This window comes from Phyllostomus discolor, chromosome 7 (assembly GCF_004126475.2).
Source record: "Phyllostomus discolor isolate MPI-MPIP mPhyDis1 chromosome 7, mPhyDis1.pri.v3, whole genome shotgun sequence".
Taxonomy (NCBI): Eukaryota; Metazoa; Chordata; class Mammalia; order Chiroptera; family Phyllostomidae; genus Phyllostomus; species Phyllostomus discolor.
In genome coordinates, this window is record NC_040909.2 from 125591643 (window position 1) to 125663731 (window position 72089).

At 43.8% G+C, this 72089-nt stretch overlaps 1 protein-coding gene across 1 annotated transcript; it reads left to right on the forward strand.

Moving 5' to 3' along the window:
* The first annotated feature begins 20796 nt into the window (after positions 1-20796).
* Positions 20797-46629, forward strand: MAL2 (mal, T cell differentiation protein 2). Its single transcript, XM_028533848.2, has 4 exons — positions 20797-21031; positions 35145-35315; positions 41434-41589; positions 44313-46629. The coding sequence occupies exons 1-4, from the start codon at positions 20900-20902 to the stop codon at positions 44382-44384; spliced, it is 531 nt and encodes a 176-aa protein (XP_028389649.1). The 5' UTR covers positions 20797-20899; the 3' UTR covers positions 44385-46629.
* The last annotated feature ends 25460 nt before the right edge of the window (positions 46630-72089 follow it).

Here is a 72089-nt window from a genome sequence, read left to right on the forward strand (position 1 = left end):
ATGTTTGAATACAAAGTCATGCCCCAGACAAAAGGTTAAGGAAGCCAAGATTAACAAGGCAAACGTGGACTCCATCCTCACAAAGCTGACGATCTAGGTGGCGAGGAAGTCGAACAATATACTAAGGGGAAAAAAGAAGTGAAGAAGGTTCTAGCAGCAAATAGCACTGACCCATGAACCAAACCCAAAGGACAAGAGGCCAGGAGTGTTAGAAAAAAATCTCTCTTCATGGAAACCGAATGAATGGGTCATAGTGGTTTAGAGGGTGTACTACTGTACCACAAATTGAGTGATTTAAAACAACATATATTTAGTCTCTTACAGTCTCTGGAAATAAGATGTCCAAAATCAGGTTTATCAGGCAAAATCAAGGTTTAGTGAGTGTCAATTTCCCTCCAGGTAACAATGCCATCAGGTCAAGGTAACAGCATATTTTGCCTCAAACCTGAAAAAACTGGCATTTTATTCGGCAGAAAATACTACTAAGTGAGAAGCTCAAGAGAACCCCTTGATAAATGGCTGACACGAGACATTGACACTGCTTTCAGATACGGTAGCATCATTAATCATTGTTATGGTTCGTATTCATCTGGAGCCTAACAGCAACATTGAGCAGAAGGTCTAGAGGTTTCCCATCTACTCCTTCGCCCACACACGCCTGGCCCCTCCCACCACCAGCGTTCCCCACCAGAGCAGTGCATTTGTTATAATGCAGGGGCCCACGATGACCCAGCATTGTCACCCAGAGTCCACAGTTTACATCAGTGAATGTCTCTTTTAAATTATGGGTTCTACAGCAGCTAATGTATACTAGATTCTTAGTAAACACATATTGCATTAAAAAAATATAAGGTTGGGTTTTTTTAAAGATTTATTTATTTATTTATTTTTAGAGAGGGAAGGGAGGGAGAAAGAGAGAGAGAGAAACATCAGTGTGCAGTTGCTGGGGGCCATGGCCTGCAACCCAGGCATGTGCCCTGTCTGGGAATCGAACCTGCAATACTTTGGTTCGCAGCCCGCGCTCAATCCACTGAGCTACGCCAGCCAGGGCAAAATATACGGTTTTTGACTTGGCCTGCCACACTACTTCCTGGTCATGGAAAGCAGGAAAACACGATCGCAGCTAAAGAGGGAGATTGCATCAAGGGAGTTTGTTGTTGGTGTTTGGTTTTCTTGAAGGCAGAAGAGGCCTGAGCAAATTTAAACTCTACCTGGACAAAAGAACTATGGAAAGGTAGAATTCAAGATGCACGGGAGGAGGATGTCTGATGAAGTAAGGTGTCGGAGGGTCGGGCTGCTGGGGGATGCAGAGGCTGCACGAATGCGTGGACCTTCAGGACAAGAGTCACTGATGCTGGGGGAAGAGACAGTGGTCACACAAACCCGTCAGAAGAAGGATGGGCGTGGCAGTGGTTAGGAGGCTTAAGAGACATCTTGGAGGTCTCGAATGCAATGCCCTGTATCACCCATGCAATAAATCCTTTCCTTTCCATCCTCCAACAACCACAGTGTCAACAGAGAGAAACTAATTGTTCAATAACCCAACAGAATTCCACACTCTCAGCTTCAAAAAGCCTCCCGTTTGGCAATGTTTTTTCTTCGTGTACAAGAACTCCAGGATATAAGTGAAATGGGTCGGTCTGCACAGAATCCTGGAAACGGAACATTTCACAGACACTAATAATAAGAATAACATTAAGTGGTTACCTACCACTTATTTACTGCCTGTTATTTACTAGTATAATATTACTATTTCGCTGTATTATCCCATTTGAGCTTCATGAAAACCTCTAACATTCTGAGTAATTTTAACATTGTTTTCATAATTTCAAAAAGCTTTTATGAAAGGAGACACACGCATACATCCTTGAATATGTAAGTTTGACTCTCATCACCTTATAAAGCCTTTGTTTTTGGCATCTGCGCAACTTTAAACTGGTTTTATTCAATGGTTACTGATGTTCTAAGATGTGTTTTATTATCACCAAAATTGCCTTGGATTATTTTTCTTGTTGGAAAACATTTTTTTTTCAATATCAGTTTATTCTTTAATTAATTTAACAAGTCTTTATTGAATATCTACTATCTTTCAGGTACTCAGGATACAGGGTGGACTGGAGAGTTCTTCAACATCCACAGTTTTGTGGGGGGGAAATAATAGTATACAGATAATTACTGCACAGTGTGGGTTTTTTCCTGCAATATAAATAATTACTGGAAACTATAGAAGCATATGGTGAAGAAGACAGCCCAATAGTAAGAGACTCAGGGAAGACTTCCTGGAAGAAGTGACTTCCGAACTAGGATATAAAGCGTAAGTAGGAGTTTGAAGACAAGCAGTGTGGAAGGAGAAGAATATGGCAGGACTGGTGAATGTAGTTTATAAAAACCCGGAGGGAACATGGGAGACTATTGGATCCTTAGATGGGTTAGTTAGGCTTCAGGCTAGTATGGGAGTGGTAAGGAAGTGAAGGAGGAGGCCACACAGTATGCGAAGGATAGATCATGACCGTTTACCTGTCGTATTAAAGAATTTGGATTTTATTCTCGGGGTGCTGGCATGTGGCGGAGGGGATGTGGGTCACTGAGGGTTATAACCCATGGAATGACATCAACAGAATTTCATTTTAGTTCAACTTTTTACAGTGGAAAGTTATCTTCATTAACCTCTCCTTGTAAACCCACCTTAAAAGCACATTGTGTAAGTAAAGACAGTGTATTTGCTTTGCAAACATCTTCTGAACGATTCTCCTTTCTCTCCATACCTGCCATTGTGCATGTATGCGCCCTTCCTCCCAGCCTGCCATCTGCTCCCAGGAGAAACTTCATTGACAAGGGAAGTAAGGTCAAAGGGTCACAAACAGAAACTGACTAGGATTTCTTTTTAAGCAGCAGTTATTTTAGTTCAAAATAGAAAGCAACCCACAATCCTGTCCCAACAGGAATTTCCTGCTGCCGAAAGCCACTTCTGAAAGGAACCAACAATTTAAATACACTGCTCCCTGTCCCCTGGCAAATGCCCAACCCTGTGTCAGTTTTTCAGTCTTTCTCTCCTACTCCCGGCTTCCCTTTCAAGCTCCATAAACCCCTGATCTTTACTGGTTCTCATTCTTTCTTCCTGGTCTCCTGCCCCCACTGAAAGTAAATATGGAAGATCATTATCGAAAAGAAAAAAAAGGAGCTAGTATTTACGGTGCACCGGTTCAAGGCATGTTAGGTATTTCCTGATACCTTCCCTACAGTCATTGATTGTGTCCTTATGTCAACCCTGTGGACGCAGGTGAAATCCCTGTTGTGCACAAGAGATATTGAGCCTCATGGCGATTCATTTCTCCTACCTCTGTGACAGGCACTGGGGCACTGGGCTAGGAGTTCAGGGTCACAGGGTGTGGTTGGGGAGGAATTCCAGGGCACATTCTTTTGGCTCCTGCCTGCCCACCTACATCATAAACAGGGCTTGGTCCCTGTTATCAAGGTCTTTTGTTATTGGTGCCAGAGCTCACCCAGCTTGTCGAGTTTCTGGTTTCCTGGCTTCCCCTGACTGTGGTGCTCTCAGTTAATGACTGCCTGCCCTCTCAGGCTTCGGAATCCTCATCACTTTCCCCTTGGGTGCCTGTAGCCTCCTGACTGCTGGCAGCTCACCTGGGCGTACCCCCTTTCCTCTTTGGTCTGTGCCCAGCTCCGAGCTCCACTCTGCTCCCCCAAACCCCAGTCTGCCAAGCATAGCCCAGAAACTTCCTAGTTTCTAAGCACCTATAGAACTCCCCAACCCAAGTCCTGCCAGCCTGTTTTATCATATCCATCAGCAAAAGATCTTTAGAAACTGCTGTTTCCTGCACCTCCTACCATTGAGCATTTAAAAAAAACTTAGTTACTTTCCCAAATTAAGTCATAAAGAGCTTCGCAATGAAGTGGTAATGCTCTCTGGTATCGATCTAATTAAATCCAGTTGTTTCTTACAGACTAAATGCAAACAACACCATCAGGCTTATGAGTACATCTGGTCAAAGAACACTGCTAGGGAATCCCAAAGCTATGAGATCCCTGAGCGGCCATTTAGCCTATCTTTAACCTTCAGGTAGAAATATGGCTAAAGTTTACAGGAGAGAGAGAGAAAGAATAGGAATGATATATTTTTTAAACCTCAGGGGATGATCTATTTAGGATATTCTTCATCTGGGGTCATTCATACCGGAGCTCAGCAGGTTTAAGAAAGAGTCTCAGCTACACACAGAAAACAGGCTTTGATTAATTTTTATAAAGGGAGTCTCTCCAGCAGCAATTACCCAACTTGTAAAAATCAGTATGTAGTGGCCAAAACTCAGGACATAGTGCTACTTAGCTATTTAAGGAATTGCATAGATAAATTTTTAACTAATAATAATAATAATGTATTTTGTGATGCAAGGCAAGATACCAATGATCAAATCTCATGCCTCAGGCTACAGAGTAATTGCTGCAGAGTTCCTTCACCTGTGTTTCAGAAGAGGGGGTAGGGAGAGAGAGAGAGAGAGTTTGAGAACTTTGATGCATGCTGGGCAAACCCACCCCCCTTCCTGGAACCCTGACTCACTCCAATCTCCCAACCAAGCTGCCCTGACTTTGAAAGCAAGGTGATACAGCTTACCCACAATATATAAAGCTCTGATTTCTGCCAATCCTTTCCAAGTCTTCCCTTTATTTGCCAAGATTAACCTCCCCTGTCTAAATAAAACAGAAGTATTATTTTGCTAGTTAATATAAAAAGAAGAACTCAATGCCTGCGTTAATACATGACTTGTTTTAAGCAAGAGAAGCCCGGTGCAGAGGCCCTTGTTTAAAACTGATTATAGTAACTTCACAGCAGGGCAGGCGCCGTGCCAGGCGGCCCTGATTTATAACCCACGTTCAACTCAGATTCGTCATATCAATCACGGTAATCCAGTGCATAGCAAGTTCATTTGATTTCTTTTTATTTCTTAAGATTGCATTAAAACTACAATACTAAAACAGAATAATAAGCCCAAAAACTGTAGTGTCGGGATTTTAATTTGACAGACCTAGGTTTAAGTGAAGACTTTTCCCATTGCTAGTCGGGTGGTATCCAATAAGTGATTTACTCTGAGTTTCTGCTGCAGGGATTAAAATAAAAAATATTCAAAAAGCAAAAAGAGTGATGCTGACTGTATAGTGTTATTGGGAGAATTTAAAGAGCTAAGAGGCAATATCCTGCACATAATAGGAATTTTCAACAAATGATATTATATTCCTATAACTGATATAATGTTTTTCTTATCCTTGCACTTGGATTTAGAAATTAAGAAAATTCCTATACTGTTTTCACCTAAAACACATATTTTTGTGGGTAGCATATTCAATAAATAGGAAGCTTAACACAGAAATTGAAGACTGGGTCCTCTTATCATTTTGTAGTTACTTAAAAATTAAACATTCTCATGCCATTGAAATCAGACTCCTCGGCTGAAAGTAAGGTTTCTAAGTTCTTATAACCCAAAGGGAGTTCAGAGAATCAGCAGCAGTAGCAGCATCTAGCAACTTGTGAAAAATTTAGAATCTCGGGATTGTCCAGACAACTGAATCAGAAAATGCATTCAAACAGAATCTTCAGGTGATTCATATGCACATGAAGGTCTGAGAAGGGATGTGTGAGTAGGATGCTCTCACACTTTAGCTCAGCACATGCCAGAGAACTTGCTAAAACACAGAGAGCTGGCCCGAACCCCAGAGCCTCTGATTCAGTGAGTCCAGAGTGGGCCTAAGATTTTGCACTGCTCACAAGATGATGCTGATGTTGCTAGCCCACGGACCTCACTGGCTTGGATAGTGACCAGGGCATTCAGTGGGGGCTATGGAAGGGTCATACTTTAACCGTGAGACTGACATAGACCTAGTGTAAAGACTACTCTAGACCCACTCTAACAAGGTTTAAGAATAAGCCTTGAAAGTATCAAGTCAATCTGCAAGTAACCAAACTACCTGCCACCAAAAAAGCTCAACGTTCCTTAAAGGAAAACAAGGAAATGAAAACAGTCAGCAATAAAACATTCAAAATGCTGATCACCTAATTACAAATTTCCAAAGGAACATTCGTAGACAAAAAGCAGAAACAACTCAGGTGTCTATCAACTGAGTGGATAAACAAAATATGGCATGACCACACACGAATAGTATTCCCTCATACAAACAAATGAAGTATTGATACAATATGCTACCCAGGATTGAACCTTTAAAACATTGTGGTAAATAAAAGAAGCCAGACCCAAAGCCTATGTTATATGATTCCATTTTTATTGAATGTCCAGGATAAGACATTTAATAGAGACAGAAAACAGAATTGTGATTGTCTGGAGCTGAGAAGGTGGGCTTCGGAGAAAATGAAGAATGTTTGCTAATGGATATGGAATGTCTTCAGGAGGCCATGAAAAGGGTCTAAAAGTAATCATGGGAATGGTTAGATAACTCATTGAATACACAAAAAAAACATTGCCTTGTATGCTTTAATAGGTGAAATGGGTGATATATGAATTATATCAATAAAGTTGGTACATTACAAAATAGAGAAGAAAAAAGTTAGAATTGGATCTTATATCTAGGAGATCATGAATGACCTTGGCTTGAACAGTTTTGGTCTAAGTTGGGAGATAAAATAGAAGCCAAGTTATGATGCAGGTTGTGAAAAAAGGGGGGTGGAGGAAGTGGTAATATGTAAACAATGATTAGAGACCCCTCTTAAGTCTAGCTGTAAAGGGACGAAAACACCATGTACTGGAGGGGAGTTTGTGCAAAAGGAATTACGGTAACAGGAGGTGAATAAAAAGGAAAGACACAAAGCTGGAATGGGAGAGAGAGTGACCAAACAAGGTGTGAGAAGTGATTGAAATTAGAGAAACAGAAGGGGTGAACCTTCCATATGAGATCACTCTTCAACGGATAAAGGAAGAAAGAAATAGGGAACGAATACTCTGCCCTTCAGTTGCTCACTTAGGGCAGCAGCTTGGCTGTCTGGCTGAGAAGACATCGCTCAGAGATCTCTAAACCTCTCCCACATTTTCGTACTAACCTGGGTGGTGGTGCTGGTGGTGCTGGTGATGTGTGTGTGTGTGTAGGTTGGGGGAGACCATCCTTCTCAGTGAGAAAGTAACAATTCCCACAAGGAAACCTGACAGTTTTGAAGGCATAGCATCTATGGGGGATGATCAAGCCAAATTTAGAGATTTGAAAACAAGAGTTACAAACTCAACTGTCTGCAAGGTCCAGGCAGTTACTAATAATAATGCCCAATGTTTTTTGAGCACATATTATGTGCAGGCACCAAACTAAACATTTTATATTTGTCAGCTTAATCCTCACAACAGCCGAATGAGGTAGGTATTCTGGACCCTACTTGATAAGTAGAAAGAATTTCAAGGTATACAGAGGTAAAAGAACTCACCAAGGATGCATGGTTAGCAAGCTGGTAGAGCTGGGTTTTGCAGCCAGAAGTCTGACTGAGAGCACATGCTCTGAACCATGAAGTTACACTGTCTTTCCTTACAGAGATACGAGCAACACAATGGGGTGGGCCTACGGGGACAGACGAGCACACGCTGGAGGGAGCAGCCCTACGGCCAACCCATTCCTAACATGCCACAACATGGGCTCCGTGTCGCCAGGTCATAAGATGTTTTCAAAACGGAAGGTAAAATCTGAACTTGTAAACAAAATCTAACAACTTGTAAACACAGGCAATTCACTTTTGAAAGTCTATGTATTCATGGCAAACACATCCCCAGGCCGAGTGTGGCTCATGATGAGCCAGAACGTGTCCTCTGCTTTAAAGAGACCTATAGGCTGCTAAGGTGTGCAAGAGGAGGAGAGATGTACATACAAAATATGAAGTTTGATAAGTTCAGAAGTTCTGTGTGTCTACAAATGGCATTTTAAATGTACAGTGTAAAGGGGAAATGTACAGACATCAAGAAATAAGCAATCACACAAATATGCATCAAGGAGAAAGTCAGGTGGTAACAGCCCAAATGCACAGTGGAGAAGAGGGCACGCATTATATTATTTCAGAATAGCAAACCACCGCCATAGAAGTGCTGGGATACTGTCGTTGACACAGACAATTGGTGTCTGTAGCTGTAAAAACCCTGTCCCACTTACATCGGGCATACTGCACTCAGTGAGATATACACTAGCAAGGGGTATATCTATAGGGAATCTGTCACTATCTCACAAGGCCACTGGAAGAAAAAATGAAGAGCAGATAGGTGTGGGCCTGATGCACCTGATACAAGTAAGTATGGGCCTCAATACCTCCCTTAAAACACATCACTCAGAAACTGTCAGACTTTTTCTTGAGCAGATACAGCCATAAAATGTAAACAGCTCCAAAAACCCTCACCTCCAAGTAGCTCAAAGGTAATGTTTTCTCACTAAAGATTGGACATTTTTCAACTGTTTATTAGACTATTTTGTTTTTATTTTATGAATTATCTCTCTTCTTACTCTTTGCCATGTAACTATTTAAAATACAATTTTGCTTATTAAGTTAGCAATTTTTGGAAAGCATTTTGATCCATGTATCAAGACAGTTTCACATCTTTCTGCTTGATAATATCACTTGTAGAAATATATGCTAAGAAATTAACTTGAAAGACAGAAAAATGTTTTATGAGCAAAGATATGCAAAACAAGAGAAATTTATAATAGTGCAACACTAAAAACAGCCTGCAAACACACAAAAAGTGATCTCGTAGGAGTTTTTTAAACAGTATAGGAAAAGCTTATGATCTCTCATAAAAGGAGACAGCAGTTAAGTTGTTTAGATGCTATTATTCCCACTGTGCAAATATGCAAAGAAAAATGACTAGAAGACAAAAATACATGTATTGGCTGATCCAATGATGAATTATCTTCTTCTACTCTAATGTGTTTTCCATATTTTAGCTAATGAACAGATATCATTTTTAATTACACACTTTCTATCATGAAACCTGAAATGTCATCATTAGAAATGCATTCCTCTAGTTCTTGAAGAACTGGACTGCAAAAACTCACGTAAAGACGGCTTGATGATCACCGGATGGATGCCTGAGTGACGTACGTGGTAAGTGGGAGGTGGTCGCTGGCAGGTAAATTACAGAATGTTTGTCCTAGAAGATATATCCATTGAGAATCTTATTTGCAATTGAGAGAAACTCTCATTTTAAACATAAAACAGTATTCTTTTTTAAAGATTTTATTCATTTATTTTTAGAGAGGGAAGGGAGGGAGAAAGAGAGAGAGAGAGAGAGAAACATCAATGTGCAGTTGCTGGGAGTTATGGCCTGCAACCCAGGCATGTGCCCTTGCTGGGAATCGAACCTGCGACACTTTGGTTCACAGCCCACACTCAATCCACTGAGCTACGCCAGCCAGGGATTATAAAACAGTATTCTTAAAGGCTATTGAGTTGCTCGGGAAATCTCCAGGAGAACCCAAGAATAAAAGTGGGAAGCAATGCACCTCAAAACAACACCAGAAGTCATTCCCAATCCCTGATGAAGACACCATTGCTGCCTCCACCGGGCTGGGCCATGCATTTCACCCCATGGATAATGGAAGTGGTTCCTAAAGCCACAGGAAGTTCGCCAGTATTAATGCTACAGAGATGGTGGCCCTCATGAGGACAGACTCTGTGTGGTCTCGGCTTTGTTTCCACACTGGCTTTTGTGTCAAAGCCCAAAGTGGGCACATCTGATATGGACCCTACATAACAGACCCAATCCACACCGCAGGGGGAATCAGAGAGAATCTAGCAGTTTTAGCTGCTGCACTGGGAGGTGGGTCTTCCTCAGGGAGTGGAGGAGGCCCCAAACTTAGAGAGGAGATTCTTGTACTACTGTCAGAAATAATGACAAATGTTCACTGAAGAGGATGCATCACTCCAGACTTCCGAGGGAGCCGCTCCACTGGGTGCGCTGGAGAGCCCACATTGTCTGTATAGGCAAAGGCTGGAGTCACAGCTTTCCTGAGTCTTGGAAGAACTTGTGATTCTCTAGAAACACAGGAAAACAAGGGTCTCTAAGAAGCAACTAGAAAGTGACCTCCCACTTGCCCACCTGTCTCCCCTCCTTGCCTCCTGGATTTCTGACCAAGTATGGGGCTTTTCTCTACCCTCCTCAGAACCTGACAGAGATGCAGAAGATAAACCATCTTAGCTGCCATCTAGAACGGGCTCCTCAGCAACAGGGCAGCTCGCAGCTTGAGTTTTTTTTTAAATAATTTTTAAATTTATTTTTAGAGAGGGAAGGGAGAGAGAGAGAGAGAGAAACATCAATGTGCGGTTGCTGGGGGTTATGGCCTGCAACCCATGCATGTACCCTGGCTGGGAATTGAACCTGGGACACTTTGGTTCCCAGCCCACACTCCATCCACTGAGCTACGCCAGCCAGGGCTGCAGCTTGGGTTTTGTTCATCTGGCTCCTTTTGTCTCCATGTGTTGTTTTTACACCTTTTCTGTGTGTGGGACACAGACAGACCTGGGAGCTGGCACCTTTGGTGTACTCCCCTGATTGCTCTCTGTACAAACAACACCCTGTCTAAACCTGAAAGTGGTCCATTGTATCTTTACCAGTCAAATCGGCCAGGCTTCGGCCTTGGCCTCACCTTGTCTTAGATGTGTGTCCAACCCACCTGCTCAAACAGAAGGAGATGTATTGACCCACAGAACTGAAACCTGGACTCAGGAGCTCGAACAAAATGATCATGATGCAGGCTCTCTTCTCATTACAGACTCAGTTTACCTCTGTGTTTGGCGTCACTTCCAAACTACCAGCTCCAAGAGATGGTTGCTGGAATGACTAAGGGCTTCACAAAACCATTAGGACTAACAATCCAGGAGAATCGCAGGTTCTCTCCCTGAAACAAGTCAGCAGCAGCCATGGGACTGGTTCCCCCAGGACTGGTTTGGTCTGTGATTGGAATATGGAGATCATCCGTGGTTCTGCCGCATTCTTGCCCTTGGAGGCAAGGATGGAATTACCCCCGCCCCTAAGCTTCCTGGACTAAGATGGGGGAGTTGTGATTTATTCAAGGAAATGTCAAATCCTAGAAAGCCAGAAAACACTGAGTTTGTGATCATTCCAGTATCTCTGCACCAGAGGCCAGTGTACCACTCATTCCCTGAGGCACATATGAGAGCCTACCCCGGCACAGTTAAATGGGTAGACACCTGACAAGTCAGGAAGAAAACATATGCACCAGACAAACATTTGTATAAGATGCATTATTATCTGTGCGCACTTGGAACCTTGGTTAAACACAGATTCTGATTCAGAAGGTCTGAGGTAAGGCCAGAGATTCCGCATTTCTAACAAGCTCCCAGGCAACACTGAGGCTGCTGGCCCGCACTGGTAACAAAGACTTGGAGGCAGAAACTTAACGTGGTCTAGGCGCAGCTGCTCAGATAGTGTAAATCCAACCTGGCTTTTTGCTGGTGCTGGGTTTGCTCTCTATGCCTAGAAGCACAAATCTAATTGGTCAAACTCAGATCATATGGTCACCCCTAAGCCAAGGAACATTGACCTTTGCATTGCTGGCAGAAAGCAGTTTCCCAAAAGCAAAATTAGGCTGCCGGTACCGTGAGAAGGGGCAGTGAATGCCACGTGGCCCTGCAGGGACACAGGTAGGAAGGTGCACAGCTGGCATCTGAAAACAGATGGCCAAAGTCAGAACTATTCACAGCCGCCCAGGAATGCCAGACCTAGAGTGATGTGTCTAAAACAACACTACACAACCTGTTCATGGCCTATTTTATAACACTCCTGCCTGCCCTGAAAAGATGAAAGGCAGAAACCAGCGTGAAAGTAGCCAGCAATCATTACAACACAGACCTTGAGACGGGACCAAAGGTATCAACCCACACAAGGGTGCACTGCTATCCCGTCATTCACTGGGTTGCCCTTCCGGCCCTGGTCCCTGCCTGGGAGAAACTGTTTGCTGCCCCAAGGGAGCTCTCTTATATTCTCACAAGACCAAGTTGTCTTTTGTTCCAGTAAAGAAACTCTTGCTGTCAGTTCAATCCCGTGCTACACTTCTTACCACTGACTCACATCTGTTCATCAAAGCCCAGGACCCCCCATCTAGTAGGGTGGCTCAAACAACCCAAACAACACAGTAACAGAGACACTGAAGCGTGGCCGTTCTATGAGTGTGGGCTCCGTGTAGGTGCCGCTGCAAGAGGGTACATGTAGCAAGGATCTCGCTTACTGCACCGTGTAGGGTTTAGTGCTGGCCTACGCAGCTCAGCCGGAACTCCATTTCCTGGAGTCCCTTTCCTGTACAGTTAGTTCTAGGTTAAGTCTGGCCACAGGAAAGATTTGGCTGAGATCTGAGAGCTGGAAGTGAAGTGTCTGCCCGTATGCTCTGGTCATCATTGGCTAGAGGTGATGAGGGGCAGGTCCCAAGGGGTGTGGCGGGGGGTTCCAGTCTATTCTTGAATTTCCCTGGTGCATGCCCAGCTCTCCCACCCAACTTCTGAACCTGCTGACCAAATGTGACTGAAGACTAGGGTGGCCAGATTCAGCAAATTAAAACACAGGGACACTGAGCTAAATTTAGATTTCAGATAAGCAGTATTTTAAAAAAAACAAAACCAAAAACATAAGTATGCCCCATGTGATATTTGGGATGTACTTATACCAAAAAATTATGTGTTGTTTCTTTGAAGTTCACGTGAACTTGGCATCCTGCAGTTTGTCTGGTAACCTGCCACAGGCCTAACTCAAGGGTTTTTCCTGAGAATTCACAGAGGCCGCAGCCATGAAGAGCCTTCCACAGACCTCCACCGCAGCTGGGTGCACCTAGCTCCTGGATACCCCCTACCATTCCCCCGTGTCAAGGCTGCCAGTTAACCTTTTTCTGCTCTTTTTGGACCTTTATTTCCCCAGAGTCCTCCCATAGTTGTGTAAGGTTAAATTCCCACAGCGCATTCACCATTCCACAGCACACACACGTTTCTCCTCCCCGATTCACTGCTAACACTCGTTCTCACTTTAGGACAAAGGTGCTGTTACTATTTCTATTTCACAGGAAAACAAACTTGGACACAAAGAGGTAAAGTTACTTGCCCAAAGTCACACACCTGACAAGCAGGATTTCAATCCAGGTGGTTTACTTAAATACCTGGCTTAGCTATCATTATACATTGCCATAACACAATATAGAGAGAAGCATAATTGCCATAATGGTAAACATAGAGAGAGATGCCATATATAATGTATATCTAGTATATATCATACAGAATTACATATGTGGCATACAAAACATGCATTCTAAGTAGTACATATCACACATATATAAACCATGTAACTGATTAGATATGGGTATAGGTATTCACCTTACATATAAAATTCAGCTCCAGGGTTTCATAGATACTGATTTTTAACTATATTCACTAGTGCTTATCAAATGTCACCACTGTGAAACTGAAAACACACACGTGTATATTCACATTCTCACCTGCATACATGTGGTGTTTATTAGTAACAACAGTCAAGAAGCCGGTTTCTACAAAATCCTGGAACTAAATCATCATATAAACAAAAAAGAAATGAGTGAAATTGCTTCTTTCGATGATATTTTTGAAAAAAAGAAAAAGACCGAGATTATTAACATTCGGATGAGGATGCATTTGAACAGAGAAGGTTAATAAGTTCTCTGTGTGGGAGGGTTCCTGAGGCGGTTGAAGGCTGTGAAACAAATTCAATGTTTAGAAGAAAATGATAGGTAATTCCGCTTAATGAGTACACTAATTATTGTAGTAATATACGTTTAATTAAAGAGAAGCCTGCTTTCTAATGATCGCACCGACCATACACCTGTTGGGAAAACCCCAAAGACAGCCGAAGACAATGCCATAGAGGCTCTAGGGGAAGTTCACAGACGGGGGGTAAGTATAGGTGTTTCTTACCAAGCTTTAGAGTTAGCATTCTAGCAGCCCAGGTCCTTTTAGTAAAATATTCCCCGATTCCTTAAGGCAATGCCCAGTTGAAGAGAAACGAGTGTATTTGGAAATAAAAGGAAGTCTTAAGAGAATTATTTAAATACTTTTAATATAATTTTGTAAAAATAAAGTTTAACATAAATTTATAGACAAATGGGAAATTATAACAAGTTTATTCAGATTATTGGTACTAACCCCCACTCACATAATCAAAGTATCGACCAAGTCCACGCAGCCCCGATTTGCAGTGGGACTTAGGAATGATGTGAAAAATGCATTTGCATGCTCTACTTCAGCTCCACAACCACTGGTGGCTCCATGCACGGGGAGCAACACAGCCACTGCAGGGAGTGTAAGCGGGAGCTCCAAACCAGGGCTGCACACACATGACCCTTTCCGTCTCTGATTGATACCCACTGGTGAACAACAACATGTGTGTGAGCTTTTTCGTGCAGGGAATGTTATCCCACACATCTTCGAGAGAAGTTCAGTGCAGTCTGGTGGAAAGCACATACTGCATCATGTTGCCGGCACGCTCTGTCCTCGAACCATCCACCTCCCTTGCCTCCTCCTGGACAAACGGTGGGTGGAGGCAGTGGTGCTCTGGGCCCACCTGTACCAGCTCCCGAGAGCTGCCTGTCCAATTTACAAGAAACCTTCAGGCTGCTTTTTAAACGGAGCCATTCATAAAATTCAAATGATATAAACTTACAAGTGGGGAAAGGATGCTATAGTAAGGGTAACAACTACTTGACAGTTCCTAATTATCTTACCAGTTTCCTGTTATCTGTGCTCTTGGGGTTATCTACATCTGTCGTAACTGCACAGCGGATACCTACTACATATTTCTGTCCGCCTCTTCAGAACTCCACTCCCAGTGACATCACCTCGATAGTTATTGACCACAGTGGAAATATTTGCACCACGGATGCAAGTATGGTTGCCAACCATTTAGCAGCATGCCACTGGATGGATGGAGACCGTGTTGGGACTTGAGACACCATCCTGGGTGTGGAGGGCGCCACTTGAGCTCGGGCTGCTCTGTGGAGCAGAGGGAAGTGGTAACAGGTGAGTCTGCGGAAGGACCCACCAGATGTGATCTAAATAGGTTGTCATTCTGTGGAAGCCAGGCAGACGGAAATTGAATTTCTGGATAGAAGCAGCTAAGATAAGATCACAGAAAAACAAGCAAAGCAAGAAGGTCTAAAGACTTGGCTTGGTGGCGAAACCACGAAACGTTACTGAACCAAGGAGACGAGCAGGTTTTGTGAGGTGGATCCTAGGCGCGGACAGGGAAGAAGCACTTACAGGCAGTGGCTCTGATCTCCATGTACCCTACCTATATCACTTCAAACAAAACCCAGGTTTTTTTCTTTTCTCTCTACTCAGAGCTCTCAAGTCTTCACTGTCTGATTCCACATTAAAAAGGAAAGAAGCCGGGTTAAAACAACTTACACAAAAGCATGACTAAGATTCTTTAATATGAGGGCAAATGTTCACCCACCCCCACACACAGGCACACACACATATGTGTGCACGCATGCACACACCCCACGTTCAGGCCAGCTAGAATAGTATTTATTGGGGAAAAACTAGTGGAGTTAAAATTAGCAGCGGACACGCAGATTCCCAGTTGCTCATTCATTGTAGCAGAGCCAGCCCTAGGATTCAGATGACTGTAAACCTTGAGCTGTGAACTTTAGGCTCCACTTAAAGAAGCACTGGCTCCTCCCCGATGTGGTCCCTACTGTGATGTAGTAAAAACTTGGCTTCAGCTGTATCCTGCTGGTTTAGCAGTCATGAATGGTGGGAAATAGTCTCTACCCTGTACACTAGGGTCCAAACTTTATAGTTTCAATGATGTGATTCACTAGGGTCCGGACCTTATAGTTTCAGTTATACAATACACCAGACTAGCAGTGATTGCAACATCGGGGTTTATGGCTGGGGAAGCATCAGTCCTTCATCCGGGGTTGGAGACCAGCCCTTGCATTTGACAAGGCTTACTCACCCGAAGGACTGGGGTGTAGCCAGCTACCATGGAGCTTGCTCCTTTGTTTGGCGGTTAGTCTGCAGGGTATCATCCTTGGTCACATTTGTCCTAATTTCTCACTGACACATAGCTTAGATCTTCCAACAGATTGGGGGAATGTAGCAGAGGATTTCCTCAACACACTATTAGCCTCCATTCGATGGAGAGTTTAAGGATTTTCTTTTAAGCCGAAAGGTTTTCTGCTGCCTGTTTCCCAGACTTCTAGAATGTCTCATCCTCCTAACAGAACAATTATTAACAAATTAATGACCCTTTTATGAACACCTGGAACAAGAATAAAACATTTCTCTTTTTTTTTATCCCCTCTCTTTTGATGATAAGGGAATCTTGAATATGTTCATAGAGGGGAAGATTGAGTATAAAGTAGAAATTAAAAATTGAGGAGAAAGAAGGGAAAATTAATGGATTAATTTCCTGAGGGAAGTACAAAGGGGAAATAATGAAAAGCTGAGATGGAGCTCAACTTTGGATAAGGAAAGAAACAGTTCTTACGAAACAGGAAGAAAGGAGGAGATTAGTGTGATGAAGCAGAGAAATTTCAATGTGGAGTTTATTCTGCCAGCTGATATTATTCAAGCTCCTATTATGAAATGTGAACAAATTCTGGACACTCCCTGCCACGTGTGAGGGGGAATGGAGGAGGGGGAGAGGAGAGTGTGATTTCCAGCACGGCTCTCCCCGAAATCACCTTCTTTCCAAACGCTCATTCCTGAGCTTTCCGTATTCTTGATAGAAATGAAGGGTGTATGGGTTATCTGATCTGTTCTGAATCGGCCCACTTTAAAACTCCTGGAGGTCTGATTCGCAGCGCACATTGGTATCTGCTATTTTTCATCTCTTCGTGCCTCCACTGAACTTTTCAATTCAATATCCTGCTGCACACCACTAGCAAACGGGTTGGAAACAAGCAAGAACACAACTTCATTTCAGTAAAATAGATGTTCTGGGCAGAGTAAGCACATCAGATGAGGGAAACACATTGGCTGGGAGGGGACCGCACAAGCTCGTCAGTGAGCAGAGAAAAGCTGCCACACAGAAACGCCCTTATGACCCATAGGAAGTACCCAGGAAACAGATGTGGGGTGCAAGAGTGGTAGGAAAAAGGAGGTTCCCCTGGAGGGAGGAGAATGCGTAAAGGTCTGGAGGCAGGAGAGTTATTGGAATTGCAGATGGGTTCACAGGGCTTTGCGAGCTATGCCCCAGACATACCTCGAATGCATGCCAGGGTGTTTGAAATTGAACCTGAGAACATAAGTAGAAGAGAGAAGGTAGTCAGTTTTGTGTCTTGAAATCATTCTGACGGCAGTCTAGACTGACCGCTGGAGTGTTCGCTGTGGGAAGGGTGGTACCCTGAGAGAGAGTGGGATGGCGGGAGTGGAGAGAAGTGGATCCATCCTAGGCGATAAGAGGGCAGAACTGCCAGACACGGTAACTGGGTAAACATGTGCCGCGAGAGGACCTGTCAAGAGAAAGGCTCACGTGCTTGTTTTGGATAACTGCATGGATGCTCCTGTTTTCAATGGAACGAGTCTTACTGGTTGGATGTCCTAAAACATCTTGTAAAGGAAAAGAACATAGGGAAGGTTGGAATTGTTTAGATTTGCTTTCGTTCACTGGACATACTGTCTACTTGTGCCAGGCATGAAAATGGGAAAAGGGAAAGAAGCTATGAAATATGAGAGAAAAGAAATGGAGGAAGGGGGGGGGGAGGAAAATGACATCTGGGAATCCCTAAGGCCCAGTCGAGGTTAGATAATATGACTTAGTAGTGGAAACAAGAGTCCAGAGTATGATGTTCTTACAGCAACCGGGAACAATGTGAGGGCAGAATCCAGGCAGGCAGATGTAGACGGTGGGTTGAACCCCAGCGGAAGAATACACGGGGCAGGGTGGGTAAGTTTGTAGTAAGGTGCGAGATGGGAGGCAAGACTTGGGACTCACACCAGCATCTACAAAACGCCTTCCCATGAGCACAGCATGAATAGGGAAGCCAGAAAAGCCAGGATGGGGCCAATGAGACAACAAGGAAAGACTAAAAGGCTGGAGCCCAGAGGGCTGAGAGTGAAGGCGAGTTAGAAGAATAGGATGTCATCATCAGAGAGAAGGTCAGCGTTCAAGGGAATAGCACTAGCAAAAGCCCAGGTCAAAGGGTGGATCCAGATGTTGTGAGGCAACATTATGGAAAGTGTTGTGAATAGGAACACTGACATTCCAAAACGTAGGGTCCGAAGGGTGTCCGAGAGCGAGGTAAGAGTCATGCCGGAGGTCAGTAAGCCACAGGAACAGGATGAATGCAGAGCAGAAAGGTGAAACCGTTCAAAGCTCAAGGTCCATTGTGTAGAGGGAGAGACCGCGTGGGGGAGCGGAGTGGGAATGAGCACTTGTCTCCCTTTGATTCCAGAGCTGTGGCCTTTACTAGAAGGCAAGTGGTATTATTAAGAGAAAACAGGTTTGGGTAGTGGTCATAAGAGGAAAACTATTCCAGGGAAGAATTAGTTTACAAGCAAATAACATGTTACAATAACAGAAGGGGGCTTAATGGCAATCATTTTCACTCCACTCATCACTGCGGATGCAGGCAGAAGAGGGAGAGCAGGATGGCTGAGGGTGATCAGGGATACGCAGTACAGCAGGAGCATGTTGGAAGGGACACAGAGAGAACTCTTCTCCTTGGTGGCAGTTTTTAAAGCATTGGCACCTGGTGCTCTTCTGGGTCATTAGCAATTTTAGAAACTTCAAAGCCATTTGAAGTTTATTCACTAAAATTTTGGAGTGGGGGCATTATAGCTACGGACCATCTCCAGCAAGAATTTTTGTAGAGGTCTTCCCTTCTGAACATTCTTTGTTTTTTATCCTCACGCAAGGGGATGCTTATCGATTGTGGGGGGGGGGGGGGGAGGAAGGGAAAGAGACAGGAAGAGAAATATCTGTGTGAGAGAAACATCGATGCGTTGTCTCCTGTACGTGCCCCAACCAGGAGACCAAACCTGCAACCCAGGCACGTGTCCTGGCTAGGAATCGAACCCTGGACCTTTCGGTTTATGGGACCATGCTCCAGTCAACTGAGCCACACCTGCCAGGATCCTTTCAACATTCCTTGGGTCCTTCATGAGAAATGTCAGGCAGAAAATAAAATAAAACAAAACAGACAGAAAGATTACTTCCTACCAGTTGGGGTCTGAACCCAGAGAGGGTTTACTGATGAAACAAGTCAGTTCAGAAAGCTTTACGTTTCCTGTTAAATAAATGCCACACATTAACTATTAGAAAGAGATGACTAAGCAGTGGAAAAGATAGGAAGGTGTAGCTTCAAAAGGTTTCACCCACACCCTGTCTTGTGGTTTTCACCCGGATGCTGCCACCACACCTATGAGTTTCGCTCATAAAATAATAAAGAGGTGGAATGACTAGAACCTGCTGAAGAGTGCGTAGTGGTGAACAGTCCCACAAAAGCTGACAAGACCAGCATTTCGACTTGGAGAATGTCTGATGAAGTCAACTAATATTTGTCCAACCTGGTCTACAGGTGTGTGTTGTTTTACCTTCAGCTGATCTTTGAGAATGTTAATCTCATCTCCTTTAGTTCACGGACAAAATGTTGACATTAAAAACCAAAGATTAAAATGGGGATACACTTGGACGAGGAATTCAAAGGACACATAGACTTTGTAACTTTGTTTGTTTATTCATTTACTCAGCTTTCAGCATTGCTTTGCGTTGATTTCAGGAGTGCACCATAGTGGTTAGACGATCATATACTCTACAAAGTGTTCCTGTTAATATTCCCGGTGCCAACCTGGCACCATACATAGTTACTACAATATTATCAACCACATTCGCTATGCTGTACTTTATTTACAACCCCGTGACTGTTTTATAACCACCAATTTGTACTTCTTAAACCCTTCCCCTTACCACCCAGCCCCCAACCCCTGCCCCTCTGGCAATCACCAGTGGGGTCACACACATAGAGTTTTAAAAATCCCTTTTAAGTGAGATTACTGATTAACGTTTTATATGGAAAATACAACCTCTGCAACATCCTAGGTACACAGAAACGTGACACATGTGTGTGCGTAAAAATTCAAAAACTATCAGTCATCATGCTAGTTATCATTTAAGAAGTGCTTAGTATGGGCTACCCTCTTCTCAGGTTGTATCACTGCGATCCGGGCGTCCGTACCCGGTAGACACTCGCATCCCCATTTCACTGATGAGCACAGTGAGCGCACCACGGGCGCACAGAGCACCAGGTTGCCTGCCCAGCATCCTCCGCCAACGGGTGTTGGAGCTGAGCCATCTGACGACAACACGCGACACTGTCCGGAATGAGGTTTGAAACTTACAACTGGAGTCCCACTTAAAGCAGATCCACTCCAATTTTTAGGTGTGACTGGTGACCTTGATTTTACCTTCTGACTCACAGCGCCCAGATCAGTTTGCAGTTAAATTGAAGAAAGTGGAGTAGGGGAGCTGTGAAGAGTGGGGGAAGACAAGTGGACGAGAACAGGTGGGGACTGGGAAGAGGAACAGAAGGAATAACGAGCACAGCCGTGGGGGCTGGGCGTTGAGAGGATCCAGGAAGGCAGGGCGCTGGTCCACAGAGGGGACACAGAAAGCGGAGCAGGTAGGATCGCGCTAGGTGGAGGCCGCACCTGTGCACGTGACCCGCGCGGGGACAGGGCGGTGGCGCGCTTACCTGGATCCACGTGACGGGGCGGGACCCGCCGAGGCCCCGGGTAGTGCAGCCACGCCCCCTCCCGCGCGGCGCTCCCGAACGCCAGGACCCGAGCACCGCGGCGCGGCGGGAGCCGGGGAGGTGGAGGCGGGCGGAGGGAGGTGGCGGCGCGGGGAGACGCAGCAGCGGCAGCGGCAGCATGTCGGCCGGCGGAGCGCCTGTCGTGCCGCCCCCGAACCCCGCCGTGTCCTTCCCGGCGCCTCGGGTCACCCTGCCAGCCGGCCCCGACATCCTGCGGACCTATTCGGGCGCCTTCGTCTGCCTGGAGATTGTAAGTGGGGCAACCTCGGCGAGGGTCACCCCTGGGAACCGGGGACTGGCAGCGGCATCCTTGGCCCCAGCGCCGTCTCCCTTTGCGTGTGCCCCAGCTCCCTTCCCTTTAATTTGGCCTTTCCCTGCGCGCTTCCCGGGGTCCCATAGGAGCCCGGTGCGGCAGAGAGCTGGGCGGCCGTGGCACTTGCGCCCGGGCCCTCTCTCCTGGCACCTGTTAACGCTGGCACCTGCGCCCCCGCTGGCAATGGAAATGGCCCCGAGAGAACGAGCAGGCGGTCCGGCGGGACGGAGGTTTGGGGACTTGGGGAGAGGAGTGTTGGGTTTGAGGGAGCCATCAGAGACCCTCGGAGGCTTGGCCAGCGGCCGCGCTTGGCTAGAGCCAGAGCAGGCGTTCTCGGCCTTGCCTGTTGCTAACCTGCCATTTTGTTGGGTGGTGCAAAGGTAGAGCCGATGGCTGGTGACCAGTAGGCTACCACGCTGTGGAGAGCCGACCGGAGGTAGCAGGGAGAAGAGGAGGAAGGCTGAAGACCTGGGCATTTGCCCCGCTTGGCATTATGAGTGCCCCTTGGATTGGGGAGAGGAGCAGGGCTCCCGAGGCAGGGCAGAAAGAAAGTGAAGTAGGCAAGGTGCCCTTGGCAGTTTCTAACCAAGTGGGCGTGAGAACGGGGAGGGAAAGGTACGAACGGGGCTGTCACCTTCAGCCGCCTGCCTTTGCGCCTTCTTCTTTGGTTTACCTATCTCGGCACACTTTGTAGCGCCCAAGTGGAGGTGAGCTCACCTGGCCTGTTGTGACGCCTGCTTGAGCCGGAGACTGGAACTTTTTTCGGAGGAACTTGACGGAGTTGGAAGCTGTCGAAGCTCCTTGTGGGCCAGGGGGAGATTTGCAAACACACATTGGGCAACCCGGAGTTGCATCATGCCCAGAGAACTACAAATAGAGCGAAAATGTCAGCGCCTCCGCGGGCTGGTTTTGTTTGCTCCGTGTGGGTTTTTCATATCTCTCCCCTCACCCCCTCCTTTTGAGTTTGCATAACCTGGATTTGGGTCGCTTCGGTTTCCCTTTTGTGCCTGTGGGGCTGGAACACCTTGTGAGCATTGGTTTTCTGCCCTATTATGCTAAGGTGGCTAGGGCACCCTCAGTTAAGTTTAGCTCCGATTTGAATCTGAAAAAGGAGATCAGTGAGTTACAGGCTGTGACATCAGTCATCGGATCGTGACTGCGAGGCTAGGAGGGGCTGCTCTGAGTCGGAGCCCAGCCCAGAAGCATGGAAATGCTTCGGATGAGGCGTAGGCATCCATGTGAGAAGCGTGGGGGGAGATGGCATCCGGCCCACCGCTCCGCTGCCGGGGAGAGACACGCTGAGAACAGTGAAGATCTGGGGAGAGAGACCGCATAGGTGCTGGGCTCCTGCCGTTAGGTCCGTGTTCCCCAGACTCCAGCTGTCCGCCTGCTGCTTTCAGAACTTTTTGCCCCATCCGCGTGCTGCTTGTACTAGAACTTACAGACCGTTCACTGACATAGATTCGCTTTCTAAACTTCTGTGCCTACTTTAGACGCATCCTAAGTGATAATATATGTGAATTTTCGAATTTGATATGTTGGTTACATTTTTCTAATATTTATTCAAGTATATACTTATGTATTTATATATGTATGTGCATATGTAAAGAAACATATGCACATACGTGGAACGGTTAGGCTGGCCAAAAAATTCATTTAGTTTTTTCTTCCATACGATGGCTCTAGTAGTGCTTAATTGTCTTTAACTTCATCGGAAACAACTTTGTTAGATTGTATTGTGACAGCTATCATATCAGTGTGCATATTTTAAAAACGTATCAAAATTGGTGCAGCCATTTTAATATTGAAGATAGAAGGAAATGCACAACTTTTTTGGCATTTTATACTTTATTATTGCAGGGAAAGGTAAAAATACAGCCGAAACGCAAAAACAGATTTGTGCGGTGAATGGAGAAGGTGCTGTGACTGATCAGATGTGTTAAAAGTGGTTTGCGAAGTTTCTTGGTACAGTTGACATTTCGGCCAAATAATTCCTTGCTGTGGGGCTGTCTCCTGCACTGGAAGATGTTTAGCAGCACCTCTGGCCTCTACCCACTAGAAGCTAATAGGGGGAGATAGCCAACATACTCAAGATATCCAAATCAATACAGTTATTGGTGAAAATGAAAAATGTGCCTCTTATTTTACAGAAAAAAAAACTACATGGGTGTTTTGGCCCACCCAATGTATATGTGTACATAGGGAGAAAGGCTCATCCATGTGTCATCAAGTCAAACCCCATCCCAGGAACCACCCGTGAACACGTGGCACTCCCAGAAACACTGCCTAATTCTGAGGGAAAACGGTGGACACTGAGTTCATCGATATCCTCTCCCCTGCACCCAGATCTCCATATTTATCTAGCCCAACTGGTTAGTGCGCATCTCTTGCTGTGCTTAATTGCTTGGGCAGCTTTTTAAAACACTGTTGCCAGCCCAGACTAATTAAATCAGACTCTCTGTGGGAGCGCCCAGAGTCTACTAGGTTTTTTAAAAGCTCCCTGAGGTGCTCAAATGCCGTCACAGTTGGGAACCCCTGAGGGGAGGCCTTCCCTCTGGGTTCTGTGGACAAGCAGCTCTCTCTGGGAGATGCGAGCTCTCTCTCTTGTAGAATTCCTGTCCCTCTCCATCCTGGGAGGGACCCAGACTCACACAAGGATCCAGTTGATTCCTCTTAGCTCTTCATTCCCTCTGGCATCTTACCCCCAAACACGTGGAGGACCCTTACCTAGCTAGAACAGAATCCCTTCCGAAAGCCATTTCAGTTTCCTTTTTGTGATGGCCAAACATCTTGATAGCTGTAAATCTTAGGCCTCCATCACCCCTTTTACTGGAATATCAACCCCTCTCCTTCCCCATACTTTGCCCCCCAAAAGTGAAAGGGCCATAATAGTACAATGGAACTAGTCAGTTCAGAGAAACAAGAGACCATGCTGGAAACCAGCTATGGCTCTAGATAGATCGTTCCATCTAGAATGCCCACCCTGAGCAGATGCTCAGGTACGAACTAGGTTAGCACTTCGGAAGTACCTTTGGCCCCTGCTTTCTTAGTTTCCCTCCAGGTTTCCAATTCCGTCTCCCACGGCCCCTCTTTAGAAATTCCTCCAGCTGTAAATTACATGTGAGATTTGCCCCATTTGGGTGATCTCCCTTCCATGGACCCATAATGTTAGCCTCTTCCCGTGTTTCTGGGTATCTCCAAATTTCTTCTTAATTTTAACCTTCTTTTCAAATTCATTTGCCCTTGTAATTTCTCTATTTATGTCCTGTTGCTGTCTAGAACTTGACAGGCAAAAACAGTGGCTGACAAAGGTGGCCCGGCCTGTCAAGGGTTCACGGAGCTAATGAAACCGTGGTCTTGGAGTTCAGTTCTCACAGCACTTTGTTCTAAGACCTCGATTCCCATCTCCCTTACTGAGCCACATTCCCAGTCTCCCAGGTGGAAGCCATTTATTGGGAGGTATTTCAAAAGATAAAATAGTGCCTGCCTAACAGCACCAAGTAAAGCCACTCAGGGCACTAGCCTGAGAGGCGGATAGGATGCAGCCTCACGTGCACGGGGCAGCTTTCTGAAGCAGGTGTGTGCTCCACGCCCAGGTACCGAAGTGGTCGGCCCCTCGATTCTGTATTCAGCTGTATTCACCAATGCATGGGTGCCACCACGGGTTTACCGCTGGGTTGGTTTTGCAAAGGGAAGCCTTCTAGTTGAGAATGAGAAAAATCAATTTCAAAAGTTATTTTTAAACCTCTCAGTGTTTCCCGAACTGATGTTTTCTAAGTCACCTACCAGGTGTTTATTGAGAAACTACTGTGTGAGAGGCAGTGTCCCGGGGACAAGCGTGTTGGGACTGCCTCCCTCGCCGTCACAGAGCCTGTAACCTGGTTGAGAGGACACATGCAGGAACACCCACCATTCGGGGAAGACAGATGTAAGCAGGGGAAGTGAACTACAGCTGCGGCATTTTCCTGGCCCGTCTCTTTGTAAGGAAATAACATTGGAGCAGCTGTACTACTAGGCTGAATCAGATATTTTGAGGCCCTGTCCTCAATGAGCTTATCTGGTGTAATGCACAAGAAAGGTCCTGCACGACAGTATTAAACACGAAAAAGAACAAAGGTCATTATTGGATTCAGTGTTTCGCGGTTTCAATGTTTAGAAACCCATTTACATTCCCTGAGATATTCATTAACATTCTCTTTATCAGAGATATTTCAGGACTCTTATTCACATGCTTCTAACTGTAGTGTTTTGGATGCCACGGTACTTTCTATTTATTCAACAAATAATTAAGAATGTGGTATGTATCAGGCTTTATTTTGTGCCCTGGGAATAGGATCATTAACATAGCTCCTGCCCATAAAAGAAATTCCTGCACGGTGAAGTATAAAGTCAAGAGAGAATTACAGTGCCTGTGGTTGGAGTGATAACACTGGGTTATGAAAAGCACTCTTGGAAGGCAGGGTAGAGTCCCCGTGGCCACTGGGGACGCCAGTACAGGCCGCCTCACCAAATGATGACGTCTGAGTTAGTCTCAAAAGAAGTGACAAGTGACGACGTTCACCAGACAGTGGGAAGGAGAGTTCCAGGGAGAAACGTGGGCGTGCGCAAAGCCCGGAGATGAGTAGAGCCATGACCTGAAGCTTCTGGCAATGGTTAGCGTTTTCTGTTTGTTTCTACGTGACTTATGGGAAGGTAGCAGAAAAAGAAGGAAAAAGCAGAGAAGGTTCAAATTGTGATGTGCTGAGAAACGATAGGCCAAGGCGCAGAATGGCCTCTGTCTGTGATGGGGAGCTGCTGAAGGATGGGGTACACTCAAGGGGGCTCGTGTTTTAGAAATCTGCGGGAGGGGAGGTTTGGTTGTGAAACAGACTGAAGGCAGTGAGATCAGTTAAGGGGCTTAGTGCAGCGGTTTGGATGAGGGTGGTGAGACCCAGAGGCAGGACAAAGGACAGGAGCAGAGAAGGGAGGCAGATTGGAGGCTCGGGAGGTCTGGCAAATGCATGAAGTTTATCGAGCAAAAAGGACGCACGGACACGGGCAGCAGTGTGGTGACTGCGAGGCGAGAGGAATGTGAGGGGGATAGATGGCCATGGAAAAAATAGAATTAAAAAAAAAAGAAAAGTTTAAAAAAAAGTATGACATGTCCTGAAATGAGACTACGCCAAACTGATATATAAACTGTAACTCAGAAGAATGATGCCAGAAAATCAAATGCTAATGAAGGGGTGATGGGGAGAGAGGGGCTGTGGAGCAGGCACGTGCAGGTAAGTCAAAGGAAGGGACTTCAGGTTATTTGCAACCCAAGGCTTTGATGTTAGTGGGACCAATCCACAAATGTTCAGATCTGTAGAGATTTCTTTTCTGGCCCAGAAAATCGATTTTTGGTTGCAGAGGGAAACTGTGTGTTCGCTGTGGTGAAGAGGGGCTGGCCACGGGTCCGTTCCCTCCCTACAAGGGCTTTGATGCTGTGGGTCCGAGTTTTCCTTTGCCTCTGAGTTGCAAATCGCTCTCGCTGTGCAGCAGAGTCTTTAAAACTTCAGGAGAGAAAATAAAGCCAGGCCCCTGCCAGTGGTTATTTCCAGCAGCCACTGGCCCCAACTGCCAGCCCGGTAAGGAATACGAAGAACCGAAGTATGGAAAACTTTCAACCAAGTTGCTGAAAACCTTGACCTTGAGCTCCCAAGTAAGAGATCAAGAAGAGGAGATTTGTTCTTCAGAGCTCGATAGAAATGTGGCACCTGGTGCTAGGGCCATGGACGCGGCATCACTGCAGTGATGGGGGCGAGTAGAAAAGACAGACGGCCGTGACCCGGGATGAGAACCGAGCTGGTGTGCCCAACGTCGTGCACCTGCAGTGCTTGACGACTCTTCGATTGTTCTGTAGGGCAAACTGCACAGTGTGTGGAAGTGCCCCAGAGAAACTGGCTGGGGCGGAGAAGGGCAGCCCTCACAAGTCCTGCCTGCCTCTTACAATGTCGTGATGCTCCTCCAGGAACTGGTGGTTTGACCTGCTTTCCTGTGTCCTGTTCGATGTGAAAAGGGCCATGTCCTTTCATAGCTGCCACGTATGAGTCTTAACTTTTGAGCAGCAGTTCTCAGGAAGGAGGGAGATAAAAAGGAAGACAAGGGGCAGCTCTGCACAGTTCTTGCTGATGACGGGCTCCCGGCGTACATGGGCATTTTCAGTCTATGAGCTGACTGGTTACCTACAAACACAAAAAAGAGGATTTTAAAAATCAAGGAAAACTATGAACAAGAATGAAAAGGGGCCTGAGTATATTTCTCCGCTGTAATATGTGCTTTGCATTTCAAGGTGAACATCAGCTATTTGAGAAACCCAAATGGAAGTCTGGGTCACATGAGGAGGAAGAAAGTATAATTTGTTATAGCATCCTCAAACATATTTCTAAAGCTTTCACTTCTTTTGCACTAGGATATCTTGTATCTAGGCCTCTTCTACTGTCATCTCTCTTTGCTTCCCAAAACTTACATTGTTTTTGTTTCCCTTATTGAAAAAAAAACATAAAAAAATCCTTGCCAACTTGTACCTCTAATTGAGACCTGTGCTAGGACCAGTCCAGGTCCAATTGAATGAGAGCACGGTGTTGGGGGGGGGGGGACAATGGGGATTGATGGGGGAGAACAGGAGGGGTATGTGTTGGCGTGTGGTGAGGCACAAGATAAACACTACCTTGGTCAAAAGTTTCAGTGGCAATTGCAGCAGAATAGGTAACCTGAACAAATTTGGGGCTCGAAGAAGGTTGGAAATGAGGTGTCATGAGCTAGACTAGCAAAAGGTGCCAACTTCCCCATAATTTTCCACTCTAGTTTTCTGAGGTCTTGTACTGAGTGGTAGGCGTTGCCAATAATAACTTGAAAAATTGAGAAGTACATGTTCCTGCTTCACGAGATTCTTGCCCATTTTTGAACACCCACCATGTACCAGGGGGTGAGCTAGGCTGCAGACAGCAGCGTGTTCCTAGCATCCCAACCTGCACTTCCAGGGCATTTTCTTCTAGAACCGTTCATTCCACACACTGGCAGGGTTCCCATTCATTTCAAGGAGAACGCAATGGAGCATCTTCTGTAGAAAGAACTGCCCTGGGTTCCAAGCATTCAGAGGTATTTAAGGCAAGGTCACCCACTCTGGCATGACAGTCCAGTGCGTGAAACACACCTGTGTGCCCAGGGTTTCAAACCAGTTGCTGTAAGCATGGAGGACACGTGCATCCTTAACCACGGCAGCACCAAGGGATGGTACCCAGCAGGGAAGTCTTTTTGGAATAAAAAACTTGTATCTTTTTGGAGTATGTAAAGTTCAGGTACCAAGCAGAAATTCTGATGGCAGCATGACCAGTGTAATGGACTCAGTGTGCAAGGGATAAGAAACAGAGGCCAGAGTACACACACACACACACACACACATACACACACTATATGAAAAAGAGCATTGCAGGGGACAAAGTGAGCTCGGAGAGCAGCAGCATTCTCTAGCTCTGTTAGCACCTGACTGTCGCCACATTGTGAATGAATTTACTTTTATGGGCTGCCTTGTAAATGCATCTGTCAGTTGTTGTATCTGTCGACTAAAGTATATCCCCAGTTTAAAAAAAAAAATCTGTTGAGCCCTGGCCAGGTGGCTTAGTTGGTTGGAGCATCATCCCATACACCAAAGGGCTACAGGTTCAATTCCCGGCCAGGGCACATACCTAGGTTGTGTGTTCTATCCTCAGCTGGGATGCATACGAGAGGCAACCGATAGATGTTTCTCTCTCTCTCTCTGTTCTCTCTCTCTCTCTCTCTCTCTTCCTTCCCCTCTCTCCAAAATCAATAAAAATATATATCCTCAGGTGAGGATTTTTTTAAAAAAACTGTTGAAATACAAGTTGTGCTTTAAGTGGAGGTCATTGTAGGTGAGCTCTTTCCTAGGGGATCAATTGCTGAACGGATTAAATTGTTCCTTAACCATGTTGTTTCATTTACAGCTACCCAATAAATAAGCACCCATTAAAATAGGAGGGGTTATCAAGTCAATAAGGTATTCTGAACTTTTGGGGAGCGGGGACGCAGATTCTTTTGTGATTCTGATGGAAGTCATAGACTGTGTCCTCCGAAAATGATTGTGTACTTGCCTACCCAATTTGATATCATTTCAGGGAATCAACCTGCTCTCCACTCCCACCAGGCAATCTATGGCCAAAGAGTAAAAACCTTGCTCTGGAATAAACACTAAACTTTGAAGGGGGGCAGCATAACATACTACTAAGACCATTAGCTCTAGAAGCCAATTGCCAGGTTCAAATCCCATGTCTACCACTTATAAACTGTGTAACTTAGGGCAAGTTATTAATGGCTCTCTACCTCAATCAACTTGTCTGTAAAATGGGGATAATGATATTCTCAGCTTTTGTGAGGATTAGATTGATACAAATCACACACTTAGAATAGCGCTTAGAATATAAGAGCTCAATAAGTGCTAGTTAATATTTTCACTGTCTGCATTAGCTCTACCCTCTTACTCAAACTAACTCTCTAAGCTAGACTGGGAGATAATATTTCTGTCCTCTGGGCTTGCTGGTGTGTTGATTTTCACTGCTATGAAGTGATGCAATACGCAGTATGTAAATAGTGTGAGAATTGGAAAGAGGGGGTTATGGGTTATATACAGGAAGTTCTAAATCATGAAGCATTTTTCCTTAGGGGCCGTTGAACAGTCCTTGGGACCTTCCCATTCACTCACCTTCTCCTGTTCTCTGTCCCAACAGTGACTAAAAATAGGTCAGAGTTGGAATCGGCCTGTTCACTCAGTGAATAGTGAGAGTATGCTAAGACAATGTCACATGGGTTTGGGAATGATTGGCTAAGATGTCGGAGGGCATGTTTATAAGCAGGCTATTAGGAAATAAGTGACATTTGAAAAGAAAAAGGGAATTTGCAAAGACAATCCTTTGGGGACATAAGAATGCTGTCCAAATAGGAGACAAGTGAAGAAGTCCACTGTCCCTGCAGCCAGAATTGGAAGAGTTGCTGTTTCTTTGACCTCGTGCTTTCCCGTGGGGTCTTGGGTTTTCACCCACCCACATTTTCTAGTGGAAACACGTCTTAGCTCCAAATCCGAGGGCTCAGGTCAGTGTCGGGTGGACGGGTACTTCCACGGTTTTCTTGTGGGAAGGCTTCAGCCAAGCCTCACCCCTCTGGCCTGCAGGGGCCAAACTAAAGTGAGAAGTTATGGGCAGCCACAAAGGAGGCGGTTGTTTCAGGGATGTGCCGCGATGTAATACCTGCAACTCAGGATGTGCTTGAGCACTTGAGGTGTGTGTGTGCCAGGGACACAGAAAGTGGAGCTCGGAGAATGGAGGGACTGTCACAGGGAGGGCCGAAAGCTGCTGCTAGGAAATGTTTGCTTTTGCATTACTACCTGGCAGTCCGGTTGTCTTTGGTTGGAGCCGGAGGAGCAGAGTCCTGGACCCTGACTGAGGGCCTGAGAGAAATTGCAAAATGCAATACACTCGGTGTCAGCTCATGGATGTTAGCTAAACTTGCCATGTTAATCATTTCATAGTGTGTGTAAGTCAAGTCATTAGGCTCTGCCCTTGACACTCACCGTCAGTGCTGTGTGTCGGTTAAATCTCAGTAACACTGGAAAAGACAGGTTTTGGAAAATGTGATGCATTTCGAAGTTTTAACATAATCGGACATTTTTGGATGTCAGAGAGCCACGGAAGGCTGTGATAGACAAAAAATCAAAATGTGGGTTTAGATCCCAGACGAGAAGAGCCTGTCGGTTGTGGCTGTCTGCCTGCCTTTGGCAGCGTGTTTTCCCTGCAGTTGCTATGACATCTCGTCAGCTGCTGTCCCTCGGATTTTAACCACGTTTGTGCGCTGCTGTTCATCTCTGACAACAAGGCTCCCTCCAGAGTCACGTCTGCTTAACAGGCTACCAGTAGTGACAGTGTATTTGTTAACACTCTGAGCTTGATAATACCCAGAATTGGATGAAGAGTGTATACAGGGTATTGGTGACGTTAGTCAAAGAATTTGTAAAGTTGGAGCCAGATGGGGAAGCTCGGGAGAAAAGGTAGCTTTTGGTCAAAGGAAATCAGGAGGCAGGGAAGGAGTAATTGTGTCAAGGCCCTAGTGACACCAGTGTGGCAGAGTTGCAATGAGGAAGGCGGTTCTCCGAAGCAGGCTTCATTATGTCCTCTGGCCCTTCCCCCAGCTCCCAAAGCTATTGGGATGAGCAGGACTTAAATCTGAATTTCCCAGGCTCTCTGAGCTAGGGATGTAGTTTGTTCATATCCCTTCCTCCCTACCTACCCCACCCACACACACACACACACCGCAGACGGGGAAGGGAATCCGCTCTCTTTTCACAGAAACACTGAGCTTCCTCTTCAGGCCTGTGAGGTGCTGAAAAGGCTGTCATTTTGAGTGTGACAAGAACAATTAATGTACACCACATCACTTCAGCATCCCCTGTGAAAGCCCAGATCTGCTGGAAAGCCTGCTTCCAGCCCCGCCTCCTCTGCCCACTGGCCAGACTCCACCCAGGATGTTTCCTCTCCCTCGCAGCCTCCCTCCCAGAGCACACGGTGCTGAGCTCTTTTTATAGCCCTCTCCGCAATCTGCTCCTGCATCAGCTTCAGCGGTGTCTGTGTCTCTCTTATTTAGAGCTCCTGGAGATGGAGCCTTGCCTTTTTTTGTTTCTTTCTTTTCTTTTTTTCTTCCTTTCTGGAGTATCCTTCCATAGTGCCTGGCAGTAGATTGGAGGCCAACCTGCTGGAGGTCCAGTCCAGGCTTATGAAATATTTTGTTTCATTCCAAGAGATCACATACCCTCTTCTTCAGAGGGGTCAGTTTATCTCAGTTCCTATATCATATAATTATGTTATCTATTGGAGTCTGCCTGCCCCTAATAAACAGTGGCCCATTGTTTTTTTATTACCCTTGATACTCATGCCTTCTCAATAAATGACTCTTGTGCTAACAGATAGTTGTTAATGACGCCTACTTCTTAAACAGTATTTGAAGGAATATAGGTTATTTGTAGTGGAAGAAAAAGCTGCCAGGAAGAAGAGGCCAAGAAAAAGAAAAAAGATTTGGAGACCTTATCACCATCAAATATTTATTGAACAGTATGAAAGCGTAGACAATATTTTATTGGGATCACTATTTTTTCATACCTTCTAATAATGTTGTGGTTACATGTTTTAATATGCATAAATATTCATGACTTGGATTTATTTCATAAAACTTTCTGGGTTGATTGTTAATGTTTGATTTGAGATTAAGACTTGAGATATACCACCACAATTATAAATTTATTAGGTTTGTGCTTTAGTTTTCATTGCTCAAGCGATAATTTATTATGCTTTCCTAAATATTTTTCAAAGTAATAATGAGTTATATAACTGGGCCCTCTTTTTTTTTCCCAGAAACTCAAATTAAAACTTGTGTCTTTAGCTCTGGCTGGCGTAGCTCAGTGGATTGAGCACAGGCTGGGAACCAAAGTGTCCCAGGTTCGATTCCCAGCCAGGGTACATTCCTGGGTTGCAGGCCATAACCCCCAGCAACTGCACATTGATGTTTCTCTCCCTCTCTCTCTCTCTCTCTCTCTCTCTCTCTCTCTCTCTCTCTCTCTCTCCCTCCCTTCCCTCCCTAAAAATAAAATAAATAAAATCTTTAAAAACAAAACAAAACAAAAAAACTTGTGTCTTTAATTTTCAGTGGCTTGTGCAATTGGGATAATTTCTAGATACTTAAGAAGCAAGATGCACATGGTTGCTGGTTTCTAATGGCTGCAGCTCCAGCTGTTCTCGTGTGAGCACTAGGAGTTTATCTGCTCACTGAGCATGTGTGTGACAGCCTTCTGCGTGCCAGATATACACGCTTCTGTGATATCACCTGGGTGTGTGAGAGGGGCCGGTGGAGGCGGTGGGGGTTGATTCCCACGTGCCTGTAGGTGCCTTCAGGACAGGTATGTAGCCTAGGTGTTTGTGTTTCCAGATCTAGCCTGGTGCCTGACAGATAGTTAGGGGAGGACTGTCGTGCAGTTGAGTAGACGGCTTCGGGCGCAGAGAGATATACACGCTTCTGTGATATCACCTGGGTGTGTGAGAGGGGCCGGTGGAGGCGGTGGGGGTTGATTCCCACGTGCCTGTAGGTGCCTTCAGGACAGGTATGTAGCCTAGGTGTTTGTGTTTCCAGATCTAGCCTGGTGCCTGACAGATAGTTAGGGGAGGACTGTCGTGCAGTTGAGTAGACGGCTTCGGGCGCAGAGACACACCAGGCAGCAGGCCCGGGACTGAGAGCCAGGGCCATTCAGTGACAGTGTTTCTCGTCCGTGTAACGTACCCACGGTGAGGAGGGGCTCCTGAGCGTGGGGCGGAACTCGGGAAAGACTCTTTGGGCCATGGGCTGTCCGAGATGAACTGCGAATGGGAGTTTCTCAAATACACGTGGGGGAGGGAGAGGCATGCTTGGCCAGCATTTGTCAGGCCACTCAGACACGAAAGAGCTTTATCTTTGGACTGTGGGGTTTTTTTCTATAGCATAGAATGTAAGACACTTAGAGACAAGGATGCAAAAGGCAGGTGAGATCATAAAGAAAGGGCCGATGCGCCATGCAAAGGCGTGCCTTCGTGGCCTTGTTAGATTCATGACGTTTACTGTCATCACCTCCTAGCCATTTCCCCCTGCCACGTTCTCTCACTCCTAGTTACCCACGTCATAAATCTGGGTATTTTTCATACCTTTTGCTGTCATGCCCCACATCAGAGCAGTCACCAGCTACCATCCTGTCTACTACTTAAATTTCTGTCTAATCTATTCACGCTTCTCTGCGCTCAGTGCCTTGAGTCTAGCTTATGCTCGGTGGTTATAATAGTGTCCTCTGTGGTCCCCTGCTCCATCCTTCCCTCTCCAGTCATGTCACACTCTAGCCGGAGAGAAAAGTCTCAATGCACACCTGGTCGTGTTAGGCTGCCCAAGATGATCTGTGTCCTCCTGTTGCCCTTGGGTGAAGTTCACTCTTTGACCTGACCTTCAGGACCTCCAGTTCAGTCTCCAGCTCCCCCAGGCTCTCTCTCAGCTCCCACCTGGTCATCTCAAGCCCCGCCTTCTTGCCCTGCCACTCTCCCGAGCCCTGCCCTCTGGGTTGTTGCTTCCAGAGAGTATTTTCTGACTTCTCTGATCTGGATTCAGAGCCCTCACTGTGTGGGCCTGCAGCACTCAGTATCTGCCCAATTAGCACAAGCGTGAAGCAGCATTTCCATCCCCTGCTTAACCATCTCCTTGCTACGAGAGACTGTGAGTCCTGCGATGGCGGGGGCCAAGTGTAGCTTGTTTACCATTTTATTCCCAGAAGCTGGCACAGTGCCTGACAGGCCGTCGGTGTGTACTGAATTAGATCTGTGAGTATCTAAAGTACCTACTTCCATGCCCCGCACATAGAAGAGGATCAATGGATGGTGGTAGATTTTATTGGCTACTGTCATATACAACAGCTGAAACTTGTATTCTATATAGGCAGTAATTTTACAGGTACAACTAGGTCACGATCAGGACTGGAAGGTGGCCATCGGCAGTGACAAGCTAGAAGGTGGTGGCTGATCTTCGCTAGTAAACACTGAGATGCGATGAGAGCAGGAGCCGCTGTGCAGTGGTTTGAAGAGTAATACCAATGAGAAGGTGGAGACCAAGCAGAGATGAACTTGTGAAAATGGTTAACTGAGAAGCAAAACGCTTCGAGAGGGCGGTAGTTAGGGAGGCAGCAAGGTCAGAGGAAAATATTTTTAGATGATGAAAGAACACTGGACCTGTTCACGGGCTGAGGACAAGTGTACCACCTGAAGGCAGGTACAGAAACAGGTGTGGAGCCGGATGAGGCTTGCGAGTGAAATCCCCTGGCTGGCACCCGAGGGAGGGAGGCAGCTCACATCCCAATGAACAAAAGAGGGTGGTGAGGCTGCGGGAACAGGGGCAGGGGGCTGATACTTGCACGTTCAGTTCTGCTACACGAACTTACTGCCATTTCTGGTTTTATCCTTAGCTGTTCGGGGGACTCGTCTGGATTTTGGTCGCCTCCTCCAATGTTCCTCTACCTCTGCTCCAAGGATGGGTCATGTTCGTGTCTGTGACAGCTTTTACCCTTTCCCTGCTCTTCCTGGGGGTGTTCCTCTCCGGCATGGTGACTCAGATTGATGCCAACTGGAACTTCTTGGTAAGGGATTTTTTAATCTTTTTCAGGAAAACGTGGGAAGCTTATAACTATCTCATTCCGTCCTGAAATGCCTGAGTTTCATTCTGTCTGTTGCTTCCGTTGGGAGAGACGAGGTCAGACCACAGCGTCTGCTTGGCCGCCTTGCTGGGCAGCAGGATCCCAGTTTGTGAGATTCCTGTGTTGATAGAGCTGAGCAATCTTTCTCATACTCCTTTATGAGCTGGATGACCTTTACTCCAAGACCATCTTAGTTCATACAACCAATGAATTGCATTACGGTTATTGAACTATTGAGCCTTTGATTGATGGATCCTGTGACATACAAGGTCTGTCCAGAAGGTGTCCAGCCACGTAGTATGAAAAATAGTGACATTTCTTGAAAAATATACAAGAAACATTGTACAATGACACCTCATTCTCCTTCAAAGTAGGCACATTGGGATCTCACATAGTTCTCCCAATCACCATCAGCTACTCCATCATATTTTCCTGAATCTCACTAATGATCTGAAATCTCTTCCCTTTCAAATGTGATTTTAGTTTGGGGAGAAGCCAGAAGTCACAGGGCACTAAATCTGGACCATAGCGGGGCTGAGCGATTTGATGTCTCACCAAAAAACTCCACACGAGACGTGATACATGAGCAGATGTGTTGTCATGATGAAGCTGCCAATCACCGGTAGCTGCGGCCTTCTGAATCATCCAGTTAGTTTCTGCAGAGGAATGTTCAAGCTTAACTCAAAATTTGATGCAGATTCATTACTCACTCAGTCATTTTGAATGTGATGGCCACACAGTACACATGCTCACTCAACAGCACCTACTGCCCCACTGACTAGTACAGTGAAGTCACCATTGTTCACACCTGTGCATTCTAGTCCACTCTCCTTGGCTGCCAGGTTCCAGTGATGTCATGCAAACCATTCTCATTATATTAACAGTGGCTGGACTTTTTCTGGACAGACCTTCTTTATCTTGATATTTTCCATTGATTTCTATTTCTGATATTAAATACATATGTTCTTTTCAGAAAACAGATGGCTATATATTCTACTCCTCAAATATTTAGAAAAGAAAAGGGATGTTTTATATTTACAGGCACACCTGGGAGTTATTGTGGGTTCAGTTGCAGACAACCGCAATACAGTGAATATAGCAGTAAAGCAGGTCACATACATTTTTTTCTTGGTTTCCCAGTGCACATAAAAGTTATGTTTACACTCTACTGTAGTCTGTTAAGTGTGCAATAGCATTATGTCTAAGAAAAGAATGTACATATCATAATTAAAAAGTACTTTATTGCGAAAAAATGCTAGGGTTTTTAATTGGCCTTAATTTCAATATTGTTGTGTCTCAGGGAGAAGGGAGGCCGGAGGGTAGGAAGAGAGGCGGGAACGGCCGGAGCAGAGCACACGACAGTTATTGATTAGGTCTGCCATCTTAAACAGGTGCAGTTGAAGGCACCCTGAAACTATTATAATAGTAGCATCCAAAAGCACTGATCACAGATCACCATAGCAAATGTAATAATGATGGAAATGTTTGAACTACTGTGAGAATTACCACAATGTGAGAGAGAGACGAAAAGTGAGCAAATGCTGTTGGGAAACAGTGCCAAAATGCTCGATCCACTCAGGGCTGCCACAGACTTCAATTTGTAAAGCACACAATATCCTAGGAGCACAATACAGCAAAAGCACAGTAAAATGAGGCATTGCCTGCGTTTTCCATTGCCATTCTAAATTATCAATAATTGGCAAGTTTTAAGAAATGAATTTGCAACCAGTGCAAATTCTTATCATTATGACACCATTCGATTGTATCAAGTTATTTCCCTTTTCCCATGTAACAGTCTTGTGATTACTCATCATTGGAGCATGAGTTCCAATCCTTGGTGTACAGCGCTCTAACCAAGTTCATGACCAATGCCCCTTTGGTTTCAACCACACTTTGGTGGTTAGAAACTTAAGTCAGGCCTCTAGTCAGGTTTTATATATGTCTCTTTCAAGTATGGTAGCATTTTACTCAGTAACTTCAGAACAGCTATTAGAGGAATAATATTTGTTCGTGTCTTATTGATAAAGCGTAAGGAGGACTGTCTTCCCCGATGTTTTCAGCAGTCACGTCTGGTGAACATGGCTGCCTGCACAAATCCAGCAGGTGGGGGGGTAGGTGGCAAATGGCAGGTGTGAAGCTAAGGGGAAGGTGGTGCGGAGGTTACCATGCAGACTTCAAGGCTAGGTCTGGTTTGCTTGATAAGGCAAAATAGTGAACCTCTATGAATTTCTATTTCTTCCTCTGTAAAATTATCATACCTACCTCGCCAGATGCTGTTAAGGAATAATGAAATTAATGCATTATCAAGCGCTGAGCTTTGTGTCTGATTCATAGGTAGTAATCAGTAATCACCATCATTCCTGAGACACGCCGAGGCTGGCAGTAGGAATCTTTGAAAGTCCTTCTGTGTGTGTGTGTGAGGTTGCCGATACAGTCTGCTCTTACCTTTTTGCCATGATTTCTCATTAATGATGACAAAATAGTTGCAGTAATTGGTCAAGTAATGAAAATCAAAGATCTGTATTTAAGCTACAGATAGATGCCTGATCTCCTCTTTCTAAACACCTGGCTTTCCCATAATATGCATGAATGAATCAGTCAGCCCTTAATATTGGTAAGCACCATCAGGCTATTTTAATATCAGGCTCAAAAATGGTACTTCACGGGATGTACCAGTATAGCCCTATTGGTGCTTTGGTGCTGGTTAATACACAGTCACTGCCCCAGCCTCCTGCCTCTTCCCGAGGGCTGGGGCCTCCATCACCCTGGCCCGTCCTCTGGGGCCTTCCTGGATTCCTCGTAGCCTAGCAACTGCGGAGATGATGGTAGAGAAGTAGTGAGTCTCCAGGATCCTGCAGGGCCCAGCCTTCTTTCTGAACGTCTAAAGCACATTCCTCATCGATGCTTGCATATTTTTCCAATAACACTTCTGGTTTCATGAGACATATGGCCGTGCCATCTTTTTCTTTTTTGTTCATATTGAGTCTTACTGTCAGTATTGAGGGCAGTCATTCATATCCTTTTTGATTCATTAGGTTTCCTATGAAATTAGAAAAACCTACCAGTCTGTTCCATAGGTCACCGGCAAAGTTCATCCTGTGGGTTTGTTTTCCTTTTTAGCTGGAATACTCCGCTCTTGCAGAGGGGAAAAGTGGTCATGGCAACACACAGCACAGTGCTTGTCACCTCACAGGCTCATGATAAGTAGGCATACTTTCTTTCTTTTTCTTTCTGTTTTTTATTATTGTTTAAGCTGTTAACATGGCTGTTCCCACTTGTCTGCCTTTCTCCTTCCCCAGTGTCACCCTCACCCCACTCCAAGTCAACCCCCACATTGTTGTCTGAGGCCATGGGCTGTGCATAAATGTTCTCCGGTTAATCCCTTCGCCATCTTTTGTCTCGTCCCAGCCCCTCCTTTCCTGCAGCTGTCAATCTGTTCTATGTATCTAAGCCTCCGTTGTTATCTTGTTCCTTAGTTTATTGTGTTCATCACATTCCACGCTGACTGCCTTACTTATTATAATTTTCTCCAGGTCCATCAGTATTGTTACAAAATGTAAGAGGTTCTTCATTTTTACAGCTGTATAGTATTTCATCCTATAATTGTACCACAGCTTTTTTATCCACTCATCCACTGATGGGCACTTAAGCTGTTGCCAGATCTTGGCTATTGTAAATAGCGTTGTTATAATCGTAGGGATGTATATATTTTTTATATTGGTTTTTCGGGATCTTTAGAATATATTCCTAGAGGTGGAATGACAGGGTCAAAAGGGAGTACCATTTTTTATTTTTTAAGGATACTCCATATTGTTTTCCACAGTGGCTGCACCAATCTGCATTCCTACCGACAATGGGCTAGGGTTCCCTTTTCTCCACATCCTGGCCAGCGTTTGCTGTCTATTGATTTATTGCTGGTAGCAATTATGGCAGGTATAAGTTGATATCTCATTAAGGTTTTAATTTGCATTTTTCTGATGGTTAATGATGTTGAACATTTTTTCACATGTTTACGAGCCCTCTGTATGTCCTCTTTGGAGAAGTGTCTGTTCAGGTCTTTTGCCCATTTCTTAATTGGATTTGTTTGTCTTCCTGGTCTTAAGTTGTATTAGTTCTTTGTATATTTTAGAGATTAAACCCTTGTCAGATGTATCATTGGCAAAAATGTTCTCCCATACAATGGGTTCCTTATTCATCCTGCTGATGGTTTCTTTGGCTGTACGAAAACTTTTAAATTTGATGTAGTCCCATTTGTTTATTTTCTGCTTTGTGTCCAGTGCCTTAGGAGATAAATCATCAAAAATATTTCTATATTGAATACCTGAGATTTTACTCCCTATGTTTTTCTTCCAGGATTTTTATGGTTCATGACTTACATTTAAGTCTTTCATCCATTTTGAGTTTATTTTTATGTATAGTGTAAGTTGGTGATCTTTCTTTCTTTCTTTTCTTTCTTTCTATGTGCCTAGTTTTCCCAATACCATTTATTGGAGAGTGTCTTTGCTCCATTGTCTGCTCTTGCCACCTTTGTCAGATATCAGTTGCCCATACAGGCATGGTTTATTCCCGGGCTCCTTGTTCTGTCCCATTGGTCAACAGGCATACTTTCAAAGAGCCAGCTCTTGCTTTTAAGGAGTTCGCTGAAGTGCTTGCCATGTTTGGAAATGGCTCCTTTTTTCTTTTCTTTGAGATTTTCTGTGTAGTCTGCATTTTTGACCACCTGGTTGCTTTTTATAGGTTCTGTAATATATCTCGTGTACTCTCAGCCAGAAAAATTTTTGAGCCATGTGTATCATAGTGTTGTCACCAGATGGTGACAGTTCTGAATTGCTACATTCTGAAACTGTTAGTTTAATTGTTGAAAAAAAAATATTTGTTTCCCCCTATGACAATGGTTTAATGTTGCCTGTATACTATTCATGAAGGAAACAAGAGTGCATTTTGATAAAGAATTAATTTGCTAGAAGTATTTGTAATGGATATAACTACAATATTTATAGGTTCCAGCTTTCACTGATTGTGAGATTAAATTAACATGCTTAGTAAATGATTTTTGTATTTTTTCCCAAGATTTCTAGTGTTGGTAGAAATGGTGAAATAAAAATGTAATATATAATTCAAAGAAGTGGACTCTGGAACCAGAGAGACCTATGTGGGCTTGAGTTCGCCCTTCCAAAGTTCATGTCTGTGTGGCTTTGAGACACTCCACTAAAAAAAAATTACAAAGAAGAAATTTCTTATTTGTAAAATGGGGACAATAAATGGTGGTTGTAAGGATGAATGGTAATGAATGTGAAGTACCTAGTGTATGGGAACTGTTAACAAAAATACAAATCACTGTGTTGATGATATATTAATTCAGGTAAAATGGTGTCAATTTTAGTAGAGTTATGCTTTATGTTAATACCAGCAAGGTATGAAATAATCTAACAGTTGAGTTTTATATGAACACTTCCTATACTTTTTTTGTAGAAATACATGAATTTATTATTTGTTTTTTTTAGAATGTTTGGGGATATGCATTGAATTCTATGACTTTATAGGTTTTCTGTATCTTTCAATGTATGGTGTGACAATCTAATGGATAAAATAATATTGCTAAAACTAAAATAAGTATAAAATGTGTGTGTATATTATTATATAACTATATAATATACTACAGTAATATAGCTACTATATAATAGCTATAATAACAGTATATAATTTAAATGCTATTTTACTTAAATTTAAGGACAACGTATGTCATTTCTTCTTATATTCTGTTCATTAGTAATGATCTTGGTGGCACCTTCATGTACATTAAATTATATACTGCATTATAAAACTCAGTATACAGAAGGTTTGCCAGCACACCAATCATATTGGGCCAGTTGATGTTCATTTGGATTCTAATAGCTTGACATTGCTAAAACAGCTGAAAGAAATGGCTAATGTAGTTCAAGTTTGATTAAATGTTCCAATCTTCCAGAACCTCAAGTTCATCATTTGAAATAAGGAGGAACAGAAAAACTATGCATTATTAGTTTTCACTGCAAACGTCTCTCTTTCTCTCCCCGTTCAGGATTTTGCGTACCATTTTACAGTGTTCGTCTTCTACTTCGGAGCCTTTTTGCTGGAAGCAGCAGCCACATCCCTGCACGATCTGCATTGCAACACGACCCTGGCCGTGCAGCCGCTCTTGAGCGACAACCAGTACAACATAAACGTAGCTGCTACAGTGAGTGTTTGACGCCGACACCGTACCAGCACTTCCCTTCCACTGTCAAGGTCTCCCAAGTACCTCCTCAAACCACAGTAGTTTTCTTTAGTAATAGCTGTTAGCATTAAACATATAATAGCTACATGTCTGTAGAGTAACCTTATAAGCCAAGTCCCGTCATTCCCCTAGTGCTGTGGATGGTGAAACTGAAGCACAGAGAGGTTGGCACTTGTGTAAGATTATAGCAGTCCATGGCAGTCGTTGGCCTTCTGCAACAAAGTCTACTTTGTGGAAAGAATTAATTGTGCCTTTTACTTCTTGTAACTTCAGACATGGTAAGGGAGATGTGTTCTTCGGTGTTCAGTCCCTACTTGTAATTCATTTGGATTCAGTGGATATTTACCGAGAGCCTACCAGCAGGCAGGTAATTTGCTGGGTGCCAGGACAGGGATGAATGAGGTACAGTTCTTGCCACGGAGGAAAGTCCACAGGAGTGGGAAGGTAAACAGGCCATTACAATAGATGGTGCAGGGATGAAATGCCTTCCACAGGGGAATTTTTGAATTTTTTTTTCTTTCTTAATTCATAGGCTTAAGTGAGTTTATCATTTTTATATTGACACAGCCAATTTGAAAGAACGATATAGTATTTCTGTTCTTATAGAAGGTATCAGACGTCTACATTATTCCCTGAAATCTCTTGATATTGAATATGACTGAACAGCAAGTTGTTGATGCTAATGGTTTTACACAGGTAGCGTGTAAACATCCAGGACTCCCCATGTAGCCCTTAAAATATGTCTGGACTAATGCTGTCCAATAGAACTTTCTAAAACGATAGAAATGTTCTATAGATGCACTATCTGATATGGTTGCTACTCATGAGTTTATTTATTATTTTGATTAGTTTAAGTTTAAGTAGCCATACGTGGCTAGTAGCTGTTCTACTGGACAGCACAGGTCTGGAGTCTAGGTTCTGAAGGGTAGAGGGCTGATGATTCCAAGACCTACTGCCATTAAGTTTCGCAAGCCTCTGTTAGGACTGTCAGCATGGTCTACAGTGAGTTAGACCGAAGGTGGGATTGCAAGGGAAAGGAGGCATGGTTCTAGCTTTGAAAGGCTGACAGATCAGTGAGCTTTTCTTTTATGAGAAATGTAACTGTTGTGCTTAAAGAAATCTTACTCAAAACCCAGTCAGTGTGGACAGTAAAAGCATACATGTCCTAGTGGGAGAGGGAGAGAGGGTCTTGAATGATACCCAGCCTTCCTCCCTATAAAGCCACCTCTAACCACCTCATCACCTCTGAGGTGCTTTCATGGAATCCTCGCGACCCAAAGGTCACAATTAGGAAGCCACTGGTTTGAACAGTTTTACAAAGTGAAGCTCAGGGACTTAGAATTGACCTTTTTTCCCATTGAGTGTCCTTTGTATTAGTCATCCATTCCCAAAAGGTTTTTCTTTGCTACGTTCATCCCCGCCTTTTCAATGGTGCAGGCTACATTCCCATGACAACTCTCGGATCCGTGAAGTAGCCCCATGCTGATTTATGTATAGTTGCCCTAAGATCCTACTTGCATAAGAACAGTAGGTGCTCAAGTACTTGGCTGGCAGAGGTCATCGATTTTTCACTAATATGGCTGCACTCTGAGAGCTCAGTTTTCAGTATTCTCCACAGGGCGATTCTGTTCTGGCTGCCCCTTTTCTGTGACTTGGCCCTTGTTGTCCTTCCCTTCCTCTGTGTGCCTAAGTGAAGTCACCTTGGTAAACCTCTACATGCTGCACCTTCTCCATTGAGTCTCATTTCATCCAAACACTCCAGTGGAAGTACAGCCTGTTTCTGAGGTTTAATAGCATTTAAATGCATGAGCCGTTCATTCGTGACATCATCGTGAATCCCTCAGTTTTGAGAGGAGAATTCCTGTTCACTAACAGTAGATATCAAAAGTGGTCGTTCTCACTCAGCCATGTCTAGATTGGAGATGTACCAGAGAGGCAAGCAGAAGGAGAAGGGTGGGGAAAATGGCAGAAAGGTAATAACCCTGGGAAAGTGTTCTTTAGGTTAATCTGATATTCCTTCTCAGAGCTGAAGTTTTCTGGTAAAAGACCCCTGCGCTTAATAAATCTTCATCATATTTAATTGCTTTGTCTCGTAGTTTGTATAGACTGTAAACCCCCCATATTGGCAGGATAGTATCCACTGTTCATTTATATACACCAAATGTCCTTACTGGTGCGAAAGAAATCCTTGTTGAATACTAAGGACAGTAATTCAGAGCTGAGTGCGGACTTGAGGACCATCTCCCGTGCCAACCTGATGATTTATCTCTATGGGTTTTCTTGGGTCACAGCAACAATCAGCTCCCTCCCCAAGTCCTAATAATTGCATTCTCCTTGGCTGTGAGATCCCTGTGTGAATAGACACCTCCTAATGAGCTTTTGAATACCAATTGGGGGTGTCACAAATACTTGACAAGTGAGTCCAGTATGTGAACAAATGCTCAACCTGAGGCTGTCTACACAGGAGAAAACCACCAGGGGCTAGAATCTCTAAAAGAAGGGTTGGTGATGTGAGGGGATAAAACAGTGGCGATCACCCGGAGAGATGAATATGAACATTTTCATAAGTGCTGAAGCATCTTTAGGTAGGTTGGTCAGTCTTCACACGATCGTTTGTAAGAACGAGCATTTTGTTAAAGTCAGTGTTGCAAATCTGATGAGAATTTGTGTTTCTTTTTCCTTAGATTTTTGCCTTTGTGACGACAGCTTGTTATGGTTGCAGTTTGGGTCTGGCTTTACGAAGATGGCGACCGTAACACTCCTTAAACTCTAACTGTCCGTGGATCCGTTTCCTGTGTCTAGTTTGTCTGTCTCGTCGACTTGGGTACCATTTTATCCAGATACAGCACCATTCCAAAAGCAGTTTGTTTAGTATATGGAGAAAATCTAAGTCCAGTTTTGGTTTATTTCAAGGATAGAATTTTAATGTTATTATGCTATTAAACAGAGGAATGGCTTTTAATTTTACATCAGTCTCTTTTCTTCTTATTTCTTTTTTTAAAGAAATTTTTCTTTTATAGCCATAACATATACAGATTTTTTTATTATGAAAAGGGATGTCTCTTTTGTTTAGTTGCTAAATCATGTGAGGCTTAATTTTGATAGGTAACTAAAACTCCCTAAAATAAAACACATTTTCAATAGGCCTCCCGCTGAACTCTATTTTTTAGTTTAGTAAACAGAGATTGGCACCTTTTTTCTATAAAGGCCCAAAGGGTAAATATTTTAGGCTTTGTGGGCCATATAGTCTCTGTCACAACTACTAACCTCTGCTGTTATTCCATGAAAGCAGCCATAGATAATATGTAAATGAATGAGTGTGGCTGTGTTCCAATAAAACTTTATTTACAAAAGCAGGCAGCAGGCTGGATTTGGCCTGTGGGCTGCAGGCTGTCGTTGGCCAACTTCTGGTACAAAACCTTAGTTATGCATCTGTTTATGTTGTAATGACCCCGAAAGGTGTAAAGCTAACTATACGAGGCACATCATATTTAGTCTCCTTATGCAATAACCACATTGTCTTTGTGCTGCTGGTCAAGTGCTTACCCTTGAAGGGGCGTACAGTTTCTCCAGCTAGTTCAACCTGCGTCTTGAGTATAGGAAAAAGTAATTTATGGCATGACCCGCGTTGCTTAATCAAACTTGGGGTCTCCAAACACCTGAGCAGAACTCTCTTCTGGCATTCTTACCACGAGATCTCCAGAGACCATCAACCACTCCTGGGAAGTGGTGTCCAGCTCCTTGTGTCTTACTTAGGGTTTATTTATGCTTCAGAATATGGCTCTTTGCCCTGTGCATGAATATATGAATATTTGTATGTGGATATGTGAGGCTTTACCAAGTAGAGCTCTCCGAAGAGTTAACTTTTTACTTCTAATTATTTTACATGACTTTCTGAGTTAAATTGGAATACATTAGTAAATGTAACTGAACACTGTAGAGTCTTACATGTCTTGTAATAGCCCTGAGATCTATGTTGTTTCTGCATTAGCGACAGAGACACGAAGTCAGTTTTAAAACAACCGCCATCACGAAAACAGTGCGTGGCTGAAGAGCACAGGAAAGTATTTTAACCCCGTAAAGAGACCCCGGTTGTGGAAAGGTGCCAAAACGGCTTGCATGGGAGAAGTCAGGCCCAGCTCCCAGCACACTGTTCGAGCAAGGTACTCATCTCCTGCCCCGGGAGGGCTGCCTCTGAGCAAAGAGGGCTTTCGATTGTTCTGTAGTTTCAGCTCTTGCTTTATGTGGCTGAATCACCTCCTCTGAGTGCCATGTGTGAGTCGGGCTATTAGATGTCATGCAGCACAGGACAGTCCTGAATGTGCAGCATGACCGATGCTCAGCGATCAGATGCTGTTGATACAATAATCCCCTAGACAGAAGGGTCCGACCGAGTCTGGGTGTGATGTCACTATAATGATAAAAGACATGGTTCAATGTGAGACCAGAGGGTGTCAGTCTTAGGACACTATACTCATGTCGTATCTTTTCTATAATATCCTCCTTCCTTCATTTTTCTAGCTCCACACCACACACTTAAACCTGTATTATGAACTGTATATTACTAAGTCTTAAATGTGCCATAAGGATACATAGTCCATTCTAGCTGAAATTGTTTAAAGTTAGTCTACTAGGTTTAGTTGTGAGATTTTATTTGTGTTTCCAAGGCATAAGAGGTCTGTGCTTGGTGGCATTAAATTAAATGATTTCCGGAACTGCTTTGATGGCGCTTTTGTACACGGTGGCTTCTCAGTCGTTAAAGACCCTGCCTAAAACTCACCGGACTGTGAAGACGTAGATTTGTAGACTAATCGTGTTCTAGATTTGTGAGTTGCGTGAGAAAGCACTTGAACAAAAATTATGGCATTCGAGAATTTTTTATATATCTTAGCTGTAAAATGAGAAAGTGTTGGTCGGTTTCAGAATCTGGTAACTCCATGATGAAAAGAAATTTACTTCATAAGTGTTATGACTCTAATAAAGTATTCATTTGGTAATCTTTTTGGGTCATCTATTTTTTATTCAATTCACTCTGAAATTCAGTTAAAGGTTTTTAAACTTGACAGATTTGAAACTTCTAGTCTCATAATATATAAAAGGGTTCTGCTTTCAACATTTCAATGTACAAGACAGTCTCTCAGGAAATGTCACTAAATCTTTTTTTCTTTAATGAAGGTCAAAGGGGGGAAGCCTTTGGAAATAATATTATAAAGGAAGTTTCTATTATATTCTATTTCATTTAAAAAGCACTTATGTGATGCTTAATATATGCCTGGCAGTGTTCTAAGCAATTTTTTTCAAATATTAGCTCACTTAATCCTCGTCATAGCGTCTCTGTGGGGTAGATTCTATCATCCATCTCATTTTAAAGGGGGTGGAAGTAAAATGCAGACCTTCAGAAACACCCAGGGCCGTGCATCTAGCAAGTGGGAGAGCTGGATATAAACATCACCAGTCTGGCTCCAAAGTCCAGGCTTAGTGACTATGTAGTCAGTATTTTTCCAGATTATACATATTTTATACACCCCAAAATATGACCCTTTTCCCCCCAAAGAAGTTTTTAGCAGAATGTTTAGTAACATACTTGTATATGGTAGATGGCACTTTTTAGGACCGTTTCTTGTCATAACCAAGGACTCGCCTTCTTCCACTGTGTTCCTTGGCAGTCTAGCTAGGAGTGTGCACCATCTGGGGGTAAGGAACTCTTTCTCATCCAGTCTCCTTTGCTCGATAAGCATCCTTAAAATCCCATCCCATTGGCATTCCACTGGCTCCCACTGAGACAGACCAGTTACTTTTTGCAGCTGCTTTGGGGGTATCATCTCTTTCTTCTTTATGGGACCCAGTGTGAATTCAGCTGGGCTGTGCTGAGGTTTAACCACAGTCACCAGCCTGGCATCCAGGAGAAAGGAGGGGACATGTCCTGAGGAGAGCCTTCTGCTGGCTTCCTGGAAGAGAGGTCTCATGTGGGGAGAGGACTAACTCTTAATAAGGAGGAGTGAGACTCCTCTGGCTCAAAGACTCAGAATTCTGGAGAGTCGCCATCTTGGGGGCATCCATTTGGACATCCCCCTCCCAGGTCTCAGAGTCCCAGGTGCTCTCCTCGCCAGGGTGTTGAATTTTACATCACACCTTTGCCTTAGTCAGGCATCCTACTGTCTTTGAAGTTCAGTAAACCTGTCCGATCTTGAGTTGCTCCTTCGCAGTGTTACTCACTCGCCCAATGAAAAAGATTCGAGTCCTCTTTGTAAACCATGCAACAGGTCCTTTGGCTATTGTCACATTTAGTTTTAACTCTTTGTTAGCATCCCTCAGTTTCTGGTGATCCAGGCAGGACAGCAGTTGAAACTAATCACCATCTTTTGCTGTTGTTTGTAGTTGAATGAATTAATTCCTTTGTGTTCAAAGAGGAAATCATCACATGGACCAGAGTGTTCCCCTCCAGCAGGGACATTCTCCGTGTTATTTACCTCATAAGGGATTTGTGCTTCCTATTTTATCAGCACCGCCATTATTACAAAATTTAATATAAATGCATAATTTTGCTTGCAAACCAAAAAAAGCAGCATTTCACTCCCAAGTATCACACTAAATTGGCTTAGATTCCAATAACTAATCCTAACTTTTTTTTTAGTCTGGAGAATTGAGTTAGATTTGGTTTCTAGAAAGAGAATTCAGATTACTCTCTAAAATAAAGAGTTCCCCCAACTGGCCCAAATCTTCAGACAATTCTACTTTACCTGGAACCATTCAGCTTTGACTTTATTTACAGTGTTTGCTCATTTTGTCTTAATAGTAAGTACTCTTACTTTGATAAATTTAAAAAGTCCTCCTCCTGCCTCTTTCTTCTTTCTTTTTCCTCTTCTACTTTTGAATCAATGGTTCATTTCAGGTAAGTCTGAAATGTCAGACATGGATATTTAAATTGTTAAAGTATCTTATGTGGTTAATTAGGGGAAATGCAAGTAAGTTGTTAGTGTATTAAGTGAGCATTCACTCATTTTTCCAAAACTACATAGTGCAGTCACATACATACATTAGTGGGGTTGTTTTTGGTCATTTGTGTAAGTAGAAAAGTAGCAAGATTGATGTAAGAGACCTTTCATTTATCTACTTATTCAATAAATATTTACTGAATTTTTATGTCAGCCATGGTTCTAGGTGCTACAGGGACAGACAGTGGCGAGCGCTCTGTCCCTCATAGGGCTTACATTTTGCTGTGCAGGAGGCAATAGGCAAAAGCAAAGTAAGGTACGAAATGTTAGCTACTCATGAGTGCTAAGGAGGAAAACGAAGCAGAGAATTGAGGGAAGCAGAGGTATCATTTTAAATAAGCTGCGTAGAGAAAGCCCCGCTTTGAGGAATGAGCGGAAACCTGAAGCTGAGGGAGGGGACCGAGTGTCCAAGGGAAAAGGCCTCAGGGATTTGAATTCAAAGCTAAGTATCAGCTTGTAGCTTGCATCGTTGGCATCATACAAATAATGATGAATTCCCCATCAGTGGAGATTCTTAAAATAGAAGAAGAATTCTAGGGTGGTTGTTGACTTCCCGGCTTTTAAAGCTTTGACACCCAAAGGGTGATTTTACCACGAAGGTCAAATCAACCACCAAGTGAACTTCTCCAGTAGAAGTTCTGTGTTTTTCCTAGGAAAAATGAGAGTCTTTTCAATTATTCAAAAATACATATTGAAAACCCATTTCAGGCCCGGCATTGTACTGCAGATGATGGATAAGACCCAGTGATTTTGTCCATAAGGGAGCGGATGTACAAATAAACATACAGTTAACATATAAAAAGTTAATTTTCGAGGTAAGCACAGGGCGTTTTGGAAGCACAAAGAAAGACTTACTTGGGCGTGGAGGGGAGGCGTGCTGGAATTCTTCCTGGTGGAAGTGACACGTAAGACACCTTAAGGGTGACTTGGAGCCAGTCAAGAAAGTATGAAGGCAATAAGGGGAAGGGCGCCCCAGGTGGAGGAACCCACTCGTTTCAAGGCTGAGCAGAGAAAGAGAGGCTGTGTCCCGGGAGGCTGTGTGTGGCTGCAGCTTGGAGTGGGCGGCGGTGAGGAAGGTAGGGGTGATGCTGGAGTTGTGAGCAGGGTCCCGTAGGAAGGGCCTTCTGTGTTGTGCTAGGGAGTCTGGGCACTGTCCTAAGGGGCTCATGACCCTGCAGCTGACACCTGCCCAACTATCTTCTCATCGATTCTCTTTCTTCACTTACAGATTGTTTTTTCTGCCTCAAACGAGTATTGGAATTTCCCCAGTTGTCCTGCGTTTGTCCAAATGGGGTGGCTATATCACTTTAGTCTGAGAATTTTGTGCTTCCTCTCGGGAACATACAGCAGTCCATCCTCAGGCCATCAGAGGCAGCGGGTCCCCTCTCAAGGCCACCTTCCTGTCCCTGTCTACCAGTGCATCATCATAATTCCCTGATTAGCTGCCAGGCGTCCTGCGACCTATATTCTAACATGGCACCCCACCTAGCCCCTAACTCTCCCTTTTATTTCCGAAATAGAGAATGGCCAGAAATCCTTCTTCTTTTTCAATCTTTGCTGACAGTTTCAAGAACAAACGCACACACCTGATGTGTGGTGCGACCGTGTGCAAAGTCATTGTCAGCCCAAGTGCTGGAGTGTCTCTAGATGGCAGACACACTAGTATGGGTGCTGACCCTATCGTTGCCCAGCCATTGGAATATGCATTTTTCCTTCAGTCTGAATAGAGCACAGCATAGACTAAAAGATATAGCTACATAATGACTATTACAAAATTTCCTATTTATCTGCAGTAAATTCAAATCACTTCTGACATTTTGCGCTATCTGTGGGATACTTGGTCTGAAGACATTTTTTGTGAAGACTTTGCTGCAAAACAGTGACAGCAAAAACATTCGTGTGTGTGTGTGTGTGGTGGGGATCTCAGTCAGGAAAAAACGTGTATAAGGCTACTGATTTACAAACTCGGGAGTTCCCGGGGCGAAATCTGAAACTGGCCCTCCTCCATGGAGGGCAAGGAGAGAGCGGAGAAAGAGGCAGATGTCTCCAGATGGCTGGGCAGTTGGCAGGTCTAATAAGCAAGGGAACTCACATATAAGGCTTGTCTTGGGCAGACATAAGACAGATTTTTTTCACCTGCCCACCAGAATCTTAAAAGGTCATATAGCAGCCTTCTTACCCGGGTTTTGTCATGTATAGTAGCCAGATGGTCTCAAGAATTCCTTATTTTCTGGGACTACACCCTTGAAACAGCTCCTAGTATAGGAAGAGTGGGCAGAGCTTACTTTCCAAGTACAGGGGTGAGGGTGGTGAGGAACCTCTGATTTCCCAGGTGTGGCTTGCAGGTCAACCAAGGTTCCTCTCAATGACCTACTCCAAAAGAGGGATCTGGGGTGAACCCCAACAATCTGTGGACTCTTTCAAAATCACTATAATTCTGCTCTCTGAGTACTATATGTGTAAATGCCAGGGACTAATTTGATGGCTTCTCTGTGAATGGAGCTTGGAACAAAGGCTCCCCACCTTTTGACTGTAAAATAGTTAACCACCGACATTTACTGAACACTCACTATGTGCTAGTCACTGATCTACAAATATTAAACATACCACATTTAATCTTCCCAACAATCCAAGACATACTCTTAGGGTCACCCTGTGGACACTGAAATTTGGGGACTTCTGTAGAGTCCCACAGCCAGGAACTCAGCCACATTTCAAACCCAAGTCATATGGTCCAAGAAGCCAGGAAGTGCTGGTACCCAAATGTATTTAAAGATTGCAACTCGGAACCCAAGGCAAGTAGTTGAGTAGACTGGCAGTATTTCCGGTTTTATCATAGTCATTCATTTGGTCAGTAAACACTGGAGAAATGCTCTAGTATTTTACAATGAAACACAACATGTTTTCCAAGGATCTTCAGCTACCTCCGTTTTTGCACTCCAGTCTGGTGTCAGTCTTTTCACTGGGCACTGGGGTCCGACAAAGGGCCCAGGCTATGAAGTGTATGAATGAATGAGAACAAACACAACATTAACATCCTGGGTTCCACTGAGTCCTGTTCCACAGTGCAGAGGGCCCGAGAAAACCTACCCAGAACTCACCGAGCTCCGGTCACTCACAGTTAGATAAACAGCTGCGGGACGCGCCTACTGATCCGATGACCCTAAACTGAGCTTTCAGTCCAACCTTGGGATCCTTTTTTTACAGAAGTTGTTTTGTCTGGGTTTATGTGTACACTGCAGAGTCACAAGTAAGAATTTTTTTTGTCCCATTGTTTTTCTGTCTTGGTCACTTGGTGCTTTCCATTTTCATTAAATTCATTGTGGCCAAAGAGATCTAAAACCAGTTTCATCTTTTATTTTGGCTGTTCTTCTATCCCACCAGGAGAGGGCAGTCCAAGTACACTTTAGGTAATCGGTAAGCAGAGGCTGAAGCAGGAGACTTCAGAAAGATTTTCCGTTTTAATATGATGTACTCGAGTCTCTGCCCTCGGGGTAGCATGTAAAACTGAAGTTTAAGGCCACGTGTAGCATGCTGTTCCAAGCAGAGAGCTATGGCCTCTTTTAGGGCACTAGCAACACTTGATCCCGGATAAAAGCATGGATAGCGTAATTGTAATCACGACGCCTATTTCCATGGGGGAAGGGGGGTACTTCAAACAGCCGGGCCGTCCTGCCCTTGAGACACTCATTCTCTTACGATTAAAAGTCATCTTTTCAACACCTTTCAATCTTTTCCGCTGTTAATCAAAATACCATTTTGGAAAATACTCGCCGGGCTCCCCTTGCAAATCTTGGCCTTTCCTTCCTTCCAAGGTTGGGCACTGCCCTTTCCCTTCAAGCCTTGGCAGTGATTGAATTATTATAGCCACACATAAAGACTCTTGTGCATTTTATGCATTGATTGAAATGTTTCAAAGTGCTGCATCTTGCAGTGAGCTGCCTATTTCTGTCCTCTCCTTTCTGAGAACAGGCACGGTTGCCATCACAACCGGCTTGGTCAGGTGGTGTCTTGAAAAGGGCACAGAGTTTGGAGCCAGAGGGAACTTGTTTCATATTTTGGCTCAGTCGTGAGATTTGGGGCAAGGTTTTTCATTTCTGGGTCAGGGTTTTCCAGTCTGGAAGATGAGTGATGCTCCGATTTTACTGAGCAAGAAGAATCGAAGCCCGAGCTCCTGTCGCCATTGTGTGTGTGTGCCTGTTATTTTGATGGCGTTGCCCAAGCACTAGCCAGTGACTTCCTGGCAAAGGGCAGTCAAGTCTCCGCTTTGCTCTGGTGGCACACACATGAGCCCCCATAAACGTGGTGTTTATTGAACCTCCCAGTGTTCAATGTTAAGGAGGAAAATGCAAATTTTCTTTCCATTCAAACACACAGGAAGTCACATATCTCAAATTTTCTCTTTTATATAAAATCCCTTTCTTCTATATGCCTTCTTTCCGTTCAGGAACACCAACACCAAAGACAGCAAGAAACAGCAACACTCTCGATACTTTATTTGTAGTTGACTCTGAGTATATTGTAATAGTTACCTCTTAGACAAGAACCTAATTTGGTCCTCAAGAAACAATATTTTCAGCAAATACCACAAAATAATTAAAGCCTTTCTTACGTGCTTTGCATATTGCACTGTCTTGTATGTGTAACTTGCATGCGGAAATCGACCTGTCAGTTTAAAGAAAACGCTTTCGGAAATATAATTTGTTATTTACAACAAACAGGCTTCTATGAAAGTAGCTAATGCCGATGCTAACATATGACACCATTACCTCTAAATAGATCTCATATGACAGATTTTCAGATCCCTAGTTCAGTGTCTTTCTACTGAACAGCATTGTCTTTCTAGCCCAATTTCAAGCCATTTAAACAAACGTACATTTCCAACAGATCGACGGGTGAACCACACCTGTCCTCAGCAAGGGGCTGGTGTAACATCCTTCACCTCCTTGAACACTATACAGCACTATACAGAGTGGGTTTGCCACACACCATCCAACCCCAGAGGCAACCAGAGAGCTTCGCCAATTCTGTGGGATGGGATACAGTTCACCTCTGGGGAGACCCCAGCAGCTAAAAAAAAGGCTAATCTTTGACCTTCAAGCTACTAACACCTGTGAGTGGCCACTGGAAGTCACAGCGAAACCCAGCCAGACTGAAGGACTGTGTACATGCATGACCATTTGGGTGATAAGACCGGGACTTAGTCATTGCAAAGAACTGCGTTGTAACTATGGATCTAGTTTTTCCGTATGGGTACTTGGAATTCATGTGTTGGTTAGCACACTCTTTATCCTCAGGGAATCCCAAAGAATGAAGGGTGACACTAACGTACTACATAGGCACTGCTGACTACTAGGGGTTTGCTAATGAGAGAGTCAGAAAGGGGTGATATGTATTTATAAACATGTGCCACAATAACACCAAGAGCCGACTGTAGGTTGGGGTGGTGTGCGAGGAGTTTTTGTATATTGTTTCATTCAGCCTCTATGACAGCCGTGTGAGATAAGAACTGTCATTATTAAACCAGCGCTGATAAGAAAGAGAAGGCTCAAGGAGGGCCCCTTGTATGAGCCACAGGCTTTTGCAGGGAGATAATGAGAAAATGAGGTCACAGTGGAGCACAGGAACAAATTATAGCAGGCTTTGGATGATAAGCTATGTGTTTAATATTTTATTCTGTAAGGAACACACTGAAATGCAAAGAAGTGTTTTAATAGGGTTATTCCAGCTGCAATGTGTAGGGACAAATTGAAGGAGGAGAGACTGAAGATAGCCCTCAAACTAGAACTGTGTGTGTGTGTGTGTGTGTGTGTGTGTGTTCGTTCATTCCTTCCTCCAACAAAACTTTACTGAGGGCTTTTATGGGTCTCCGCTCACAAAAAGCTGACAACCCTATGAAAGAAATAGGCATCAAAAAAAGAAGAAAGAAATAGGCATCATAAAGTATGTTATAGTCGGATTGTGGACAGAGAGCTCTAGGTGTGGGAGGGGCGCACACTGATCCCAGCTGCGCATGATCAGAACTGCTTGGAAGAGCAGGGGCCTAGGCTGAGTCGGAACCGCAAATATAAACTAACTAGGCCCTTGAGGGGAGGAGCACTTTTAGAAGGTGGTGATACTATGTGCAAAGGGACGAAACGGCTTGAGCATGTTGGAAGGACCATAAATAGTTCCTCTGATAGGGGCACAGCGTTGGACCTGCGATCCAGCCTAGAAATCAGAGGCGAGGTCCGTGCGGCAGAGTCTTTCCATAAAGATGTTTTAGACTTGATCTTGAGGGTGAGGAAAGCCATGAGGTTTGAAGCAGAATCATGACCTTGATCAGATTTTTGCTCGAAAGAGGTTTCTCTGATACTGATGGAAAAACTGGGTTGTTGGGGGTGGTAACTGGACACAGGGAAGCGAGGAGGCCACTGAGGAATGCAGGCCGGAGACGGTGCAGTTCAGAACTAGGACAGTGGCAGAGCACACGACGGGGGAAAAGAAACACCAGAAGAGGATAGACGAGCTATAATTGATAGAACTTAATAACTCGGGATTGTCTCAAGCTTTGGAAACTGAGTCGGAGGGTTTGTCATTGTGTGTTGTTTTGTTTTTTCAAAAATCTGACCAGAACTAATAAGAGACTCTTTTAAATCTTTATTTAACTCTCAATGTAAATATTCATATGTTTTCCAGCAGAAATACTGATGTAGAGGATTACAAGGTGCTGCCGTGTACCCCACTTTTCGTAACATACGGTACATGTTCGGTGTTTCTTCTTCAAAACAACCAAAAAGATTGAATTCCAAAACACATATGACTCTAAGGATTTTAAAGGAGAGTTTATGCACACCTAGAATTATAGCCCTTAATGAGGACACCTCAGAAAATACACATTTTTTTTCTGGATTAGGCACCGCTGACGGGAGCCATATATAATATTTATTTTAAGTGTGAAACTCTCTGGCAGAAACCAGGTTATTGCACCAAACAACAGTCTATTTGTCCTTCTCTATGGCAACTATCACCACCGCTCCAGCGCACTCGCCACGGAGCGCTGAGCCGAGGCTGGAGGGTGCTCCCCTCAGCTTGCAGCGAGCGAGCGAGAGCGCCTGTCCTGGAGCTGACCTCACTCCCCTGAGCCTTCCCTCCGCTTCCTACGCTCCGTGGCCCAGGGTCCGCTGGCTCCCTTCGCTGCCCCTGCACCTGGGCCTACTTCCGTTTTCTTTTCCATGAAGTCTTAGGCCAGGAGACTTCCCATCCTCATTTGGCAAGCTGCAGATCATTACCATTTGGGGGCTGGAAGGGAACTCAGAGACAGCACTGAGTTCCGTCCCTTCCTTGTGCGAACGAGGATACTGGGGCGCGGAGCAGTGGAGGGACTTGGCGCCTGTCACCGAGGTAATTTATGAGGAAGCTAGGATGTTCATCCAGCCTGCTCCTGCCCTTTCCCAAGCCAAGGCATCCCAGCATCAGGTGAATGGGTGCAGTACTTATACGGTGGACATTTTTGTTTGGCTTTGTTTATTTGATGGATTGTTTGTTTTACTATTCAGTTTTTCTCTGGAATATCACTTCTCCATTTTTATCTCTGGGGTTCAAGCGACATTCACTCAAATCCCTAGTTCCACGGGTAGCGCATTAACTAGAGCCTGGCCAATCCGAGAGTCACACCCTTCAAGCACAGTGATTGGCCCAGAAATGAACTCCTGACTCAGTCAATCCAAAATCTAGGTACAGTTACTGAGACGGGCCTGTGTCCATGTCTCTAATCCCCCACTGAACTTCAGTAGAATCTAGAAGCACGTCCTTCCAGTTACTTAGAGCCATGTCGCCATCACTTGAAGAGAAGAAGTCAAAGCTCAGAGGGGGAAAGGCTCAGAGTTCTGATGACATTGAGCCTTAAATTCCCCCACCCCTCATAGATAGATCCTTTGCTTGACTTTTTCAGTCCCATTATCAATGAAGTTCTTTTGTTAAGCGCACTCCTGGTGTATTATCTGTCACTTGTCCAAGTGCCTTAACCAGTAAGATGAACTTTTATAAAGTCCCTTCAAACACAGTCAGTTTTCAATTTGACGATTTTTTTCCTAAAGGTCTGGTATTTCTAGAATCTCAGAAATTCAATAACTTGCTGAAATGAGTCAAAGTGGGGAAATATGCATTGTGAAATTCTTGTGTCTGAATAGTATGCTATAGCTTTCTACTCTATAAAAAGAGACCATTGCTCATTTTACCAAAGCCTGATTTTCTCATTAAATCATAAATGTGTGAATCTATTAGCTTAATTTGAAATTTTCACAAACATCATAACTTTTTATGTTGTGAACTGAACTCTAGTATCGGGCTTTTCTTTTCATTTGTGTTTATAAGATCGTAATTTCCTGTTCTTCAGAACAAAGTGAGTTTAAAGGGCTTTTTAAATTAAGTAGTTGTTTTTTAAAATAAATAAGTCTCAAGAGGTTTCTTAAACTTCAAACCACTGCGAAAGAATGACATGGTAATGAGCTAAATGTAAATGATACAAGAACCTTCCAGATTAAATTTGCCTCCAAGTCCACATGAATTTATAAACCAAAGGGAAATTTTTTAATTTGTACAAAAACCCCATGGGAGAATGGGATAGTGCATAACATGTTGGTCTATGCTTAACTGGGCCTTTTTATTGAATAATTACCTTGTTTGCATATGGAAAGTGTCTTCCCCTGGCGTCCCAAACAGGGGGTCCCCCTGAGTGAAGTCGCTGGAGGAAGGACCGAGGCAGAGAAGGCGGCTCACATACCACAGCTCAGTGAGGCGGGCCGGAGCCGTCGAGGCAGCCTCAAGTTTAGGAGAAAAGGACATGGTGGCTTAAAGACATCAACAGTAATTGATTATGTCCATCTTCCTTTGCGAGAAGACTTCACTGCTTTCATTCAGTTTCTAGGTCGCCCTCCTGCTCTTTTCTACTCTCATTCCTGGTTTTGACGGGCTGCTTCCCCGGAGTTACTCCGTGCCACTCTCCTCTTCTGCAGTCCTTTAGCTACATGTCATGCCCCCTGCTATATCTCCAACTTGTTGAGCTCCTTTGTACCACAGGGCTTTTGCACTAGCGACTCCCTCTTGCCTAAAAGACTCTTTTCATGGCTCTCTGGGGATTGCTCAGAGGACTGTCCCTGCTCACCCTATCTCACGCAGCTGACACCCCATGATCCTCTCATTTCACCCAGTTACCTTCTTGTATAGCTGTTACAATGACATCTCTTATTTCTTTACGTTTCTGTCTGTCTCTCCCTTTTAGAGTATAAGCAGCTAAGGGCCAAAGATAACATTCTTCTGTGTTTACTGCTGTGTCTCCAAAGCCTTGAATAGTCCTTGTGCTCTGTGGTACAGACAATAAGTATTTGTGGAATGAATAGCAAGGTGAAGGGCAAAATTACACCAAGACGCTCCTTTTTCATCTTTTTCAACAAGATTTTCCCTTTACCTAAAGAGTTATTTGTTGAAAGGGATGGTTAATGTGCTTAAATATTAGCTATCCTGGCTAGGGGTGGAGGAAGAAGGCTTTTTTTATTTGTTTAGCTTCAGTTAACTTCCGTGAAGGACAGCAGCCCGCCCTGCGACTTCAAGGCCACAGTCTGACCTAGGAGGGTGAATACAGCATGGTGAGTTGTTCCACCGGTGAACACATCCTGTTTAATTATCCCTACAAATTAGAAAGACTCAAATACCCAGAATTCCAGGCTACTAGAATGAATTCTATGGTATTTTCCCCCTGGACTTTCACTCGAAGGTGAACCAGTAGCACAGGGTACTGCTAGGGTTAAGGGCAAACACCAATGGCCAGAGAAGTGACTCAGTAGTGATGGAAGATGGGAAAGATATCTATCAGGCTACATGCGCTCACAGAGAGGTCAATTATTCAAAAAATATATATTAACTGATCTTACATTTATGTATACTCACAAAATAAATTGGCCATAAACCATAATGCATTATTTTCTTCGACTTTATAACAATGCAGAGAAGCATCATAGGTATTCCATATCCCCAAACTAGGTATGTGATAAGACCACAAACAATCTACTCAGAGACCAGAATGCTAATGGTATCCGGAAGCCAAGTGAAAAGAAAAGCTTAGAAGGAAGGGATCATAGGGGGCTTTTCTTTGTATTTCTCATATAAATAAAAGTATACAAACCAACAACTTACTGTGTATAAAGTGTATGCCCAGTTTGGTGACATGTGCATGTAAGACAAAAATCTCCTGACCAGGAGGGGTCAATCTAGTTGCTGAAATCAAGCGTGCATGCAGAAGATGGGTTGATAACAGAACAGAACAGAACTTCATGCTGTACAAAGAGATTCAGATCTTTGGTGATACGGCAGCTGGGGAGGCAGGGAAGGAGGGTACCCCCTCTGAGCCAGGGGAGAACAGGAAAGCACTCTTCGGAGAAGACAGAGATTCAGCTCAGCAGAGTCAGCTCAGACACACAGGCTTGATGGTAGAGTCTCAGCATAAACAAATACAATGACAAGGGGGACATTCTGCCATGCCCAGGAAAGGAAATGACTTGGACAAGGGATCTATCGGTGGAGAGGAACTGGGTTACAAAGGACCTGGAAGCTGAACTACAGAGGTCAAGGTGTCGTACACAGCAAAGGAAGGAAAAAGTGAGGAAAAAAAAGATGTTGATAAGAAATGAAGATGCATTGGAAGGACAGGGAGAAAAAAGAAGATGTGTTTATGGTGGGGGTGAAGCAGAATTTCTTTTTTAAAGTCACCTTCCCTCAAAGAAACTATATTTACTAAACCAAAAACAGCGGGACAGGTGACTGAATTGTTGTAGGGAATTCTGCATGCACAGCTACTCTGTCCATAGGCCACTCTGCTTATAAGCGTGGCCTTCAAGACATGTGCTTGTAGATTAAATCCTGGTGGACTTTTCACTGTCATTGCTGTCGTAAAGGATACATGCATCCTTCAAGCAACTATATACATCTTAAGCAGTTTCCAATAAATGAGGATCTTCTTGGAGATACCCATTCGATATGTGGCGGTAAGGGAATGAGAAGTGAGGAGAGAGGGGCCAGGACTAGGGAGTAGGGTTAATGCCACCTCATTCGGCAGAATAGAGAACGGGCCATGGAAGGTGGACCTGCCGAGTCTCCTCACACTGTGGAGGCGAGGGGCTTGGCTGGCAGAGGGGAAAACAGCCACAGAGGGCGGCCTTCTGGGGCAGGTGCTCGCTGCTCCAAACAATGTGCTCTTTAGTGTCTTAGAGGAATCCAGTGAAGAATTGTTATAACCACTATTTTACAAAAGAATGAAAAACCACTAAGCAATCTGTCCCAGATCTCGTGTTAAATGGTAAGTCCAGTTTGACACTCAGCACTTGAAGAATCCGCTCCTTTCTGTTCTCCTCCCACGGCTCATTTCACCGCCCATCATCTTGCTCAGCCCACTCTCAGCACTGGCCAAGACTTCTACCACTGCCCCCCAAATGTCATCCCTGACTCCGATCCTGTCCCCCCTAGAAACTATTCTCTATCCTGCAACCAGGGTGGGGTGACCAAACCAGGAGTCAGTCAGTTCACACTCCTCTGAAACCCTTCCAAGACAACGTGTTTCCTCTGACCAAAAGGCCCAGCTCCTTAGCATTGGCTAGCAGTGGGCCAACCATGCAACATTTCATCCAACCATAAAATATATCACCTTTAGTGTTGAAGGTTCGATTCCCAGCCAGGGTACATGCCTGGGTTGCAGGCCATAACCCCCAGCAACCCCACATTGATGTTTCTCTCTCTATCTCTCTATCTCTCTCCCTTCCCTCTCTAAAAATAAATAAATAAAATCTTTAAAAAATAGATATCACCTTTTGAGAGGGAAAGGGGAAACTATTAAAATTAACCTGGGACAACAAACATGAACCAGGACTGCCCCACGTAAATAGGAACACGTCATAACTCTACAATGGAGTCTTTCAAGAGCTGTTCTTAACTCTCCAATCTCACCTTCACCAAGTTCCCCATGTCCTTCTAGCACACTGACTGTACTAATCTACTGGAAACTTCCTCGATATCGTGTTCTTTTCTCTCCAGGTCTTAGACACACTTTTTTTTTTTGCATCATCTCATGCCTTGTCACCAATTTTTTTTTCACCCAGCTAATTCCCAACGTCCTTTAGAACCCAGACCAGAGCTTACTTCCTCTGAGAATTTCCCCTAACTTCTCAAGGCTGGATTCAATGCTGTTTTTATGGGTCCTTTTCACCATGCCCAGGCCCCTCCAATTACATTTAATAGACTGAACCATAATTGTCTGTTTTCTTGTATATCTTACCTTCTAATCAGATACCCCTTTAGGCCATCATTATATATTATAATAATTATACATCTAGCACATGGTTTTATTTCTAACATATAACAGGTATTTACATAGAGAGATTTAATAAGCATATATTGACATATATAGGGATGAATAAATGAAAGGATAAATAAATAAAAGATATTTTCCAAACTTATAAACCACTAGTATGATTCAGTCTTCATGCTCTTCAAGGTAATGATTTCCTAGCCTGGCTAAGCTTCTGACTCACATGACGGGCAGGATATCAGATGTTGGAGCTACGGAGTATGTATTTTTAACAAGATTGCTGGGCAATTCTTATGCAACCCTCATCCCGTTGGTCTGGATTTAAGAAACGACAAATCTGCAGTGATCATCTTATAGATTTTATTCATTCCTCTGTACTTTGTTCTGGTAGAGAAGAATATTAACCCTCCATCTGAAAAGTAGAAGATATTTGCCTTGAAGGTGATAGGCTGCAGTAGCTGTGGTTACAGAATCCTCCGGTTGTTAGAAGAGTTCAGTATGACATGAGCGTTCAGGCGTAAGTCTATTCAGAAAGGCACGCCAGGTCCCCCACTCTGGATATCCATCTCTTCAGTCTGGAGCTAGCTCCTGCTGGCTCACTCCTTCAGTCCACATTTTTAAGATAAGAACGATTTCTTAGAACAAGCCAGCAACTAGGAGTGAGGAGAAGGCAGGAGTTCTCCTTGGGGACTACATTGCTGATTTTGTTTTTTGTTTTTTTCTTTAAATTGCCACATCTCGTATCTTTAACATTTGTAAAAGACTGGCTGTACTGAAAAGTTTTAAATTTATGGCAGGTTCCTGGGGATTTTTTCAGTGTGGCCTGATCCAATTATTCCCTTTGAAGTGGTGCCTGTGATATAATACACTTCACCAAAGAAGAGAAAAGAAAAATAGCCTGTCTCCTTGAGAGCAAGAACAGACGCCTGGCAACCATTCACTGAAAGCCTACTTGTGAGTCGCGGAGCTGAGCTGTGGAGAGCGAGCGATCAACAACTCTAAGACGTGCCCCCACAGCTCAGCCACCTGCAGCTGGGAGACAAGCTGGGCAAAGACCCCCCCTGCTGCCTTCTCAGAGTCGGTAGCCTCTCCTCCATCAGCCTGCAGGTAAGAAATCTCCAAAAAGGGACAGTGTTTGGAACCCTTAAGAAGGGCAGGAAAATGAAGGTCAGAAGACAGACTCCACCAGTCTATTGTAAGAGTTGGATGAAACACTCAAGTTCTGGGCTCAATAACTTATCCCTTCACAAAAATAAGTCCTACAGCACTTGCCCAACATGCCAGGACTAATTAGCATCATTTAATGCCATAACATGGTTTGCATTCCCTGCTGAAAGCTGCTATCTAAAAGGCCCAGATACCAGCCTAAACTTGTATTGTTCTTGGGATTAAAATTTAGAGATTAAAATTTTGACATTAACATTTTTAAAAAATGTCTTATACAGGCTAAAGATAGGTAAATACTCTTTAAGGCTTTGGTGATTCACCCACTGACATTTGGATGTATTGTGAATGAGCATAATGACTGACTTTGTATCTCTGTATAGCAGGAAACTGGTCATATATACATCAGGAGGGCCCCTCTGTAGAGTATAAACCAGAGGGCAATTGAAAAATAAGTAACTGTACATTCAGAGCAGGAAAAAGCATGAGCAAAAGCGAGAAAAACAAGACGACTGTATTTAAGTTGAAAACCTGGACTACAAAGGAGAAAAACAGATGCAGAGAATCTGAAAGAGATTATAGGTGTTTGAAGTTGTCAGGCACAAAGAAAATTCTTATTCATGAGTCCACTTAAAATGACTTAAGGACATGTTTTTTCTTTAACTTTTTATTTTGAAATAATTTCAGATTTACAGAATAGTTGCAGAAATAGTAGAGCAGGTTTCCCCTCATGTGAATTAATATTTTATATAACAATAGCATAAGCACTTAAACCAGTAAATTGTCATTGATACAATACTGATAATTAGCTTACTATTTTTATTTAAATCTCACTGATTTTCTCATTTTGTCTTTTTTCTGCTGCAAGACCCAGTTTAGGATTCTGTATGGAATATTTTTGTCATGTCAAAGTCTCCTAAGATATGTGTCAGTTCCTGAGTCTTTCTTTTATCACCTTGCCACTTTCAAAGAGTGCTTGTCATTTATTTTGTAAAACAGCCTTCCATCTGGGTTTGCTGTTTCCTCGTGTTAGACGGGAGAGATGGAGAGCATTTATTTCAGACGGGAACATCCCAGCAGTGACGCTGCAGCCTTCTCGGCGCCTCAGATTAGGGGCAGCTCGTGCCGATACATCTGATTACGGGTGACGGAACCTTTGATCACTTGGTTACCATGGTGTTACGCAGGGTTTTTCACTGCAAAGTTACCTTTTTTCCTCGTTGTAATTGAGTAGCTTACAAAGAAAAGGTGTGAGATCATGAAAATATATTCTTCGTTTACAAAAAAACTATGTGTTGAGAGCAGTTTCAGGGTCACAGCGAAATGAGGAGGTGCAGAGGTTTGTGTAAACCCCGCCCCTTGCCCCCCGCGGAGTGGCACCTGTGTTACAATCAGTGAACCTACACGGACACGTCACTAGCACCCAAGGTCTGTAGTTCACAACGTGGTTCACACTTGGTGTCGCACATTCTGTGGGTTTGGCCGAAACTGGAATGGTATGTATTCATCACTGCAGTATCACTCAGGGTATTTCAGTGCCCAAAACACCCACCGTATTCCACACTGCTCACCTCTCACCCCTGGCCACCACTGCTCTTCTTACTGTCTCCGCAGTTTTACTTTTTCCAGAATGTCATATGATTGGAATCATGCAGTAGATAGCCATTTAAGCTAGCTTCTTATGCTTAGTAATATGCATTTAAGTTTCCTCCGTGTCTTATTAATGGCTTAGTAGCTCATTTCTTTTTAGCACTGAATAATATTTCACTGTCTAGATGTACCACAGTTTTCTCTATCCACTCACCTACTGAAGGACATCTTGGTAGCTTCCGAGTTTTAACAATTGTGAATAAAGCTTTTGGAAAACATCCGTGTGCAGGTGTTCATTCACTGCCTCTGATGCTTTCTCTCTGCCCTTGCACACGGTTTTGGGCTCCTTCAGATGCCACCTCTCCACTCACCCCAAACACACACTTCCTCACTCTTCGCGTTTTCCACTAAGTATGATTAATCTCAGTTTTTGGTTAGCTCCTTTTTGAAAACGTATTTTCTCATTTATGAAATGTAAGCACCATGTAGCAATTCCACAAATATTTTTGAAGTTTGTGCTATGTTTCTGATCATTTTCTGGGTGCTGGACTGTAACAGTGATCCATGTCCTGCCCTCCAAGAGATGACATTTGGTTTAATAGCCAGTCAACCAACACCAGAGTGCAACAAGGACAATTCCATTTTGTTTCACTCCAAATAAAACAAACAACAGGGCCTAAATCTGGAGGTAAATTGTCCATGTTATTTATATTAGTAAGATTTTTTTTACTAAACCTCTGTAATATGTATTTCAACAATAATCAAGTTTTCATAGGCAGAGAATCACCAAAGTGGAGACACTGAACTTCTGTGGGCATGTTTACATTTTCTAATCCGCTTTTAACATGAGGGGGTGGTGACACTTACTTGTTTCCTTTAGTCATTCTTCCTGTATATTCATGTCTCCATCAGGGACTTTATCTCAAGTCTCCTTTGAATGCCAGCCAAAATTTGCAGAATACCATGGGTCTCTTCTACAGCAAGCTCTCAGAGAATGGTGGCTGCGTTGGGGAGGAATAGCCACCCAGACCTCCCACGGGTGGAACCCAACCCCACTGAAGGCTCCAGAGGACAGATGGGAAATGCTGTGAGAGTGGACACACCACGAACAGAACACAGCCTGGGGCCACAGGTGTGATAGAAACTCACATCTTGCTTAAACAGGTGGAAGGACAAACTTTCTAATTTTAGGAAGCTATCCACCACAATATACTTGTTTACATAGATGACCAATATAGAAAATTCTACCTAAAAGATCAAAAAGTTACATGTGTGACATGGAACATTAGAGTCTTAGAATTGTTGCAACACAGTGCACTGTGGATGCTGCACATGCCAAAATCAAAAGCATGAATTCCTCACGCTACGTGCCTGCCCAACTGTCCTCTAGACCAGCAGTCTCCAGCCTTTCTGGCACAGGGACCATTCCTGTGGAAGAGAATTTCTACACAGAGTATGGTTTCGGTATGATTCAAGGGCATTGCATTCAAGCTCACCTCCTGCTGTGCAGCCTGGTTCTTAACAGGCAAACACCGGTACCAGTTTGAGGCCAGAGGCTGGGGACCCCCACTCTAGACCAAGTTTATATACCTATGGTGCCAAAACACTCATTGCTTTTTCATCTAAAGACACTTCAAGCTGTTAAAACGCTCTTACTCTGTGAAATGCAAATGTCTCTAAGTCTCCAACAGAAAACTTTCTGGGTGTCAATTTTCATTCACACAAAAGCATAACAGCTCAAGCCCTCACATCAGGAACTTGGAAAGTTTCATTTTCCTCCACTATGCCCAGGGCTGCTTTGTGGGTCCAGTGGTCTCCTGGACCCTCTCATTCTGGATTCCCGCTCACGTGGAATGCACCATCCAGGTCTTTTATCTTATTTCCAGAGGCAGCTGTCCACTTGTCGCATCATGTGCCCCAGGCACTGATGGCCTTGCCCAGAGTTCATCCCTCAAAGCACCAAGTAGTCAAAGCTGTTTATGAAACTTTTTATTGCCAACTGGTAAAGTCACCTAGTAGTGTAATTACTAGACATTTCAGTTATAAGGTGAAAGGTGTATACAATCTGAAGAGAAACCAGAGTATAGATATTTCGGTTATAAAACACGTGGTCATCTTCAACACAGGCATTTAATTTCTTGTTGGCCATTCTTCATTTTAGTCTCTGGTCCACTACAATGTGTCTCACCTGCTCCATCAGGCCGTTTTTCCTCTTTTTCTTCCAACCTAGAATGTCTGGCGCTGCTGTCTAAATACACTCAGTTGCATCTTATTTTATTATGGAGAGCAATTCATTCCCTAGCTCCTCCTACCCAGACTACTTTGGGGTAGGAGATTATACTTATATAATAAGATTGTATTATAGGGAATTTTTTGTATGCAAAAAGAACAATCTTCTCATTTAGATGAACTCTCCTCAGTTCCTAAGGGAACCAGCTCAACTTATACCTACCTCTAAAATATCTCAAATTTCTTCCCTAAATCCTTATACTGGCCTGAAATGTGTCATCTTAATGCATCTCTCTGTTGACTTTAATTCTTTCATTCAATGATAGTTACTGATTTTTTTCTATGTGCCAGCCACTATGCTAGGTATTCAGGGACCCAATTTCTGCCCTCAGTGATATAGAGGCAGTGCAAAGGCAATGAAAATATGCTGTAACAATTGCTCTTCCAGAGCTATGCATAGTGTTTATGGGTGACATAAACTTGGAGGGTACACTGGGTTGAATTGTGTCCCTCCCCCCCCAAAAAAAAGATACAGCCAAGTCCTAACCAATAATACCTGTGAATGTGGCATTTGGAAATAGAGTCTTTATCAATGTAATGAAGCTGAGGATATCAGGATGAGATCATTATCCTGGATTGACAGTGAGCCCTGAAGTCGATTTCTGGTGTCTTTATAAAAGAGAAAGGGTGACGACAAGGAGACAAAGGCAAGAACGGAATTTGACCGAGGAATGCCAGCAGCCACCGGAACCCGGGAGAGCAAGGAAGCGCCCTCTAGACGCTTTGGAAGGCGTTCACCCCTTCCGACTCCTTGTTTTCAAACTTCTGGCCTCCAGCAAGGAAATCCGTTTTCTGTTATTTTAAGCCATCACATTTGTGGTAATTAGTTGCAGCAGCCCTAGGAAACCAATATAAAGGGCTGTCCAAATTTATCTCAGAAATAAGATGTTAAACGAAGAAAATCAATGTGAGCGGTCTAGTGGATGGATGAGAGGGATCACAGAGTGTCCGGACCCCGAGAGCAGTGTGTGTTTTACACGACTGCGTCAGGTGGTGATTGCTCCTGTTTTTCCGTTTCCTGCAAGAGCGGGAATGGCCCTGGAGGTGACTCACAGCCAACAAAAGGGACCATCAACCAAACGGGTATCAAATATGTAATATACCCATGTGCTCATACAATATAAGCAATATTACTTATGAATTGTCTGATTTAATATTAATATCTAAATATTAACTTTCAAATATAGGTGGACATTTAAAATGTGACTTGGAGTAAAAAATAATCTCCTATATGCTTTTTTTTGCTGCAGTTCTGTCCAGAAAGGAAGCTCACTAACTTGGGGTTTGTTTCACCACCCACAGCACTTACAATGACAAAGCTCCAAGGAGACTCGCTCCCTCCTCCCTTGACCTCCTTGAATTGAGAGTGAGAATCTATTTAATATTGAAAAGATGCAGTGTACTGACCTCCACTGGGAAGTCTCAGAAATTGTCCTGTACAATACAGCAAACTTTTAAAATTGGACTGCCATCATTTTAAATTATAAAATTAAAATTGGGAAAACTTAATGTCTATTCTTGTGTCCTGGAAATTCATCCCATGAAGTGATATTAGTCTTCAGCTTCAGCTTTGGTTGAATGTTGATTCTAACACTTGGTCACTTAACATTTGGCCCAACTGCATGTTTGGTGGCCCCACGCCGCGTGTTTCATAAGCTTGGGCGGGTCTGCCATGGAGCGTGGCCTGCACTGTGCTAAGTAACCAGGAAGGAGCAAGATCCCTGACAAGCAAGTTCATGTGCTTAGTTAACAGGCTAAGTAGTCTATGAAATCCTGAAATATATTTAAGATTTATCATGTTTAAGATTAAATCTCCACTCCCAGTCCCCAAGTGCTGTGGGGGTTGGCCATCAACTATATGTATTAAAAATGACTGTATCAAATAAATGTTTGTTTATTGATTTTTTCAAAAAATATTAAAATATGTTTAAAATTAAAATATGATTACCTGGGGGTGGGGAGGGAGCCCAGAGAAATGTCCTGTGTCTAGCTGAAGTCCCAGTCCATTCCACCAGAGAAGTACTTTTGTGCAGCCTGATGATAAGAAAAAGCATCCTTCTGAATTCACGGCATGGTGCATGGCAGATGAAGAAGGAACGTCAGACTGTGAGAAAGCAATCTGGCGCTGCTATAGGTGCAATAACGAGGATGGAAAGAACCAGGGTAGGAAGGCGGGGGGTGGGAATCACTGAGAGAGAGCCCTGTAGGGGCCTGGCCTGGGGTGGATAGACAGAGGTCACTTCCTCCCAGTTGCTAGTGGGACAGAGAGATGGGAGAACTGCCTTTTAACGTGTTTTGTTTTGTCTCCATTTTGAGATTGAATAAATCTGAATCCGTGTTCCTGTCTTTAAGAACTGGCCCGTTTCCAGTTCACCCTCACATCTAGGGAAGAGCCTTGAAAGGCTCCAAATCCCAGTTCTTGTCTTTCCTGCCCTCTCTCTGTTCAGGCAAAAGCTTTGCTCAGCCCCTCAACCTCTCTACTGCTCCAAATGTGCAAATGCCTTGAAAGAAAAGCGATGCCCGACGTGGTGCTCTCTGCCCTGCCTTTCTCCCGTGGATCTGTGTCCACAAATCCTGGCTGTCTTTGCAGCTCTCAGATAGCTTCCAAGGTTATTTTTTTTCTTTCTTTTCCTCTTTCCAGCTATTTTGGTTGTTGTCAGAGAACAGTTTGACCTGATACAGATAATCAGCTCATGGAAGTCTAACTGTATTTTTTGCACCAATATTCCATATAATTCTCTCTACGCGCACTCTTATCATCAATACCTGAAGATTCTGATCTGAGATCGGGTATAGTTTTAAAAGCCCCATGGGAGATACATGGCACCACTTCCCATCTGCACCCCCCACCAATCGTAGTCATGGGCTCAGAGACCCCTCAAGAACGAGATGGGCAGTCAGACTCCGGCAGAGGCTGAACGAATGAATAATCGTCACAGCCACTTCTCAACCACTGCGACTTTCTCTTTAGCCCCTGCACATCTGCCAATCACACTTGCCCTGAGAGTAATTATTTCCCTGTAACACCAGGCTCGAAAACAAACCCTAAAATGGCAGAGAATTTTTTCACTAAATAATTTATTCTTCTTGCTTCCCAAAAATCTCTAGAAGTTTCACATTAACCTGTGTAATTCATACATTGACTTATTAGCCTCAGGTTTCTTGCTAGAAGGTAAAATCGGTATTCTTGGGTTTGCATAAACACACCCCGAGGATGTCACCAAGCCTGCGCACACCGTTCTCCACAGCACCTGACAGGTGACTCTGAGTGTGGCTGTCGTTGTTCAGAAGGGAAGAACACGGTCCCAGGAAGAGGCCAAAGAGTCAGTGAGAAGATAAGCCTTTCCTCTAAACAATAAAAATTCCAAAACTTGCAAAATTTCTAGCTTCCCAAAATTTTCCTGAGCAGCTACAAAAGAAGAATTAATGGAAAATATGGACTTTTTTAACATTGAAAAAATATCCCCCCGAACCTTGTCAAAAATAAATACTTTCACTATCCTAAACTGTACACCTGGCGCTTTCTTGACAGTGCAGGAAGCTAGGAACAAGGCGAAGCAAAGCAATCATTCACCTAAAGAGCGCTGCTGTTTTGGAGGGCTCCGTTCAGCTCAGGGCCAGTGTGTGAATACCACCCCCTGGAATGAAAATGTAGACCCTTTTTCTAAGGTTTAAATGAACCAATGACAGCATGCACAGAGGTGAGCCTGTTTCTAAGGAAAAAGCAATTATACAGTGTTGACTTAAATTCCATAGTGCAACACAGAAAGAAACCTTTCAACAGAAAGCCTGAGATACAAAGCATCCATGAAAAATACCAGTGAAATTTTCTCTCAAAATAATCTATATTTCTTTTTCATAAAACTGCATTATCTCACAGAAAATCTAGACGAGGACGTGATTGTAACTAGGATTGTATTACTGGAAAATGTCTCTACTTTTATGAGTATAGTTAGGACATCTCTATTTCCCAATTTCCTACAGCAAATATTGTTTTACATTTATAATGAGAAAGTTACATTAAAAAGCCTTTAAAAGCTTTGCGCTGTCCCCTTTGGCTCCTTGCTAATGGTTCCTGTTGGGTGTGAGTGAGCTTGGTGAGTTGACTGAGAGGAGCCATTTATCACCCAGTTATCGTTTGAAGCTACTCCATCATGCCTTGCTTCACATTGACGGGACATCCACTGTGAGTTAATTGCTTGTCCAAAACTTAAAAATATGTGATAACCTCACCCATCAGCAGGGTTGCTTTCTCATCTCTTGAAGTAGAAATGAACTTGGACTCCAGCCTACTGGACTCCGAGCAACAGAGAGAAGGCCAAGAAGTCAGTTCTTTGCTTTGTCATCATTGTAGAAAAAAGCTTACTCCAAAATGTTCCACGTGCCTATTATTCATAGTGTGGATTCATCTGGAGTCAGTCTATACATAGGAGCCAACTGGATGATTTAAACCCAAGGATACCAGGCAAAAATATCTTCCCAATAGCTTATCATTCGTATTAGCCATTCTCTTACATTATCTTAAAGTATCTCCTAGCTAAAATTCAATGATACAAGGTCTTGTGCATATAAGGGCTTTACATACATTAATCTCATTTCTCTTCACACACACAGAAAAAAAAAAACCCTAAGAAATTAGGCACTTGTTATCATTGTCATTTTTAGTAAGGTTTTTGAGAATTAAAGAGATTAAGTAATTGCCCAAGCCACAGGGTTAATGAATGGCTCCGAAACTCAAAATTCAGGTCTGGCCTGATTCCCATACTCCACACTCATAACCATTTTTGCTAGATTGCCTCCTACCATGGACTCTAGGAAATTTCAGGGAAGGCAGTAGGTGTGTGAACTACTGAATAACCTTGGCCTAGCCTCTCTGAGGCCAAGCTCCCTTAGTTATGACACTGACAATGTAACAATACTTATTTCAAAGGGTTGTTGTGAAAATTAAAAGGCGGCGATGCACAGAAAGTGTATGTGACACAGCCAGCACTCAGAATGCACGAAATAAATGTAAGCTACTGTAATGTGCTGTGAATATTAGCTCCTTAATCCATTCTTACCACTTGCCATATAACAACTCTAACAAAATACCTTTTAAGTATTAGACAGAGTTTAGCTGGTTGCTGTTAATCCATTCAGGGCCAACCTATAATTAATCCCATGTAAAACCTTGAGCACAGTTAACTGGACTTCTCTCTCTTTCACAGTTTCCATCAGGTCTTGAAGGAACATGGGAAGCTTCACCACACTCTTTATCAAAGTCTAGACACAGTCTGTCAAGGCCATTTATCTTCACGATATGCCTGACTAGTCAAGAAAACTCATTAAAAGTAAAGTAAGAAGGAAAAAGACATGAGTATAGCTTGCTCCGTGTAGGGTGGAAAGCCATTTCAGGCTTCCCTAAACAAATATATCCAAAGCTAACCCCGCAGCCTTGCTTAGAAATCAGTGTCACATTGAATGATATTACTATTACCCAGGCACTCCTGCTCAAAGCAGGGAAGTCATAAAGTCTGCTTTTTGTTATTTATTTTCACAGCAACACTTAGGTGAGTTTGAATGAATAACTGGGGACTATAAACTAGCCAACTGGACACATAAAACTGGCCATCATAGCAATGTGTGAATTTCCTACCGTTCCACATTTATGCGAACACTAGAAATTGTCAGAGCAAGGGAATATGTACGGGAATGGAGCTTAACGGTGTTGAACGAGGCTGGAAGAATCATGCTGCTATTCATTGACGTGGAGGAGCTAAGTAGAGTCCGGATTCGGTGCACCACCTCTAAAGTCACGGACTGGCTTCATCACTTCGCTTGGTGGGTTGACTTCAACCAGGACCCAAAGGTAACATCACATGAAGTAAAATTTAAATGTCAGAATATTGTCGAAAACTGTAAAATAAGGTATCCCAAGATTTGGAATGCTAGAGTTGATTTTTCAAGTAAAATCGGCTTGTCCCTCCCTTCACCGCCTTCCTCCAGCGGGTTCAGAGCACTCTCCCTTCGGCAAGGTCATGAGAAATACATTTCCGCAGAAGCTCCAGCGCTCTTGAAAGGCTCTCCCCCCACAGCACAGAAATGTG

What these genes read in the sequence shown, in the direction of transcription:
- MAL2 (XM_028533848.2), top strand. Translation starts at nt 20,900, where the DNA reads ATGTCGGCCGGCGGAGCGCCTGTCGTGCCGCCCCCGAACCCCGCCGTG. An exon ending in ATGCCAACTGGAACTTCTTG is followed by an intron (nt 35,316 to 41,433) that starts GTAAGGGATTTT and finishes CTCCCCGTTCAG; the next exon opens with GATTTTGCGTACCATTTTAC. An exon ending in ACATAAACGTAGCTGCTACA is followed by an intron (nt 41,590 to 44,312) that starts GTGAGTGTTTGA and finishes CTTTTTCCTTAG; the next exon opens with ATTTTTGCCTTTGTGACGAC.